The following is a 61,154-nucleotide window of genomic DNA, read 5'->3' on the forward strand; positions in this document are numbered from 1 at the left end:
TTAGTGTATTGCGTATTCGTCGTAACGAAAACAGTTTAAGTAATTCTTATATCGTATTTTCAGCAAGTTGCTACGTGATCTCGGTTTATAGCAATGCAGCTTAAGGACTAGCAAGAGGCTTCAGTTTTAACATGTGGCGGCGTGATTGTTTCTGGCCACATGCATTTTATCTCGGTGTGGGTCGATCCCACATCGGGTCACGTGACAGTGTGGGAGGCGCCCTCGCAGAGTGGACTCACCACTCACACCAACCTCAAACTTCTCGCTGCCATGGCAGACGCGACTCGCGGACTGCGATTTAAAGGGGCAAACAACTTTTCTAGGCCAGGCCCAGCGAGCAGCCCGCGCCCAGGACCAAGGGCCCCATCGTTAAGCCGCCCTTCTTTTCCGTCATTTTTGCTCTTCAGTAAAGTTTTCCACACGCATGTATTTTGTTGTTTGCAGCTCAATCCTAAGATCAACGTAAAACCGAGCGTATTTGCTAGTTTTTGAGAAAACATTATATTTTATACTGTCTTCAAAAAATACAGCAAGAAAGAAAAGCTGTTCAGGGTTTCTGCTACTACTCTTGCTTAGGAGGAATGTTCGGCTCAGGGGCCTATAATGGAAGGATGTGTAAATTTTCGGTCTCAAGGTATAGACAAGGTAGGAAAAGCTTTTGTCCTTGAGCGCTAACGATGGCAAATTTGCAAATAATTTTGTCGTTAGGGCAACGGCTTGCGGGGGTTAAGACTCAAGATGTGCGATCTCTTCTGCGTGATCAGGCATTTACGTTCATTCTAAGAGTTAGTAATGAGACAAGCAGAAAAAAAGCTGTTTTTAGGAAGACAAATTTCACAAATTAATTTTCATTTTGCTATTTACAGGGAATACAGTAAGATGCGTCGTAGTTTCGGTGAGCACTTCGGCTACACCCCTTCCTACGAGTGCGTCCCAAGATGGACATGCATGTAGTGACACAGAAAACGCCGCGTGCGCATCGTTTGTGCCAAGCTTTCGACAGTTACACAAAGAAGCCAACGTGCCACTGAAATTAAATATTGAAAACATCGCACCGCAGAAACAACCAAGCAAACGAACAAACCAGCGGGGCCTCATTCAGAGTCGCCAGACGAGTCTTCTCGCGACAGCAATGCAGCAGAGGCCAAACCCTCCTAACACTCCCGATCCCCTGCGCCGTCCGCGCTAGGATACTGCGCTGAAACTCGCAATTAAAAATCCATCCTATCAGAACCTGTAGACGCCATCGTAATTAATGAGACGCGAGGGCACAGCACTCAACTATTTGCCCATTCGTACGGCTAACGACTAAGGCCACCGATTATCCTGCTGCCGTTGGTTCGAGTATCGAGAGACAGAGGTTGGAAAAAAAAAAAGAAAGAATAGAAAGTGCCCACTGCCTCGCATGCGCAACATCTGTCGCGATAATGAGCGCAGTAGTTGATTCGACCGTTAGTGGCACGAAGCAGCCTTTTCACATTTGTCTTTCAAAGCTTTGCAGAAGCGCAGAACTGAGAACCTAAAATCAATGAGAATGATATACGCGATGGTGGTTCACGTGAGCATGGGAAAACCTCGACTCGGAGGCACTCGAAGGGGGAGATCGCGACGGAGCAAGGGCCTCTCACGGCCGCGCTGGAACGCGAGCACTTTTACGGCCTGGTACATGAGAGGTTATGCAAGCGTTGACATTCTGCCACGCGGTTCTTGAGGTCGCCGTAAGAGGCAGGAAAGCCGACCCCCTCCTCAACCCCGTCCCGTCGGTTACTGGTGAGATCGGTTGTGGACAACAAACATTTTTTTTCTCACCTGAAAGAAAATTTACTCGAATTAAAATTCTCAGGTATCTTTATCTGGAGGGCCTTAATGCCTAATTTACGTCTGAACGTCGTCAAGAAGTGACTTTTTGGCAACTTCGGAAGTAATTTTCGGGAAAAGTACTAAATTTAATTGTCTAAGGCTAACTTTAACATAGTTTAACATCTATGAGGTATCATGAAAGAACCACGCTAGTGGAACATCCTAGAGTAAGGTTTGTCATTGTACCTATAGTTTCACAAATGACTTCACAAAATTTACTTCCAACACACACACACACGCACGCACGCACACACACACACACACACACACACACACACACACACACACACACACACACACACACACACACACACACACACACACACACACACACACACACACACACACACACACACACACACACACACACACACACGCACACACACACATACACACACACACGCACACGCACACACGCACACGCACACACACGCACGCACGCAAACAGACACAACCAGTACTGGGAACCAGTAGTGAGATCCCTACTTTTATGCAACTGAACCTCGAGTCGCCTCTTACTAGTCTCTAGTGCGGACATGTTTACTTTCCCCCTGCTATGCCTGAACTCAAGGCTTCAAGGAGGCCAGAGGAGCCTAAACCGAGACCTGGGTAGATATCTTCACATTCTAATAAAACATGTTTCATCGTTTCCTTAACTTTACCATAGCAAGCACATGCTTCTTCTTCCTTGGTGTACCTTGCGTTATAACTACGCGTTATAAGGCATCCTGATCTCACTTCGAAAAGTAAGGAGCGTCTCTTTGAGTTATCATCAATTCTTTCCTTATATCGTTTTTTCTCTCTTAGGTAGTTACTCACTGCAGGCTTCTTTTCCATTGCCGCCACTAATGAGATTGTCGTTTGATTTTGCGTTTGACGTTCTTTGTTGCCATGTTGCCTACTATACCGGTCGCATACTTGCTGGTAAGCTAAGCTTCCTAGTTCTTTTTCTTCACCATGAATCAATATTTTTCCTGTACAAATATCTGAACACTCTCCAAGCCCATTTACTTTCTTCCATATTCTTCAGTCATTCCTCATAATCAATTTTACTTTGAACTTCCCTCACTTCAAAATGTTTCCAGCCCATATCGCCCTGCACACCTTCATTTGTAGTCTTCCCGTAAGCGACCGATGCGAGGCGTCCCACTGACCTTTGGTTGCCATCGAATCCTGATTCTACCCTCGATTTCAAGCAAATAACCGCATTTCCAAATGTCAGTCCTGGAACCATTGCACCTTTCCGCATACCCCGGAGCACCTCGTACCTATTGTATGCCTATAGCGCTGTGTGTTTCAATGTGGCCACATTTCTGTCCCCTTTACTATTATCGTTTTTTTCATATGTTTCCAAATTATATCTATTGCGTTCGTTTATCTATATGCCAATGTATTTGTATTCTTTTACCCGAGGTATTTCGACCAGCCGTGGCTTCTTTGTGGCGATGGTGTCTGGCTACTAAGCATGAGGTCGCGGGATGGAATCCCGGCCACGGCAGTCGCATTTCGATGGGGGCGAAATGCAAAAACACCCGTGTATTTAGATTTAGATACCCTTTAAAGAACCCCAGGTGGTCAAAATTTTCGGAGTCTCCCCACTACGGCGTGCCTCATTATCAAATCGTGGTTTTAGCACGTAAAACCCCATAATTTATTTTCTTTCTTTTATCCGACGTATTTCTTGGCCCTGTATTAACATTGACTGTCGAATGTTTTCACTAAATACCATAAAACATGATTTTTAACGCTAAATTTCAATCCTAAATTCTCACATTCCTGTCCACAGATATTAACCAGACGTTGCACATCACTTTGATAGCAAGCAACACAATGTCGTCCGCATAAAACAAACCTGGAAGCTGCTGATCTAGTGATGTACTCGCCTGTTTGTATGAGAGATTAAACCCGATATTGATTCCTAGTTGAAGAAGTATGGGGGAGGCCTTTGCCCTGCAGTGGGCGTAACCAGGCTGATGATGATGATGATTCCTTCTAGCTCCTTTTCCACCCTCACCATGTACATCATAAATAGCAGTGGGGATAAAGGGCACCCCCTTCTCAGTCCCTTGGTGATGTCATCTTTCTCCTCGCTCCTCATCCCTTCCCATTGAGCACAAATAGCATTTTCTGAGTAAATCTCTCTCAAAAGCTGTGTACAGTCGTTGCCAAAGCCTTCGCCATCCAGAATATTTATTTATTTATTTATTTATTTATTTATTTATTTATTTATTTATTTATTTATGTACATATACTGCAACGCAATATCAGGAGTGGTAACATTATACATACTATACATTACACATTAGAAAACACACATAAGCACAAAAAGATAAATGATAAGAAATAAGCGCTTTGCACGTTAGCGAAGTGCCTCCCAGTGGTAGCTATGAAATCTTTTAGCGATAGTGAACAAATGTTACCGGGTAGAGAATTCCAAAGCTCTATTGTGCGCGGCAAAAAACTGTACTTGAATGTGTTAGTACGGGCATAAATAGGTGTTATGTTCAAGGCGGCGAGCTACGGGTACAACTGGCGTACTAAATGTGATATACTTACAATCAGAAAGACCAGAGGTGGAGTTAATAACTGCATATAAAAGTTTTAAGGCTTCAATGTAATAACGTGAAAGTAATGGCTCAATGTCAAAGTGCGGCTGTGATTATGCCACTGTAATATCCCACGAAACGTTGCGGTCTACGTTGTGATACGCTCCGGTAATGTCTAAACTAAAAAAAAAGTCACATGTAACGGTCTCCTTTCATCTCGGGATATTTTAATACACTGAGTAAGAACAAATAAGTTATCATCCAGACGTCTACCGATTCTGAAGCCATTATGAAGTTCTCCCAATATGCCAGTATTCTTTGCCCATGCTCTGCAGCTTTAACTTAATCGCCTGCATTGCTAACCTGTTTGTTACCGATGTTATGCTCAACGGTCAAAATGAGTGAATTCTATAGCCCCCCCCCCCTCCTTCTTACCTTTGTAAATTCATTCTACTTTGCCGCCAACTGTCTGGTATTCGCCTATCTTGTAAGCTTTTTCTACTGCTTTCAACAGAACTTTCTTACTTTTTGGTTCTAGTCCATTATAATGAGAACCTCGTCTCACCCTGTGGCTGTGCGCTTAGGAATTTTCTCTTCGGCTTTCTTCTAGTTGAAATTTCTGAGTACCAGCTACTTTTCCATCTCGTTCATGTTCACGTTCTTCTTTTCTCAGGAATCACCTCGCTATTGCCTTGAAATGATTCGGCTGTTATTTTTCTGATGTAATTTAATGTCGCGTTCCCTTCCAGTTTGTTTCCATCTTCGTCTAGGATATATTATTGTATTGTTCCAGGCTTCCTGCCTAACAAGTTAATGTGGTTCCAAAATATTCTGGGTGCAGCCGTTTTTTTCTCCCACGTATCTCTGACAACGAACGTTCACTTTCACCCTTAATCCTTGCTTGAACCGCTATTTCAACCGTCTTGCACGTATCTGAGGACGTGTCACACCTGAGGTCCATATACATATGTCGTCGGCGTACATTGATATCTTCATCGCTGCTGGCAGATGATCAACGAGACCAATGAGTGTGAGGTTGAATAGGGTAGGGCTTAGTACACCGCCTTGAGGAACACCTCGGTACGTGTAGTGTAGTGCGGTTTTACCATCACCGGTACAGACAAAGAACCATCTCATAAAAAGGTAATGAGAGATCCATTGGAAAACTCGACCACCTAGACCAACCATCTCAAGAGCATCGAGGATAGCCTCGTGAGATACGTTATCGTATGCCCCCTTGACATCCAAGAACAAAGCTGCACATAATCTTTTGCGTGACTTTTGAAGCTGGACGTACGTAGCGAGATCAACAACACTGTCTACTGAAGAGCGATCTCGACGAAAACCAGCCATGCAATTCGGTAACATGTTGTAGTGTTCCAGGTACCACTCCAAGCGGGCAAGGATCATCTTTTCCATTATCTTTCTCACACAGCTGGCCAGCGCTATTGGGCGGTATGAGGTGGGTTCAAGTGGGGACTTGCCTTGCTTCAGGAGAGGGACCAAGCGGCTTATCTTCCATTCTTCGGGAACCATGCCATCCTGCCAAGATAAGTTGTAGAGATGTAACAGTTCTCTCCGTGCGCCATCACTCAGGTTGTTCAAGGCGCGGTAGGATATTCCATCTGGTCCCGCGGATGAAGAACGCCTGCATAGAGCAAGAGCCGCATCTAGTTCCTCCATTATGAAAGGAAGATCCATGCGGCCGTCACGTGAAACAGGGATGCGACTGGGGGCTCGAAAGCCTGGACCGGTTGCTTGGCCAGCGATCCTTGCACAAAAGTCTTCTGCAACATCAGCCTCTAGCCGCCCCTGGAAGAGCGCCAGCGCTTTGAATGGGAAGCGTTGTTCAGGGAAGGAACGTAGACCACGTATGGTTCTCCAGATGTGGGAAAGTGGTTTTCGGGGGTCTAGTGACTGGCAAAATCTTGCCCAACGTCGAGATGCCAATCTATCCATGCGACGTTGAAGTTTCTTTTGTAGTCGTCTGGCTGTCCTAAGGTCTTCGATGGACTTCGATGGACTTCGATGGACTTCAAAAAGCTGCTACTCTAATAGCTATATACCTCCGCAACCAAGGTCTTGAAATCTCGTCAGACAAATGTGCACTGATGGCGTTCACTCGCAAACCAATGACACCCTACACCATATCAATAAATGGCCAGATAATTTCTTATGAGAAGACTCACAAATTTCTTGGCATAATCATTGATAGAGATCTCTCATGGAGCCCGCACGTGACCTACTTGAAAAAGCGTCTGACAGCAATCTCCCAACTTTTCAAGTTTCTGGGAGGAAAGACTTGGGGAATGTCAGTGCATGCAATGTTGGAATTGTACAGGGCTCTTTTTCTGGGCTTCTTGAGATACAGTTTGCCCGTACTGACCAACACCTGCCAGACAAATCTTCGTGCTCTACAGGCTATTCAAGCTCGGGCTCTCAGGGTTTGTCTTGGTTTGCCAAAATGCACATCGATAGCAGCGACTATTGCGCTTGCTCGGGACCAACCTATACAAACACACATTGCGGTAGAAGTGTTGAGAGTGCACATTAGGCACGTTGCCCGTGCCTGTTCCCACCATCTGGCAACACTACCGTCAGAAAGGCCGCAGGCAGCATTTTGTACTACGCTTTCGGAGTATTACACCTGCCTCCCGTCAGGCTTCACCCCCGCAACTAAGCCATCGATTCCTCCATGGTGTTTGGCTCGACCCGCAGTGCACCTCACCGTACCAGGAATCAGGAAAAAATCTGAGCTGTCATCACCTGCTCTTAAACAACTAACTCTGCTCCTTTTACACGAGAGGTACGCCGAACACGTACATATTTATACTGATGGATCGGCAACTCTCCAGTGTTCCTCTGGAGCCGTGGTCTTCCCAGCGAAAGCCACCACCATCAGTTTCAAGACATGTCACCCAACGACACCGATGGCCGCGGAACTTGCAGCCCTTCGCGCTGCACTTCGTCTCGTCAGCCAAGAGCAACCTCGAAGATGGTCAATATTCAGTGACTCGAAGGCTGCACTGCAATCTTTGCTATCGGCCCTGCGGCGCGGACCAAACGAACAACTGGTATTTGAGATTAGAGAACTCATTCATACCTTAACTGAGAAAGGACACCACGTGACATTTCAGTGGCTTCCAAGTCACTGCGGAGTCATAGGGAACGAACACGCTGACAACGCTGCTCGGTCGGCTCTTCAAGGGGACAAAGAGGAGCCGATACCGTTATCAAGGACAGATGCCGCTCGAAAACTTCGAATTATCAGCCGTGACATCACGTTCTCCTTGTGGAACGCTGGAAGTTTTCACGACTACCGACTCCAGAATCTTGACTACCCTCTACGCCTTTGTATTCCAGCTGGACTCTGCCGTCGCGAAGCTACCCTGCTTTGTCGACTATGGCTAGGGGTGGCTTTCACCAAGTCTTTCGCTTACCGAATTGGATGGGCCGACGACGCCACGTGTGAGGACTGTGGTAACGAGGAGACTTTTCAACACCTTCTTTGTGACTGTCCTCGATATAATTTGCAGAGACAATCACTCGCAACCGCGATAGCGCGCTTTGACCAAAGACCTCTCACAGAGGAACTTATTTTAAAATACCGCCATCACAAGCCATCGCAGCAGAGGGCGACGAGGGCACTGTTGCGGTTTTTGAGGGCGACAGAATTGGACAGGCGGCTGTAGCCTGAACAGATGTTGATAGTGCGGCAAGTGTCACTGTGCTGTGCGATGACAGTATTCGGTGCCAGTGACCGATTGTGATTGTGTGTCTACGCTCCTTCCTTTCCTTATCTCTACTTTGTTACCACTTTACCTCCCCCTCCCCTCTCTCCCCAGTGTAGGGTAGCCAACCGGATCTTTTTCTCTGGTTAACCTCCTTGCCTTTCCCCTTTCCTCTCTCTCTCTCTCTATTTCAACCGTAGTTTGTTTCTCCAACTATATTCCCATTTTCTATATACTCCATCCACCGGGAACTGAGCATTTTTTGCCTGCCTATGCTCTCGTGATGCTTTCTGTCGTTCATCGATCGCTTCTCGTAACTCCATGTTCCACGAGCTTTTCAGTTTCCTTTTTTCTTTCCAATAAAAAAGTTGCTTCTCTTTCCTTATTTCTTTCGGTATTACACTTAGAAGCGCACTATATTCCCACTCTTTGCTTGACCATTTGCCAAGTTTTTGCCGAATATTTGCCAATGGATGGATGGATGCTATGAGCAATGCGGTGGGGGTTGCACCACCAAGCACTTGTTATCTTTTTTGCCTAATTTCCTACCTATCTATTGTCTTGCCTATCTATAATGTCCTACCTACCTGTTTCCAAGACATTGCCGAACAGCGCCTCTAGCGGCAACCCCTGCAAACGTGCGCGTTTTCTATGGGAGAGCGTCGTTTTTCAGGAATAACTCATCATAGAAACCATCTTTACAAAGAGAGAAAGAGAGAGATAGAGAGAGCGCAAGGACAGAAAAGGTAGGGGGGTCAACCAGACGAACACCCGGTTAGCTACTCTACACTGGAAGTGAGGGAAAAGGGAATAGAAAGAGGCAGACAGGGAGAGAGTGAGCCCCGAGAGCGTGTACAGAAATTCCCGAGGAAATAGGCACTACGCGCCTAGCCCGACATCTCATGGAAGCGGTACCATTTTATGGCCGAAACCCCGTTCCAAATTGCGGGCGAAGTTTGAATTATGGGAGTCTATAGAAACGTTCAAACTTTGGAGGCATTATTGACCTCCATTATTGGCATCGATTGGTATATTCTCGGGTATTTATTAACTTCAATCACTCGACTTTCAGCTGGTTGCTGCAGCAGCAGCAGCTATTCAATGGGCAAAAAAGTCGTTCCAAAATCGCAGCTTTAATAACCAGATCGCAGAAATTATTGTGGTAGATATATAAAGCTGGTGTTTGCTTGTAGCAGCGCACCGAAGCGATAGCCGCGCGCCCTGAACGACGAGAGATCTGTTACCATGAGCACGAGTTACCAGGCTTGAAGCTGGGTGCACCTCGCTTTTTAAAAGCGAAGCTGTATACCTCTACCTCCCGTAGAGCGTGTGTCGTGGACGTAGGCAAGAACTGAACTAATTAGCGGGAGCCGTACGCCGCAGGGTTCCTTGCAGCACTTGAAGCATCCGCGGCGCCGGGTGTGCGGGTGAAAGAACCAAAAAGCTCGCCTTCGCCCTTTACGGTTGCATAAGCTGCAGCTGCCGGGCAGCGGCAACTGTGGTATACGTAGCGGGGAGTAACGTAACTACACTTTCGTATTGAAAAGAAGAACCCGCCTAGCAACTGATTTGCGTTGTGACAGTGCTATGGGAAGGCCACGTGTTATAGTGAGGACTCCTGAAGAGCAGCGCGCATAGCAGGCGGGGCGAAAGTGTGGCTAAGTCCATTTCCCTGGTCCGCTCGTTGTAGGTGCCCGAAGTAGAGGCGTAACCCAGATTGCAGGCCGTAGAAACGCCTTAGGCTAATATTTAGGTAAAGTGCATGTGAATGTCGCCATGTGAATACTTTCACTCTGCGTCGCAAAAGGTAATATTTGTAGGTGTCGTTTACAGCTGCACTGTCCAACCACTTTCACAGCGTTGATTGTGGACTATTGTTTTTATCACTTTGTCGCTGCTTAGTTTGGCAGCTTTCCCCCAGATTGCAGATTACGAAGTGCAGGTTATTTAGTTATGGTTCTTGTTTTGTTTCTTTCTATCAGAACCGAAATTTTCGTGCAAAATATAGCTAGCTCCATGGTTTCGTAAAATGCAAACGTGCTTCCAAACATCTTTGTCGTTTAGATATAAAGTATTTTAGGCAGTAAACGCAAATAACCTGCTTTGAAAGTTGATTTCCTTCTTAAGGCGAAGATTTATGCATGAAGATATTACTAAGAAATATTTTAGCCTCCGCAACTACATATGGAAAAGGCGTGTTTTGCGACTCTTGTGCTGTTTCCAACGTAAAAAAAAAAAAAGCCGTCCAGTATGCGCTATTAAAAAACACTATTGTTGAAAAATTCCAAGCAGTCGCAGAAGTAGTATTCATACAATGTAATATCTTTGAAGCTCGTTGACGGAATCCATTTGCGTTATATCAAATCAGCACTTTTGCGTACCTGGTCTTGGGTGTAAGTGAATGAGTGAATGAGTGAGAAAACTTTATTTAGGATCAGAACGATTCGCGTCCGGCGAGTTAGTGGGATGGGGCACCCTTAGAGGTTTCGGCTGAGAGTTCTTACCTCTCGGCAGCTTCCTTGGCCCCCTGGACTGCCCAGAGTTGGTCTTCCAGGTTCGAGCTGAGCAGCGCGGCTTCCCATCGCGCGCGGAGGCTGTCGATGGAGGCTGCGCTCGCATTGTCCTGTATTAGTTGCTGGCATTCCCATATCATGTGTTGTAGCGTGGCTCTGGTGCCACACACTTTGCATCTGTCTGTTGTGTATATGTCTGGATAAAAAGCCTGTATTAGTATCGGGCTATTGTATGATTGGGTTTCTAATTGTCGCCACTGGACAGCTTGCGATCTAGTGAGTTGTAGATGGGGTGGTGGATAAGTGCATATTTGCACCTTGTAATGGTTGGTGTTGTCGTTGAACGTGGTCATTCTGTCTTCCCATTCCCACACCTCGAAGGGCCCTGAAGGGCGGTCTACATTCGTCGCAGCTCGGAAAGTCAGTCCTCGAGCAACGTTGTGTGCCGCCGCGTTGGGGTTGTCCTCTCCCGTTGAGTCGGTGGTGTGGGCTGGTATCCATAGGATTTGGACGCATCTGTCTTCCCTTGTTGGTTTGCCTTTTCTGAGTGTGTTTAGCGCCTCAGCTGAGATCCGGCCGTTCGCAAAGTTGCGTACTGCCGTCTGGGAATCGCTGATTATATAGTATGTGTTGGTTTGTGCTATGGCTAACGCTATAGCCGCTTCCTTCGCCGTTTAAATGTGAAGGCTGCCTGAATTATTCCACAAGTTTGTTCTTTTCGTACGAGGCGGTACTTCGAAACCTAAAAATGCTTTCCTTAGTGGGGCGCAGGTGTCTTATGATGTGAACTTTATGCATATAGCTTCCCGAGAATTTTAGAAATACTAAAGTTCTTCATACATTTCTGCCATGACGAACGCAGAGGAGCACTGAAACTTGTCCGAGATACACAGGGGCGTGTTAATGAAACCCGTCGTGTACAAATAGAAAACGATCCCGACCGCAGATCCTTTTTGAGTTATGACCACAAAGCTGAGCAAGGAAAGCTTGTCCTCGGCTACAATCATCACAGTTGCTATAGCATTCTGCGGTGCGCCTGTTACTGCGGTGAGCGTCGGCGCCCCTCGAAACTTGAGCGAACGAGCCCAGCAAAAGTTGTCATCACTTCCAAAAGAAAGTGACTGTATAAGTCAATCTTTCTCGAACGCAGATTCCTCCTGAGTACCGCCGCCAGCCCTTTATATTTCTAAATCTGTCCCGATGACTTAAGTTACGTCGCAGAACAAAACTAAATACCGTTTATAAAGAAGGAACCATGCATCACAGCTTCACGCCAATGCCCGGGACGTTTGCGCGAGTCGCCATCTGTGATAAAGAGCGGCAGCCCTTCGTTCAACAGTGATTTGTCACTCCCCGGTCTTTTTCTCAAGGGCAATACTGAAGGGCAATACTGAAGGGCAATACTGAAGGGCAATACCGACCTTGACATGATGCTTGCGACCGTTTGAGTCATAGGGTTTCATACAATAATTACTAGAGTGAATTCAGGCGCTAGTGTCTACGGGAGCTGCAATGGGAGCGGTTGAGCTAGCGTGGGAATTATGGGACGTACATGGATTTGCCTAAATTTCGTCCTTCTGGCACCAAACGGCTTCCTGACTTTGCAAAGTCGTCCTTTTCAACAATGTACTGCTTAATAAATAATTAAATACACATTATTAAAGAAATGATAACTGAATTTAAATGAAAGTGGATGAAGAAACAACTGGCCGCAAGTGGGATACGAACCCATGTCTTCGCATTACACCTACTGTGCTCTTACCGAGGGAGCTACCGCGGCGCCGTTTTCCCATCCACTTTCTGGGGTATTTAGGTTTTACTGCTAGAACTAACCATGGGAGAGTTAGCCAGCGCCACCACCCACAAATCTTGGCGGCGGATGTGGGACCACCTTTCTGCCGCAGGCGTCACGAGAACGTGATCTTTTTTGGGTGACGGTGAGTGGTCAGTAAACTCGCGCATACTACCTGAAGGCATCATTGTTGCCGGACTGGAGATTCTCGATATCTTGTGAACGAGGAGAAAGTGAACCGAGGGGCCCAATTTTCATCCACTTTCATTTCCATTAATTTATCATTTCTTTAATTCACTTAGCAAGTACAAGTAATTTACCCTATGTTGTCCTTGTTGTCTTTGTTTGTTGGCTTCTTAGGATGTGTTTTTAAGTAAGTACGTCGAAGAAGAGTTGTTTTAAATAGGAGTTGTTCGGATGATGCGGCTGTTACGTCGGATGTGTCGCAAGGCCCCGTGTTGAGGCCGCTTCTCTTTCTTGCTTTCATTAATAATATTTCTGATGGCATGGAAACCCAGATAAGATTGTTTGCGGATGATTGTGTATTGTATACAAGGGTATCTAATGAGACAGATTGCTTTTCAATGGCGGCCAGCCTGAAGCGCATAAAAGAATGGTGTTACTAATAGTATGCCCCTGAATATAAAAACAAACGCGTAGAGTTAGCTTTACTAGAACGATTGACAAAATCAGATACAAGTATTTGTTAAGTGGCCAAGAAATAAAAAAAAATGATCCATCAGTAAGGTATTTAGGTATTCTGCTGTCAGAGGATGGCTCTTGGTCAGAACATGTTAACACCGTAGTTAGAAGTACAGAGCTTGCCTCTGGCTGCTTGCATTGAAGTTTAAGACATGTAAGCATTGACGCAAAATAAGCAGCGTATAAAATATACGTTTTACCAGTATTGGAGTATGATTGCCCTGTAGAGGATCCGTATTGTGGCGGGCATATTATTGCATTAGATAAAATCCAATCCGTCGCGGCAAGGTATGTTCTGGAGAGATACGACCGCTTTGTAAATGTAACAGCAATGAAAAAAAAAACAACGTGTGCTCCCTTTGTTTAAACGACGAAGGAGGTTACACGTTAAGCTGTTTTATTCAATCTTCCATAATCACACGGGAATCTGCTAATCAGAAAGTGACGCACTTTATGTTTTCTTGCGTAAAGCCCATCCACTTAAAGTTAGGCCGTACCTTCCCAGGTCTGATCCTTTTGAAGGCATTTTTCTAAGAACCATAATTACTTGGCATTAACTACCTGCGGATTTTATTTATTTATTTATACATACTTCAGCCAGATCAGGCTATTGCAGGAGTGGGTGTGAAAGGCAGAGAAATGAAAATAATAATAGAGGCAATACGAACAATACAAACCAACACCAACCAAAACTATTCAATGACCGCCAAGAATAAGTTTAAAGGAAGGGAACGAGTAGGACCAGGCAAAGAATTCCAGTACTCGATTACACAGGGAAATAAACTGTATTTAGAAGTGCCCGTAAGGGCAAAATAAGGTGCGATGTTTAGGTGATGGTGACTTCCAGTATTAGATGGTTTTGCAGGAGTTAGGTAGTTATCTGAAGATATACGGCAAGAAGAGTTAATAATGCAATGAAAAAACTTCAGTGATTCCGTGCGTCGGCGATCTGCGAGCTGTTGTAAGCCTAGGGATGAAAGCGCTGTATACGGTGAAAAATCCCTATCGTACCTACGGCATATGAAGCGGATCGCTTTCTTTTGGATGGCCTCAATCTGATTAATGTCGCACTGTTTGTGCGGATTCCAGACGGGTGAAGCACATTCTAGTATAGACCGGATTAGTGATTTATACATCAGTATAGTTTAGTATCCCTTGGGGCTGTGGTCAATGTGCGGCGCAGATAATAATAATATTTGGGGTTTTACGTGCCAAAACCACTTTCTGATTATGAGGCACGCCGTAGTGGAGGACTCCGGAAATTTTGACCACCTGGGGTTCTTTAACGTGCACCTAAATCTAAGCACACGGGTGTTTTCGCATTTCGCCCCCATCGAAATGCGGCCGCCGTGGCCGGGATTCGATCCCGCGACCTCGTGCTCAGCAGCCCAACACCATAGCCACTGAGCAACCACGGCGGGTCGGCGCAGATAGCCTAACTTTTTCAGTGCTTTTGAGGTTATTAAATCTATATGCTTCGACCAAAACATAGTGGGGGTGAAAACAAGACCAAGGTATTTATATTCACTAACGCTCTGAATTGGAGTATTATTAACTTTGTAAGTAAAAGCGGAAGGCGTCGTTTTATTAGCGAAAATCATAAAAACGGTTTTAGGGATGTTAATTGTCATTTCATATGTGGTGTAACGCAACAATGTTGATGTTTGCCGTACGCAATAATGCCTTAATGGCGCCGTGGTTCATGTATGCATGAAGAATAATGTTCAAGTAATCAGTGACACGCGCATAAGTGTACATTGGTTAGCGTTTATTTTTACGAGCCATTCGTTACACCAATTAGTTATGGCGTCAAGGGCAGAGAGGACTTAATATCTTTGTCACTTTTTATTTACCTATAGATAACTCAATCATCAGTGAACAGGTGAACGCTCAATAATTTTTACGTAATTGCACTATTATGTCGCGCTTACAAAATTCAAGCCTAACTTCTTTATGCCGCAGCTAAACAAATAAAAATAGACGGATTCGTAAGAATTCAAAAGACTTCGGAATTTAAACCAGCGGTTAGTAGTCACCACGTTTCGCCGTTCCTCGTACAATAGCCGTGCTCCTTTGTTTTTCAAACTATGAATTATTGACATACTTTAAATATTTATAAATTTTGAGTTTAAATCACGCATTGATTCGATAGCGGTACAGTTGATGGATGCTGATTACACCTGCAGGGTGAAAGAAACTAGCACTTGCTTCCCTGCAGAACCAACTCACTAAATATTCCCTGCCTTAATTATGAGCTGTGCAGATTATCAGTGAATACTGCATTTCCCGGCCCCTATTACCATACGTAATACGATGCATATAGTAGGCATCCCCATCGTCCTTGGTCAGCTAAACTAGGCAACTACATCATATTTTTCAGAAATGGCGCAGGTTACGTCAGATGTGCGTGCAGTTTAATTCGTGTCGATTATTTGCGACTTTATGCAAGCGCTACATTCATATTTTAAGGTGTCTTGGGAGCACAAAACGTGTCACTGGCTTTCAATGAGGCAGAAATGGAGTTCAAGCATGCGTGCTTTGCAAAATCATATGCCGGCAAAGTTTTAAGCTGTGTCTTATTATTACTGCAATTAATATTCCTACTGAAATCGCTCGACAGAATCAGCCTGGCTGGAAATTTTGCTGGATTCTGTAAGGTCGCTCAAAGGCTGTGCGTTTTATTGCGATAGAAATTCTTTGAACACTCCAGGCTCATTTCTGCCCTAGCCGTCAGTGTCACCGTGAGGCTCCGCATAAAGTCCAAGGGCGATAAAATCTTTGCCGCGCGTCGTATGCTGTGTGCGCGGGTGAAAGCGTGCGAGCGTGAGCCGGCGATCGCGGCCCAGTCTCGCGTACGCAAGGGAGAAAAGCGAGGAGGAAGCGCGCCGTCTTGCGTCGCGCGCAAGGCTCTGGGGGCACGGTATAGGGAGGTGGGGCGGGGGCGCGTTCTACTCCGGGCCGCTGTATCTTGAAAGCCATATGCAACGGGGACAGAGTCTGCCGCGCGATGTGTTCTCGCGGCTTAGTTCACTTTGATGCGAGACGCAGCACGAAGGCCAATTCGCTCACTGCTGCTGCCGCGTTTCCTCACTGCAGCGTTTTGACAGCGAGATTCCGCGGTAATCGAGTGAGATGTGTTCATGTTTGCTTGTGCGGGCGTGACACCATGATTGTTAATTTATTTCATATGCCTATGTATACAAGTTTATACTGCCGATAAAACTACTATCCTTACTTCGTATAGCTGTCCACTAATTTGCTATCGCAATCGATGCATCGCCTTTTGGGCGAAACTGCTACTTTCTTTAGATTGTCAAGTTATATCTTGATAATATTTCAGCCGTAAATTAAGAATAATTAGAGAAGAGCAGGATGTCTGTAACACACTTTGCAGCGTAGCGCTGTGAAAGTTTCCCGTGAACTAATTATTTAATCTAGCCGTCATAGAACGCCAGAAGTAAGCATTTAATGATTTTTAGCCAACCAGACACCCTTCTGATTAACATCCCTGCATTTCTCCCTTTCTTTGCTCTTCTTCTCAATCTGTTTGACAAGTACATCCTACCAAGAAATATTCTAAATCGAACTTAAGGGAAAGCTTTAGCTCGGGGGCTCCTACATGGGAAATCGTCAATTCTTTCTTTTGAGCAACCAATGTACCGAAATTGACGAGTTATGTTGAACTTAAAAGACAAAGTTAAATTGCAGCGATTTCAGAAAGCGAATTTTTGCTTAGGCTGGCAGCTTCCTTTCTTTAGAGAAATTTATAAAGATCCCGAAATTTCAAGAAGCAAGACTTGAATGTGCCACTCTGGACCTCAGCAACTAAAAACGATATTGCAATTCTGGACGCTTCACCTAATATTGCATCTAAAGCGGACAAAAATGATATATCACACGCCACTCTGAAATATACCACTAACTTGTGAACATGACATTTGCACAACCTTTACAAACATTGTAACAAATTCATTGAAGTCGTAACTTCATATGAGGATGAATGAGGAAGTCTTTGCCCCTATTACTTATTGCCCAAAATAAGGCACATACAGGTAATTACAGGTATAACGGGCTATTCTACGACCTCACACAATTTTTCCACATAGCCCCCACACCAGTTCAGACATTTGTACCATCACAGCACTAATTTTGAGAAATATCGTCAATCAGTGACGCATGCAACCTCCCCGAACGCTCATTGTCATGCAAGTCTTCACGGCCTTTCGCGAACTCACAGCAACCCCACCTCACGCTTCTCAAAGACAGACACCATTCCCTACACGTGGGCTGCACTTCCCTTTGGATATCGACGGGCGTTTGTCCCTTGCTCCATAGAAAACGAATCACAATTCGTTGCTGGTACGCCGTGGACGTGGGAAGCACAACCGCCATCTTGAATAACTGACAGCAGCGCTGTGCCGCGGAGCTACCGGCAGATAAGGCCGAGCCGGTCCAAGAAAGGTGCACCGTTGGAAATGGATATGTTCACTTCTAATTTACAGACGTAATTTGGGTAAAAAAAATAGGGGCAAATACATTCTGATTCGCTGTCGTACATCAAATTTGTCCTATTTAGATGCTCCAACGGATGCAGCTTATAAAAATGCAATATTTGTTTTTGATGCTAAGATATGAATTTGTAAACTTCGTACCTCTATTCATTTTTTCGGATTTACCGATTTCCGGCAATTCTTCTAAAACTAATCCGAGGACACCTATGCACTTCTTATGACTTGCGAATGCGAAAGCATTAATGTTCAATTGAACGCCGTTGAGCTGCCCTTTGAGTTTTACACTGAGAGTAGTGTTTTCGAGTTTGGCTCCGGGGTATGCTATCAAGTTTTGCGATTAAATTGGTCCTGGTTATTTTTTTTGTACAGTTTCTACGTTAATACGTTGGCTGTAGACCGGAATCATTTGAACGATACTGGGGAGCAATCAAGGACGCCGCATGGCACCGACGTTGTGCGCGACGAGAGATTGGGGTAGCAACCACTGCCACCAAGTACGGCAGCCTCGCGCAGCAGCTAAGCCCTTTAGCTAAGGCCAGAGAGAGAGAGATAGAGCTACGGATCGCGCGCCGGGTTTCGGGAACGAGATGACGGCACCAGCAAGCGCGCGTCACGTGACTGCCTCGCCGACGACCCGTCTCGCCCCGCGGCGTTGCGTCGCTGTATCCGCTCCGTCAAGGCGCTCTCGTGACGTGGCGTCGCAGCCAATGGGAATTTAGGTACCGCTTCCTGCTACAGACGGCAGCTTTTTTGCTCAATGGGCCATTTGATGCTTTCGCATCAAAATGACATGGCCTAAATGAAAATTATGTTTGATGCAATCACTGTAATTTAACTTTCTCTCTTGAATTCAACAACTTCCATTCAAATCGGTTAAGCGATTTTCTCACAAAGGCATCCTTGCCTTTTTCATGTATTTGAGCAGCCGGTATCGGAGATAGGCCCGAGGAAAAGCTTCCTCTTTAACAATTCACAATGCGTCACACCGGTGCGCGATAGGAACCCTCGAAACGTAGCGCCGACTATACGCAAGCCAGCGGACACACACACACACACACACACACACACACACACACACACACACACACACACACACACACACACACACACACACACACACACACACACACACACACACACACACACACACACACACACACACACACACACACACACACACACACACACACACACACACACACACACACACACACACACACACACACACACACACACACACACACACACACACACACACACACACACACACACACACACACACACACACACACACACACACACACACACACACACACACACACACACACACACACACACACACACACACACACACACACACACACACACACACACACACACACACACACACACACACACACACACACACACACACACACACACACACACACACACACACACACACACACACACACACACACACACACACACACACACACACACACACACACACACACACACACACACACACACACACACACACACACACACACACACACACACACACACACACACACACACACACACACACACACACACACACACACACACACACACACACACACACACACACACACACACACACACACACACACACACACACACACACACACACACACACACACACACACACACACACACACACACACACACACACACACACACACACACACACACACACACACACACACACACACACACACACACACACACACACACACACACACACACACACACACACACACACACACACACACACACACACACACACACACACACACACACACACACACACACACACACACACACACACACACACACACACACACACACACACACACACACACACACACACACACACACACACACACACACACACACACACACACACACACACACACACACACTCACACACACACACACACACACACACACACACACACACACACACACACAAAGCAGTAAAAACATGCTGATCTCACGTACTGTGGGAATCGATGTAAGCGAAGCTCTCTGCGCTTCTGCGTTGATTGACAATTGGTAGTGATGTTGACGCCAAATGTTAAATTTCTTCGGCGTTTATTGGAATGCTAAAGGGCGGGTTGTTAAATATTACATCTTGTGTGCCACCAATGCTGTCGGTCTGCGTAGCACACAGAACCCACAGTAAGACGTGTTTTCTGAGGCGTTGTTGGGCGCCATTGTTCACAGCGTGCGGGAAGGTTGGCATTGTCATTGCCTCTCACAGCACATCGCATTATGGCAGAAGTGTTGGAAAATTGTTTGAATTATGGGGCTTTACTCGTGAAAACCACAATTGGATTATGAGGCACGTTGTAGTGGGGGGACTCCGGGTTAACTTTGATTACCTGGGATTCATTAGCGTGTGCCTATATATAAGTACTCGAGCGCTTCGGCATTGCTCGAGGTCGCGGTTTCGTCCCCGTCGAAATGCGGCCGCCTCTTGTCGGGATCGCAACTGGCCCCTGGAGCACCGCCATAACCACTAAGCTATCGCGGCAGGCACAGAAGATTTGCGGGGCGGCCGCTTGCGTAGTGTCTTCCCGACGCCGCGGTGCCTTAGTGCAGCTTTCCGCTATAGACAAATTCGATCGGTGCTTATTTTTCAGAAATAGTAGAAACGTACCGTACTGTATGGAACCGTATATTGAATTTGCATTTATCCAGTTTGTCAGCGTTGCCTTTATTTCGTGCTTCCTGACCTCTCCCTTCCTCTCTCCCGCACTGCCCCCACGTATGCGAGCTGTCACAAGAGCGGGAAATCATTTCGGGGCTGTGTCGGCCCTGTACATTCTCAGCCTCTTTTCTTTACCTCCTTTTTACCATCTACCTCCTCTCTAGACTTTTGCACTTGAGTACAAAGGTAAACACGACGCCTTCTGCGATGCTGTTGCGGTGGGCGACGCATAATTGCCGCGGTTTAGAGGGTATTTAACGACGCCCAGGGAGCTCGAGAGTTCATTGTGTCGACGCGTGGGAAAGGTCTCATAGACGACAAACTACTTTCTGACTTCGTCTTACCTCTCTGCCGCGCTCCTACCATGTATGTGCTTCCCGCAGTCCGTATATTTAAACGTTTTTTTAAATGCAACAATCCTCAACAGATATGGCGCAGTGGAGGACAAAGAGAAATTATTTCTTCGTTAGCCCGTATGACCGGAGCTTTCGAGCTAAAGCGTCCTCCTAGTGGCCGAACGTATACGTGAAATAGCCAGGATTAACACGCTGCAAATATAATTCAGGCAAAATTTGTTCGAGTTGCGCCAGTCATTTTCACAAAAAGAAAAGATTGTAACGTGTGGTGCCCAACAGAAACCACTTGAGAGTGTAACGTACATTTTCAGCGAAACGCTAATCGAGCCGTCAAAGACAGTCAACCACGGTATACTTTCTGCCCTTTGATTTAATAAGTAGGCTGCAAAAAACTTGCGTTTTCTTGTTACTCTTGACGATTACGGATTTCACCATATTCTCACATCTCACGTACAGTATAATCTAGATTTATTTTTCGAAAAACAAATAAAACGCATTTTAACGGTGAAGTTCCATGACGTGCAGCGACGAACGGCAGATTCCTACAACAGACCTGGGGTTGGCGTTTTGCACTCGCACGTCTGTTGCGGCGAAGGAGAGGGGGAGGAGAACGCGCAGACAGAACAGGCGGTAACAGCGCTAGCGCTCCAGCGTGGCCGTGTTGATATAATCCCTGGACAGCCTCTCGCCATAGACCCCATACAACGGGCTTCGTCTGCACCATCCAGCACATCTGTTTTTTGCCCGCACTAGTCGCCGTTCCGAAGGTGACCGTCTACCTTTTCGAACCTGCCGTGGTTGCTCAGTCGCTATGGTGTTGGGCTGCTGAGCACGAGGTCGCGGGATCGAATCCCGGCCATGGCGGCCGCATTTCGATGGGAGCCAAATGAACCCCAGGTGGTCAAAATTTCCGGAGCCCTCCACTACGGCGTGCCTCATAATCAGGAAGTGGTTTTGGCACGTAAAACCGCATATTTTATTTTTTTACCATTTTGATGTGGTCATCCGTGCCGTATAGTTGAGGCTAAGCGAAACGAAGCGAAACGGGGATGCGACGCCTCAGTACCTAACGTCATTAAAGAACTTGCGTAAGAGCTAAGCACTCACGGCAAAACTGCGCGACAATCGCCGCGCGAACGCGTTCTCCGTCACAGTCCAGCTTGCAGCCAGAAATACCTCGGATGCACTGCACGAGGCAGTGTGTCACATCACATCACTTTGTTTTTCTTAAAGACCGCTTTTGGGGTGTTACATAAGGGGTGGTGTTTAGAATATGTAGGCGTTCACAGCGGTCGAAAACATTGATGGGCAGGTTATGGCAGCGACATGTCGGAACGCAACGAAAAATGAAACAAAACGACATTTTTGATCAAAAGGAAAACAACCGAAACGGTATTATTTTGTTTCGGAGTGAAACCGAAGTATTTTTGATCGGTTTTCGGCTGAAGGGGACAGTCGGCAAATCGAAACAACCGACGTCAGGCAATGGTAGAATTATTAATTATGATCAGAATCCGCGCGTATCTCAGGGGTGCGCATAAGTGTGTACCTCAGGCAGGGATACCAGGAGGGATAGCCGGTTGAGTGCTCCACTAATCTAAGCCTGCCGCTCGGTGCAATAGCAGATCTTCATCGTAGGAAAACCAAGCTTATGGTTTCGTTTTCGACGGTTTCAACCATAGATGGTACAACGCTTTATTACCGAAGTTAAATCGTTCATGTTCGCTTAAGTTAGTTTTATTGGAACAGTGGTCTCGCATTTCGGCGAGTACACACGATGACGTGCTGCTTCTGAGATCGGACTCAGTGCCTTGACTCAAGGCACAGCATGATCTTAGAATCCATAATGCACTTATTGGGAAAAATAAATACTATGTATTTATCGTTACTCTGCTTCGAAAATTGTTTGTATGCCAACCAAAACTGTTATGAATCGTTATGAATAATTTTTTTTTCGTACCGGAGCAGAACCGGAACGGCACTTTTTCAGAGGAACTGAACTAAAACCAGAACGAAGAACATTTCGTTCCGACACCATGGCACAAGGTATACGATCCACGCCTGCCCACTGTGCCGTATGAAGTGATTCGGGAATTTGACATCGTCATGACGCACGGTCCACGCCAGGCGCGCACACCCGTAGGACGCTCCATATTCAAGCCACCTAAGGATGGCTGGCTCGGATTACTACACCAGCATTCGACCTGGTTAGTTCAAGCCGACACTCAATATTGACTTCTCTGCAACAGTTTCGTACGACACCATTCCTGTCGTTGATTTCGCACAGAAGTTCCTTGATGTGGACATCGATGAACACGATAACATCAAATCCGACTGTACACCGCTATCAATAGAGCTCAAGGATTTTAAAGTGCGTGCTATCCACTTTAGCTGTACCATCGCAAGTTTCGAGTGTTATGGGTGAGTCGGAAAAGAGCTGAAGCTCACCGACAACTCGAAAACGGTGGCGGACTATATTAGATAGACGTGCTCAAATTGCTTAACGTGGCCAGACTTTACGTGTCTGGAATGTGAACGGGGAGTACGCTCTCGTGGCGGCAATTTCTTATGTGACCTCCTCAGGGCAGCTGTTAGGTGGGGACGCCCTTAAGTTGGACAGAAACACCCCTTTCGAAGCGCCGAGGTCCCACAATGACCGAGAACCTGGCCGGGAGGGCGCTTGGACCTATTTAACCGGCATAGGTGCCCGGTGGCAGCACTAGTCTGCCTCCCACAGCCGCGGCGGATGTTCTACAGCAACCCCTCTGTTGCCTGTGTGCGAGTGCTTCACGAATAGCCTCGTAAGTTGAAGACAGCGTTCGTATGAGTACCTGCCGTTTCTCGTCCTCATCTGTTTTGAGCGTTGTTTTTTTAAATGCGAATCAGTTCTTGGCGAACATTTGCCACTTTGACAGTGTCTATCTATCTAGCCGCCTACGTCTTGGTGCTGTCATGGTAGTTTCGTTAACTCGGTATGTACAAAAATTGGCATAGTAGGACAAAAATGTATGACGAACATAAATGATAGGTATGACATGATTGTCATGGCATGCGTGTCATGTATGTCATGAAACAGCGCCTAGGTGTTTGTACTCTCACGGTCGTTTTGTTAACTTGGTATGTACCAAACTTGGCATAGCATGACAAAAGTGCATGGCGAACATAAATGATCGGCCATGACAGCAATATGATGACATGTGTGTCATGTAGGTCATGAAACAGCTGCCTACGTCTTGTTATGTACCACAATCGGCATAGTATGGCAAGAGTGTATGACGAACATTAATGATAGGTCATGATGAATGTCACCACATGCGTGTCATCTAGGTCATGAAACAGCCGCCTGCGTCTTGGTGATCTCATGGCCGTTTCGTCAACTTGGTAGGCTCCCCGCAGACTGCTTCGAATAACGTCGATTCCCACAGTGCGTGGGATTTGTTTAAAAAATATGAACGTTCACCAACTAGCGACTAGCCCAAGTTTCCCCCCTAGTGCTACTATTTCTTTTAATCGTTCTGTAAGACCACTGCGATATCATAACTTATTTAAAGTAATAAAGGTTGTACCCGGCGGACGCCGTGATTTGTTCGCGTGGAAAATTTCAATAATGCGGCTCACAGTTTGACACCATGCACTAATAACGCAATAAACAAAGCTAATAGAATATCTGTTTCTCCTATCATGACCTCTATTTAAATTTATCTCTTCACGTGTAGGTATACGTATTCTTTGCACCTTATGGGAGTTTAACATTATTGGACCAATGTGCCAATATTACACAACTGGGAAAGAGAGAACGAAATGTTGGCGGACTTCGTCATTTAGGCCACTTCTACTTGGAGGGGAAAATTTCATGGCAACAGCCACCACAGCTCTTCTCTGAAAATTTGTGCAAAGGCGAGACTTTTTTTTTCATCTCCTTTCTGTTGAACCAGACTGGTATTCGGGCTCTGTATGGTTGTCTACACTTCTGGATTGCGCGCTTGGGTGGTGCGTTGTGAAGCGTAAAAAAAGAAAGAAACAAAATTTTAAATATTCCACCTGTTTATTTTCAGAGAAGATGTTAGAGAGCACAGGAGGCAGAGAGTGTTGATACCTTTAAAACATTGCGGCGATTGCACAACGCTTCTTTAGCCTTGTAGTGCTACGCTTGAGCGTTCTACACATAACCTGGACGCCTGTAAGTAAATTTATGTGCATTAGTAAATTACTCTTATGCAATACTAACGAAAACCAGTTTCAGCTTTTAGAGGAGGAAGAAAAAAAGGAAAAAAAAATAAACGAGTCACGGGTGGCGACGCCGGCCAGTACTTCCCGCTCCAGCCCGCCGTGACGTCATTGATTGTGACGACCTCTGCTTGGGCCTAGTTAGTCTTTCTTTTTATGGGTGAAGATGGACTCTATTATATTAAAGAAAAGCCCAGCGATTGATGTTTGTAAGTCCCAGTAACTTTTCTTGAGCCACAATCGTTCAAATACGAGAGTATACTTCGAAATCCGTGACGTGATCCTGGCATACCGGCGCTGCGGTTACGGCGCAAAATTGAAAACAATATCATCAACAAGAAAATGGAACTTTGGCTTTCATTTTCCATGCTGACAATCGAACACTTCCGCGAAAAAACAAGAATAAAGTTTTAACGAAATGCTTTAACAGCCCAAGCTGTTTAAGTAGTTCACTTTTCAGTACATCCCTCTAACGCTGCTTGGTACATAGCACGACAGCGACGAGTTTACCTGAGACCAAATACGATGGTCACTGTGGGGCTTTTCGTTCAACAACTTGAGGAACGCATTGCCGTTTCGTATGGAAACGCAACCATTTTCTTCGGCGTTGTTGAACAGAGAAACTACTTGCTTTCTGGCGAGCAGCCCATTCCGCGTTACGCTACACGCCACGGCTCGGAACGGCCCGGGCTGTTCGTTTGCCTTGTCGGGCCGCGTGGAGCGGATCTGTTCCGCTCGCTCCCCCAATTACTTCCCTAGCAGCTCTAGGGCCGGGATCTGCCTCATAGTTACGTGCAGGGCGCCCGAGCGCAGTACTACACGGCTATCTGGGCGAGAGTACCGCTTCAGTGACCGCTAGCCCTTATAGCTTCCACAGTTCTGAGCGGGATGCCTTTGACAAATGTCGCATATACTGGGGTGTACAAAGCTGAGTGCCTTGACTCCGTATTATATTATGAGGCCTTTTTTTTCACCACGCTTTCTATTCGTAAGAACTGTTTGCCACGAGCCGCTCATGTGCACGAACTACTTCGTGAACACGGGTCCACAAACCTTTTTTTTGTTTGCGAAGTGGGACGCTGATATTAAGAAGTTGCTGTATCAACTTGAACACGCTCCTTGTATTTTTGCCCGCTCTTCACACCTCAACAGGATGCTTTACCTCGGAATATCCTACCTAAATACGAAGAAATCGCTTTGCTAGGCTTCCACTTCATGATGAGGTTTGTTGCATTTAAAGGAATAAGGTAAAATTCGAAAACTGTAGGAAATACCCTTTATTTATTAAGGCCATCATTTATTTTATAAATATTGTTGAAAATCGCCAAACGTCAGAAAGGTGAAGCTTCAAATTTACTACAAAAATCAGCAGAAAAAGCAATGATAAAAAACAAAGAAACGATATCACAACTCTGAAAAGTTCACCCATTGAGCCATCTATTTACAAAGGAGACCAAATTGATGTCTCATTCGTATACACCGCTCCGAAATATACCACTAATACGTGCGTATAACTTGCCAAACGCTCGTGAGCAATGTGAGAAATTCACGCCAGCTGCAAGCTCATATATAAAGTTTGTCCGCTCGAAACGATTTCACGGATGCTATATACAGAAATGATAGCTCTGTTTGGCTCAGAATTACGGATTTGCGAACAACACGTTTCCCTTTTTCTTTAACTTACCTTTTTGGATATTTTTTTTGTAGAAAACTATGATTTATTAAAGAACGCCGGCATGTCCCACAACCTGCCGAAATAGATGTTACGCGAAGCAGTGTGCGGGGAGCTTGCCACGTAAATGAAACGACCATGAGGCGTAGGCGGCTAGAAAGACAGACAGACATAGATACTGTCAAAGTGGCAAATGCTCCCTAAGAAATGCTTCGCACTTAAAAAAATATTCTTCGTACAGTCGGTAGAACTTACCTATATCTTTTAAACGCAACGTGGTTTCATTTAAATTGTTTTACGGGTTGTCTAGTGAAAGCATTTACGCGTTTCAGGTGCACTTCAATAGGGAAATCCTTATTGGCCGCGAAGTAAAAGCTTCTTAAAACTCCTCGCTGTCGAGAAATGATATCGTTCGCAATTTGTTTCATTTGTGATGATGCATCATTGGTTTTCTACTTTAAGAATGACTATATATGTGTACGACCTTGCAAACAAATGTGGATCACGTGTTGAGCATATCTGGGTCATGTCGTAATAATGGGAAAAGTGATCTCCTCAAACTAATAACAAGTTAAGAATGCGGCAATGTAGCACAAATGATAATACAGAATTATCATACATAGCTGGGAGTGGTATGACAAGAATTGACAGTCACTCAAATAGTCTTACGTGATTTGAATGCGAAAGCATTATGACTTTTCTAAGTTATCACTATTCAAGACTTCTTAAGTACTACAACGTGTTCGCGTTCCTTTCTTCGCTTTTCTTACTTTGAGTTCATTAATCACCAGACCGCAAACATTCAGAACACATCGCCAAATAGCTACCAGTTCATACTGTTATTACTTCATTATACCATCACGACACACACGCGACTGATTTCTCGCTGCACTCTTCGCCTCCTGCGCTTCCGCCTTATTGGCGTATTTGCGTGGTCGACCGCGCGCTTAGACGGCACAGAAGCTGGTGGCATATCTAGCGCAGTCGACGTAGGAGCACTTTTCATCACGAGATGGGAGGCGAATCGCCGCAGGGAGATATATCTGGCAGACTAATAACGAAGCCGCGGGCCGCGGCGTTCGTACACTGTTTAGCGGCGCGTCCCCCTCTCTACTGCTGCCCTTTCCTATCATCTGCACAGTACATGCGTGGACACGTTGCATCTTATGATACGGCACGTGTACCAATGAAGCGCATGGCGCGAGGTGTCGTGGTGACGTCATACATGAGCATTTGGGAATCAATTTCGCTCGCAGTTATCACATGACCACAATACGTGATGTCATACGATGTCACCTGTCCTTAACAACTCTACCTTAATCCACCTCAATCCACCTTGTTTAATTTGTACCAACGTTGATCCACCTTAATCCACTCGAACGTCGCAGCTAGATGGCTGTGACACGCGTGCAATGACGCACGCACCAGGCACACCTTTAGCTGCGGCCAGAACCTCGGAGCCGCCATGGCGTGGCGGAAACGTGCTCGTCTCGCACCCCGGGGGCCCGGATTTGATTCGCACCGGGACTCCCCAAATGTACCAAATTTTCCTTCCAATGCCATTAATTTACTTTACTTGCAGGAACTTCCCCGAGGAATTTGACGTCAGTCTGACGTGTTCTAACACCACGCGCCGTTGGTCATTTTTGGTACCATCGCTTGATCACGCCGCATTTTCTGCTTCATGGGGACATATAATGCTTTCGCATTAATAAACGAGAATAAAACTAAAACGAATAGTGACAAAAATGAGCACCGGGATGCGTAACACAGAAGACGCGATACCGCTCCGGCCAACGCAGCTCGAGAGCAAAATCGCTCATTGCTGGTGCGTGGCAGGCACTACATAGAGTTGTCCCTTGGGAGCCATACGACGAGCAAGCATAGACGTTCACGCGTCATGCCTAAGTCATGTGAGATTCGTCCTTTACAAATGAAATTAACCGCGTTTACGACGTTTATGCAAAGTGGGCTCATTCCGAATACGCGAATCTACGCCTTGAGAAATGCTGTATAGTGGCGCCTCCGCGCTGCTGCAGCAAAATACACAGGTTCGCGCATTTCTTTCCTGCGCGCGTGGGATGTTGGCAGCGAGCAGAGATGGGCGGCGCCCCAGGCGTCTCGTAAGCCTCCTGGCTCCCCGCACGATGTGATGCTCCAGGCGTTTACGAGAATTCCCTAAAGGCGAATTCTCGATTCATCGCACGCCTGGCGCGTTGCGCGAATGCACCTTCCTGGCAGGGGAGGATAACGGGAAGGAAGGGACGGGAAGAAGAGAAGGGCTGAGGAGGGGCCTCAGAGGACCTGCACTGAAGCACACTCCTGCTTTTTAAAACTTATCCCTGCGGGTAGCAAATTCAACGTGCCTTATTTCTGTTGTCTCTTTGTATTTACGTTCCTTGTTATCGTGTCTCATTGCATGAGCTCCAAAACGACGCGCCATGGGCGGTGCGTAGACTTCATGATTATGTTTCGAGTTTAAAGAATCTAATCAACAACGCTTGCTTGGGCCGCGTGCAAATTGTGCAGCGACGGGGAGTACGTAGATCCATTGCGTGGGCTAGGTTGCGGTTGAACAACATAATGCCATTAACGCATAGCGAAGCGGGATTTGCGCCGTCGAGGTAGCATCTAAGCGAGCACAGCTGGATTAGCGCTTGCGGACGTGTGCATCGTCGAGACTGCACGTCGTGGTAATCGATCGGGCACTGCCACGCGGGAACGTTGATATAGCTTCGTGTAGTGCGTCGTTTAGCGCAGACGTTTCAGCGCAAACGGAGAAAACGACTGAAAGGACGTTTCATGCACACCTCCCGATAAGAAAAAGAACACTCGCAGATTGAACAGCTTTTCGCAAAGAGTGAGTGGATGACTCCTCAACAAGTATTGCAGAGCTCCAACAGTGGGTACGAGAGCTCCAGCAAGACGTAGACAGACATTCAGAGCACATCGCACTGACCATAGAAATACCGCCAGTGCATCCGCACCTTCTTCACCTGTGCGAGGCACGTCGAGGGCTTGTTAGGAGATGGAAACGTCAAAAAAGTTCACCGACGATTACGCTAATCCCTAATGCGAAATTTTAGCGCAGCTCTATACGTGTTTTCATTTTGCAATACATTGGCTGGCGCGGACAATCTGTCTCCCGGGGCACGCTGAAAATGGAGCGAAGTGTGGCGCGACTGCCTCGCTAATGTGGAGATCGCGCGAGCCAGCGCGTGGGTGACGCGTGGGCGTGATTCATTGTAGCCGCCACGGACAAACCGCCCAGACGACGCGCGCTACTCTGGACGCGCGCTATCGACGACGCCATCGTGTACGAGTTGCGGGTGTGGTACATAGACGATTTAAAACCCACACAGGGACGACCTCCTACGTACAGCGGGGGCAATAGCCATGACCTGGACAAGCCCATCGCATCTCTGAGGTGCAGCAAGAAATCCCACGAAACACCACGACAGGCAAGGAGAAAATAAACAATAAGCTCCAGCGTAATTTGGATGAAGGCACCATTCAATCTCTCACTGACCTCTTTAATCATCATCGGGAAGCGGGTACGCTACCAGCGGATTGGAACCACGCGGACATTACCCTCATTCCAAAGCCAGGCAAACCCTCCAGCTTACAAAGTCTGAGACCGATATCACTGACTTCATGCTTAGGGAAGCTGCTAGAACACGTCACCTTGAACCAACTTCAACCCTACCTAGAATCCAGTGACTTGCTTCCCGAAACGATGTTTGGATACCTCCAACGGAAGGAACAAGTCCTTGAACACATCTCACCATTTAACATAGAAGCAATCCTAGCACTCGACCTCAAAGGCACTTTCGACAATGTGGCTCACGACACCATCCTTACAAACCTCATCAACTGTGGTCGGAATACTTACAACTGCATATGCACGTTGCTAACAAACCTCACGGCCACTATTGGCGTTGAATCATTCAGAATCTCGACATTACCTACCCGCAACAAAAATACCCCACTAGGTGCTGTTCTATCACCACCATTTTCACCATTGCTATGATGAAACTACCTGACAAACTCAAAGCAATACCAGAATCAGTCGCGCAATATTTGCCAGTAATATCACTATCTGGGCCACCACTGGTTCCGAAGGAGAGAAACAAGCCGCACTCCAACAAGCGACCGACGTCGTCCAGCAATATGCAAAAACAAGCGGTCTCCTAGAAGTCGGAAATATTGGTTCTTCGAAAGAAATCCCATAGAAAACTAAATAAAATGCCCCACATCACACTCACCCTCGACGGTAAAAAAATACCCATGGTAAACCGCGTCCGCATCCTCAGCCTTCACATACAATAGGACACGGAGGCGTATATACACCATCCAACGTCTCAAGGAGACCACCTCCTAAATCATGCGAACGGTTAACCGAATCACCACTGCACAATACAGACTGAAGGAAGACGACATAACCCGGATTGTCCAGGCCATGATAATTAGCCACGTCGCCTACGCTGTGAGTACTTTCACTCCGAAAGAGAAAGATCAACTCGACTTACTAAAGCATACAAGCAAGCGCTGGGTTTACCTCGCGCAAAAGCCGCATCCAAGCTCGAAGCCCTAGAAATCCATAACACACACACACACACACACACACACACACACACACACACACACACACACACACACACACACACACACACACACACACACACACACACACACACACACACACACACACACACACACACACACACACACACACACACACACACACACACACGCACACACGCACACACACACACACACACACACACACACACACACACACACACACACACACACACACACACACACACACACACACACACAGGCGAGGCTAGAACCTCTGACCGCCATGAAGGAATATTAACTTGACAACGTCGGTCCTATATGGGCGGACGGCTTTGTTGTGACATTTTTATCCTTTATATTTCTCTTTTTCTTTCCCGGAGGCTTGCATTTGTTGTGACATGTGTGCAAGAGTTGTAGGTCCGATGTCATGTCGAAGACCGGCTATAAATAAAAAGAAAGCGGGCGATGTGGCGGTGTGGTTAAGGCGATGGACTGCCAATCCATTGGGCTCTGCCCGTATGGGTTCGAGTCCCACCCTCGTCGACCTTCTAGCGCTTTTACCCGGAAGATACGCTGAGCTGATGGCGCAGATGTACGATTCATTGAGATCTTACGAGGGGCACTTGATGTGCGGGCGAGATCATTCTTCATCCGGGAGGCGAGCTGTTCGGATCGTAGGGTCATGGCCTCTTCTGGAGCAGGGACAGCGGCCACTTTCGGCAGCGGAAACAGGCTCAACGATGATAAGAAATGTTCGTTTATTTTGCCGCAGCTGCCTAAAGGACAAGTAGTGATTAACACCGTCTTTTTCCAGGGGATATACGTGCGAGGCCGTACAAGGTGGAGGATTTCAGGGACGCCCTTCTGCCGACGGGCTTTGTGCCTGATGTGGTATGCATAGGGGCGTACTAGGTCAACCACGTCTGGGCAGTGGCCCTCGACGATGCGACTGCGACGAAAAGGCTGCATGCCCTTAAGCAACTGCAAGTGAAGGGAAGACGGTGCCTCATCGTTGAACCGCAGGACCAGCAAGTGATGCTTAGGCTTCACTGGCTGCTGTACGGCGTTGCCAACGAGGACGTCCGGACGGCATTCGCGGCTTTCGGCAAGGTGGAGGAGGTGAGCCGGGAGCGGTGGCGCGTCGAAGGCATGGAAACCAAGACCTCTACCACCAGGACCGTCCTTCTCAAACTGAAAAGCATCGTGAAGGTGGAGGACCTTCCTCATCAGACCCGCGTCGGCGGAGAGTTGGCCTTGTTCATCGTTTCCGGTCGAGCGATGCAGTGTGTGCGCTGCCATGGCGTCGGACACGTCCCCCGTGAGTGCAGAATCCCCCGCTGTTCCCGGTGCAGACGTTTCGGCCGCGTCGACGCTGACTGCATCAAGTCCTATGCCGCTGTGACAGGCCCACCAGCGACTGACGTTGCGACAGAGCACGTCATGGACATGGCCGAGGCGGAGGACGTGGCTAAAGCAACTGGAGACATGGTGTCGACAGCGACAAGCAGTGGGACGACGACTCTGGGGGTAGACGGCAAGGTGGCTGAGGCTACTCAGAAGCCGAATAGGGCAGAACAGGTCGCTACGACTGAGGGGCAGGTGACGGGGAGCATCAGTGAAGACGCACCTGACGACGCGACGGCGATGTAGCAGGACGAGGGCGTCACCGACGGCGACCGGACTGCGGCTCTTGCTGCTTCCCCACGAGCGCCAAGCGCCCCCACGACCAGACGAAGGACCGCGATGATGGGGCGACCAGCACCGGCGAGGGACCGCCGACGAAGGCGCCTTGTGGGAGGTGGATGGGCTACAAGCCAAAGCCCAATGTACCGCCTGAAAGGACGCCTGTGGACAAAGCGGCCACGCCTAGCGACACCAACAAGCCGGCAGGTCCCGGGGGCGGCTAGCCTAGGGCTAGTCGTGAGCGGTAAGCACCATGCTCCGGGCCTATTTTTCATTTAGATCAAGATGGCTCAAATACCGGCCCTTAGTATTGCCGCTTTAAACGTGAGAGGGTTGGCGGCTAGTCGTAGGCAAAGTCAGGTCCTACGGTTGGTCACTGACCACGACATGGACGTACTAGCCGTCCAGGAAACTAAGGGTGACGGAGAGGAGGAGACCGGGAGTATGGTGCGACGTTTCACGATTAGGTATTTTGCGTTAGGCACGGATGGAGGGTGCATTCTTTTTGTGAAGAAGCTGCCTGGACTGCTGATTGAAAGTATTTTTTCGTGTCAGTCAGGAAGGGTTGTTTTTTGTGATATTGTTATGTGTGATGTTGAGTTCCGCGTCATATGCGTATGTGCACCGAATGCAGTAGATTAGTGTGCCCTTTTATTTTCGAACCTCTCGCAGTATGTTCAGTGTGATAAGCACGTTATGTGTTCGGTGACTTTAATTGTGTGTTGAGTGCTGGAGACAGTCAATAAATGTGGGGGTGCGTGACCGAAATATTGAAGTGTTATCTAACATAACAAGGGAAAATGAACCCGATGATGATTTTGAGTGTCTGGAAGGGGGGTGTGAAGCGACTTTTACATGTTTTGCAGGACAGAAGCCATGCGCGATTGGACCTAATGTACATTTCATTGGATACAATTCCAAGATGCCACAGTTATTGTGTAGTACCAGTGTCGTTTTCAGGTCACTGCCTGGTAAAATGTAACGCAGGTATAGTGAAAAGAAGACATGCATTTTATTGGGATATGTGAAAAATTAATGCCTTGTTACCAAGTGACCAGCCCTTTTTACAGGTAGTACGTGATGCGGTAATGAAGTACGCCGCGATGCAGGGGTAACTATCGCTGAGAAGTGGGAATGTTTTAAACGAAAGGTTAAAATGAAAGCCATACAAAGGTCAAGTTGTCTAACATTTGAGAGGGAAATGAAAGAAAAGGGTTTAAGAAGTCTGCTCGAGCAGCTGATAACGCTTGAGTGCAGAGAGCCTTGTGCATACAAAGACTATGTGCGAAACCTCAAAGAAAAACTTGAACTGTTTGACAAGGAACGCTATCAAGGTGCCATCGTGTGAGCATGAGCAGATCTCAGAGCGCGAGCACGAGTCTCCTCTGCCACGAGCGTTGCACTACCGGCAGGGGAGACGCCCACGAAAAGGGCGCTCGGTCTAGAGAAGGCGCATGGACGAAGAAGCCGTGTCTATCAGATCTTAATGAACGCGACTGTCGTTGAAGACAGTGATAGCCTTGGGCGCGCCTTCTTTGAGTACTACCAATCACTTTTGCGCATTTCAGGAAGCGAATGTTGATGGCTTCAAAGCAGATGTTGCATCGCATGCCACGGTTGAGTGATGACGATAAAGAGCGATTAGAAGGAAAAATAATGAAGAGGGCAGTCGAAAAGGCAATCGACGATTTGAACTTGGGTAAGTCACCGGGACTTGATGGACTCAGCGCGGGGCTATATAAGGCTTTTAAAGGACAGCTGGCGCCTTTGCTATATATGTAATGACGCATGCGAGCAGAAATCATTACCACCTTGCTTTGGAGAAGCGCCCGCAATTCTAATACCGAAGAGCGATCAAATAGACAAACTCAGATTCGTGTCATCCTACAGGCCAATATCAATAACAAACGTCGATTATAACATATTTATGAAGGTGTTTAGTTAGCAGGCTTCAAGGCGTCATCAAGGAAATAGTCGCAGACCATCAAACTTGTGGCATTAAAGGGCGACATATTTTTTCGAACGTCCATAACATACTGCGTGTGCTCGAATGCGGTAGCGTTCCAGTTATTCAGCACGATCTAGAGAAAGCGCTCGATTGTTTCGCTCACGTTATTTTGTTTGCCATTTTTTGGGCGAGTGGTTAAGGCGATGTTGGACTGCTAATCCATTGGGCTCTGCCCGCTTGGGTTCGAGTCTCACCCTCGTCGAACTTTTTGCGATTTTTGTCCCTGAAAAATAGGCTGAGCTGATGGCGCAGATGTAGGATTGACTGAGATCTTCCGAGGGGCCCCTGATGTCCGGGCGAGGTGGCCGAGTCATTCCACTCCGGGCCTTCACAGCGTACGGACGTGTTATCATGTGCTCCCTTGTAGGGGCGGTTTCAGCGGCCCGTGTGGGCCGTGGTATCAGGTGTAGTGAAAAGCCGGCTGAAGATTACCAGGTTGTTCTGCCTCATCTGATCACAGGTTCTTCTGTTTTAAACACCGTTTTTTTGCATGCTGATGTGAAAGCGAGGCCGTATCGAGTGGCGCGTGTCCGAGATAGCCTTGCACGTCTTTTGTTGCTGCCGGAAGTGGTTGCCCTCGGGGCATACCAAATGAATCACCTGTGGGCAGTGACGTTTAAGGACGAGGAAGGCAAGGTGAAGATATTAGTAGCTGATGCGTTCAGCGTTAAAGACCACCGCTACATGGTCATCGAACCGCGCGACGAAGGTGTCCGACTGAAGCTATACTGGCTGCTTCATGGTGTGCCGGACGAAGATGTGCGAGTGGCTTTGGCGCCGTTTGGAAAAGTGACGGAAATCAGTAGAGACAAGTGGAAGGTCAAGGGCTGCATCGATAAGGATCAACCACCCGCTCGGTGACGCTGAAATTAAATGTGGGCTTCACTGTGGACGACCTACCACACCAACTGCGTGTTGCTGAGGATACGGCGCTCGTCTTCGTTCCTGGCAGAGCGCCGCTCCGCCTCCGATGCCGGGGCATCGGACACATCCGGCGAGGGTACCGCGTTCCACGATGTGGGGTCTGTCGTCGCTTCGGCCACGATGAATCCCAATGTGTGCGCTCTTATGCCGGCGTTAAAGGCCCACTCCAAAGGGACGTAGTTTCTGAACACCTGATCGACGCCGTAGATGACGAAGAAGCTAGCAGGGAGGACGACAACGACATGGCGAAGACTCCTGCAAAGCCCCTTGAACCCTCCTCAGTAGTTTTCCAGGAAGCGAAAGGGGGGGGGGAGCCCTTGGCTGCAGCCCCGGAAACGAAGCCAGAGACTGCAACATGTGACGCAGGCGTGAAGACAGCAAGCGCGTCATCGTAACTGCCGTAAGAAGTCGGCCACGAAGCAACGGACGTCGAGATGCTCATGGCCGGAAGCGCTGCCGCAAGCGTGCTCACGAAGACACTGGCAATATAGGAACACCTACTGCGTCAGGCACCGGCGAACCTCCAATGAAGGCATCATCGACTGCACGGCGGTCTTTGCATAAACCGAAGCCGAACGTGCCGCCTGGCAGTAGGGTGGCCCCTACAATGCCTCCGGCCTAGCGGAGGACTCGTTCCAGCAGCCTTCAACGATGACCACAAGAACCCCACAGTTGCGATGTGAGTAGGATGCTTGGCCAAGAAACCCCATGAGATGGCGGCTAACTTCAAATCTAGCCTACGCGTTGCGACATTGAATGTGCGAGGAATGTGTTCGCGCAGGCGGCAATGCCAGATTAGTCGCATGCTTTTAGAGAATGACGTTGACCTTCTGGCTGTACAAGAAACAAAACTTGTGAGTGAGGAGCAAACAGAACAAATGGGTCAAATTTTTCGCTCTAGATATTTTGTACGTGTGTGCCACCCTATTGGACGGTCAGGAGGCTGCGTCATGTTTATTCCCAATAGCATTTCGGTTGTTGAAAAAGTGTCCACCTGCGAAAGTGGGAGACTTGTCGCATGTAATTTTATTTTTGCTGGACTACCGTGGCGCACTGTGTGCATCTACGTACTAAAAAAATCATGAACATGAAATTATTTTTAGGTATGCTGAAGGCTTTTTGAAAACAGAACATGTTGTGTTTCTTGGGGACTTCAATTGGGGGGGGGGGCGTCTGTACAGCTGAAGATAAAACGGCGAGCCTCAAAGTACGCGATAGTAATTGGGAGAGAGCTTGAGGACATTGGTTATGCAATGACGCAAGATGGCCAAGCACGGTATATGCACTTTCAAGGTGATTCCCATGCGAGGCTTGATAGAACACACATACCGGCAAAGTTTGTACCACTATGTTCCTCTTATGAAACACAATATCTCAGTTTTAGCGATATCATAGTTTGGTCTCGATTACAGTTGGCCAAAAACTAAAGACTGTCAGGTTTAATTGGTTCCTGTGGAAGTTCAATAAAAAACTGCTGCAAGATGAAGTGTTTGTCATGAGAGCCAAGGAGTATCTTTCAAAGAAAACGACGTTCCCTATGACATGATCATGACGCTGAGCATACACAGCATATGGAAAACACGAATGGCCGTACAAAATGCTGATGTGGACGCCAAACCAGCCAGATAATATTTTATTGAAAGTGTTACTCAAATAAGAGACGTGTATAAATCTCAGGCTAAACCACCAGACTGGTTACCTGTACTTGATACACTGGTAACCTTAAAGCGTTTTTAACACGTGCATTTCGAGAACTATGTAATGCCTATGTAACACTGTTTTGTTCTTTCCTTAGTATAGTGAATGTACTGTATCTGTGATAATCCAGCATTAAAGAAAAAAGGCGAGGCGGCCGAGGGGTTAAGGCGATGGACTGCTAATTCATTGGGCTCTGCCCGCGTGGGTTTGAGTCCCACCCTCGTCGAACTTCTTGCGCTTTTTGTCCCTGAAAAACACGCAGAGTTGATGGCGCAGATGTAACATTGACTGAGATCTTACGAGGTATACCTGACGTCCGAGCGAGGTGGCCTGGTGGTTAAGGCGATGGACTGCTAATCCATAGGGCTCTGCCCGCGAGGGTTCGAGTCCCACCCTCGTCGAAGTTTTCGCGCTTTTTTTCCCTTAAAGATACGCTGAGTTGATGGCGCAGACGTAGGATTGACTGCGGCAGAAACTAGCGCGACAGCTGAAGATGAAATGGCGAGCCTCAAAGTACGCGATAGTAATTGGGAGAGAGCTTGAGGACATTGGTTATGCAATGATGCGAGATGGCCAAGCACGGTATATGCACTTTCAAGGTGATTTCCATGTGAGCCTTGATAGAATACACATACCGGCAAAGTTTGTACCACTGTTCTTCTTATGAAACACAATATCTCAGTTTTAGCGATATCATAGTTTGGTCTCGATTACCGTTGGCCAAAAACGAAAGACTGTCAGGTTTAATTGGTTCCTGTGGAAGTTCAATAAAAAACTGCTGCAAGATGAAGTGTTTGTCATGAGAGCCAAGCTTTCAAAGAAAACGACGTTCCCTATGACATGATCATGACGCTGAGCAACCGAAGGAGGACGGAATAATGTTCCTGCCCCCAAGGAGCCAGCAGCTAAACTCCAGAGCGTGAGGACGGCCCCTCAAGAAAAGGAGAGCCGCTGCCCGGTTATGGATACTACGCAGGCAGGGGGAGACGACAACGCGACCCCCGCTAGCGCCCGCGTCGAAGGCGTCTCGGCACCAGTCGAGAGGTCCCTGCAGCAAGAGGAGAAAGTCGACGGAAAGGCCGGCGGTGACTCCGAGGCACCGCCCGCTAAGACGCTTTCCGGATGGCGTTCCACCCTCAAGCTTAAACCGAACCTGGAGGCTGACCGTAGGCCCACCGCGAAGCCACCAAAGACGAACTCGTGCGACGGCCACCAGATGGCGACGGAGGCTTCTAGCGGTCAGCTAGACGTTAAGGTGAGCACCATGCTCCGGGCCTTCTCCCCTCCCGTTTACATCAGTAATGACTACCAACCCATCGCTTAGCCTCGGCACGCTAAACGTTCGAGGTCTGGCCGCCAAAAGGAAACAGAGTCAGATTTACAGACTACTAGTGGACCACGACCTCAACGATTTAGTTGTGCAAGAAACCAAAGTGGATGGCGAGGAGGAGACCGAAAGCATGGTGCAAAGGTTCGCGTATAACTATTATACGGTAGTGAGCCACGCCTTAGGGACTTCGGCAGGGTCTGTGCTGTTCGTGAGGAAGCTCCCTGATGTTGTCAAGATGGTTACTTCTCGCGCACTTCTGGTCGACTTTCCTTTTGTGACTTCAGCTATTGCAATGTCCATTGGCGAGTATTTTGCATTTATGCGCCTAATACTGCGCAAAAGAGGGAAAATTTCTTCTCGAGTTTAAAACACCATTTCCATGTGCACGACATGATAGCCTGTGTAGGGGATTTCAACTGTGTATTGAACGCTGAGGATAGGTCTACGCGACGCGTAGTTTATGACAAAAGCAGTGATATCCTGGCACAGATTATACGTGAATTCGAATTAGAAGATGTCGCTGAGTGTTTTCGGGCTGACCGAGACGTGATGTACACTCACTTTCAGGGCACAAGTCACGCTCGATTAGACCGTATCTATCTTTCATACGATTTAGTAGAAAAATGCCAGTGCTATGCAATTATTGCCATATCATTTTCTGACCACTACCTGGTAAAATGCAGGGTGGGCTGCAAAGAAGAACGAAAGAAATTCGTCTGGGAGCTGTGGAAAATGAATGCTGAGCTGCTACGGGATGAAACTTTTAACGAAAAGGTAGTGGCTGCTCTGAATTCTTTTTCAACAGACAGTTCTATAAAGTTTGGCGAGGAATGGGAGTTGTTGAAGCAAACCATTAAATTGAAGGCAATTGAAAGAAGTAGCGTACTGCGTTATGAAGAAAAGGCCAGAGAAAAGGATTTAAAAAAATTGCTGGAAGAATTTGCGAAGCTCGAATGCATGCAACCCGGCGCTTATCACGAAGATGTGCGCGCTGGTAAGAAGAAGCTCGAGGTGTTTGACAAAGAGTGCTATCGTGACATGCTCATGCGCGCGAGAGCAGAAACATTAACATGCGGGGAAACGCCAACGAAAAGAGCACTGGGTCTAGAAAAAAAACACTCCAGACGTAAGCAGATTGAGGCCATCGAATATGAAGGTGTGGTAATAACCGATGAGTGAGTGAAGAAACTTTGTTATGAATGCCTGCAGAATGGTTAGCCTGCCCCTGTCAGGGAGGCGTCACCGTGACGCGGCCATGACATCTTCGCGGCGTGTGGCGCCTCTACTTCGGCCGCGGCCGCACTACTACCTTTGGTCGACCGCGTCTGCCCCTCTTTTGGTGTGGCAGCCTCCCTCCAGTTTCGTTCGGTAGTTGCCTTTCGAGGGCCGCCGAGATCTGCCGGACGGCCTGGGCTTGGACATCTTGATCATAGCACCTCGTTGCGGCCTCGAGCTACGGCGGGATCGTTGTTATCGTTGCAGTTCGTGCGGATTCTTAGCACAGTCCCAAAGTATGGGAGGGGCAGTGGCTCTTTCCTTTTGGCACACACCACACAGGTGATTTACATAAACACATGGACACACGTGCCTCATCAGCACCGGGGTGAATAACGACCCCGTTGTAAGTTGTCGATATAGAACCCCTTCCTTACGGGTCAAGCCCGGATGAGGTGGTGGCATAGTCGTTCGCTCTAGTCTGTACCATTTCACAATTTCGTTGTAGGAAGTCATATTGTCCTTGGTTTCCCATTACCACGACGGGTCGACCGCAGTAGCAGCGGCACGGTTGGTTAGTCCTCGCGCCGCCGCGTTCGCCGTCTCGTTGTGGTTTGCATTGCCGCGATCCGACACATCGCTGCCCATGTGGGCCGGAAACCACTTTATCACTACACACCGATTTTCACTCACGAGATCGACCGCACGCAACACACGCGCGGCTTCAGCACACACCCTTGCTCTGGCGTAATTTCGCACTGCCGTCCTAGAATCACAGAGCACAGTCGTGCACTCGGGGTCGGCGATGGCCAGGGCAATGGCCACCTCCTCGGCTGGATGCGCCCCTCGATTCCGCATACTCGCCGCTGTTCTCGTTGCACCGGTCGATGCCCCGACGACTGCAGCGGCGAATGCCTTTCTGTCATGTGGATACTCTGCCGCGTCCACAAACTCGGCACCCCTGTCTTTGGCATGGAGATCGATGAGCGCCTTGGCTGAGCGCCTTTGTGGAACTCAGGGTTCATGTTTCTTGGCACCGGACATACCCGTCGCCATCTGCTAATTGCGTCCGGTACAGGCACCTCTGTATTTTCGGGTCCCCTTTCCGTTGGCGCCAGGCCTAGGTCGCGCAGCACTTGTCTGCCCGTTCTTGTTTCCGGTAGCCGTGCGAGCTGTGCAGTCCTCTGCGCCTCTGCGATTTCCTCCAGGGTGTTGTGCTCTCCTAGGGCCAGGAACTTGACGGTGCTTGTGCAGTCGAGAAGTCTGAGTGCAGCCTTGTACGCTTTGCGTATGAGCGCATTGGTCTTATTTCGCTCGCACCACCTCCAGTCGTGGAAAGCAGCAACGTATGTAATGTGGCTTATAGCGAAGGATTCCACTAGCCGGGTGGCCGTGGTGACTTTGGCCGCGAGACGGTTGACCGTCTCGCCGTTGACTCGTTTGCGCTCAATCAGCATCCCCAGCACTCGGATCTTCTCGACAACCGGGATCGTGTGACCGCCGGTCGTCTTGATCTTTATTGTCTCTTGCTCTCTCGCAGGTTCGTTGCCTTTCGTCTTCCTAGCTGCTCATTTCGGAGGAATCACCAACAGCTCAGACTTGCTTGGGGAGCAGACGAGCCCACACCCGTCCAGCTGCTCCTCGATAGCGTCAACCGCCTCTTGTAATGTACTCTCGATGTGTCCGTCGCTTCCTCCTGGGACCCAGAGCGTTATGTCGTCGGCATAGATGGTGTGTCGGACCTGCGCGACTTGCGAGAGGCGCTCGGCCACCCCTATCATTCCAGGGTTGAAAAGTAATGGCGAGATGACCGAGCCCTGGGGGTCCCGACACTGCCGAGCTTCTTCTTTTGGAGCCGCAGGTCATCGGCGATGATTTCGGTAGTCCGCTCCGTCAAAAAATCCTTGATGTACACATATGTTCTTTTGCCCATGTTTAGCCGTGATACCTGGGCTATGATCGCAGAGTGTCTCACTTTGTCGAAAGCGCTCTGCAGGTCCAAACCCAAGATGCCTCGCTTGTCTTTCGTTTTGGTAGTGTCATCGAGGATTTCATTTTTCAGTTGTATCATGGCGTCCTGAGTTCCGGGCTTGTTTCGGAATCCGATGACGGTGTTTGGGTAGAGCCCCGAATCTTCCAGGTACCTCTGCCACCTGTTCATGAGTACATGCTCCAACGGTTTGCCCACACAGGACGTAAGCGACATCGGCCGGAGGATCTCAATGTTGGGTGGCTTGCCCGCCTTGGGAATCAAGATGGTCTTGGCTGCTTTCAACTGCCGGGGTAGTGACCCGGGTCGCCAGCAAGTGTTGAAGTATGCCGTGAGGTTCTTGATGGCCGCTTCGTTAAGATTTTTTAGCGCTCTGTTCGTAACGCGGTCGGGACCAGCGGCGAGTTGCTGTTGAGATCGTGCAGGGCAACCCTTACTTCCCATACTTCAATGTCTCGATCTAGCCACTCGTTTGCTTCGCCTAGGTAGTCCGGGTGCGTTTCTGTGGGAGTGACCGGCAGGTACTTGTGGTCGAGGCGTTTCTTCACTTCGTCTTCCCCGTACTCGGTCAGCGCCCTGTGGATGATCTTGGCCAGGTTGTGGCGCTGGTGAGACTTGGTCGTGGTCGCATTCAAAAAAGATGCCTCAGCATACTCCACGTTTTGCCGCAGTGCATCTGTCCGTCCGCTGTGTTAGAAACCTCATTCCATTGCTGCGTGCATAGCACTCTCCTGTGGGACTCGATCTCGCGGTTGAGTTCGGCGACCTTCTTGCGTAGCTTTCTGTTTGTCCGTTGCGTCTTCCACCTTGACAGGATGGACTGCTTGGCTGTGATGAGGTGGGCCAGGCGGCTGTCGACCCTGTGGACATGCTCTTCCGTCTCGACTTCCTTGGTGGCCTTTTCAACCTTGTTTACAATCTCGGTGGACCCCTCCTCAATGTCTGAAATTTCGGTCTGCTCCTCGGGTAACAATCCTCGAAACGCGTCCCAATCAGGAAATATATGTTTCCGAAAGCTTCTGGCGACTTCGTCGTTACCACCGAGCGGGACAGCGACCTCCACAATGTAATGGTCACTGCCCAATTCGTGGCCCGTGTTTCGCCATTCAAAGTCAGTCATACCGCCGTCGTTACCCCTCACGAAAGTGAGATCGGGCGTTGTGTCTCGGGTGATCGAGTTGCCGATTTTTGTAGGGTATGCTGGGTCGGTAAATAGATGACAATAATAACCGATGACAATAATATAGGGAGTGCTTTCTTTGAGCATTACAAAAAGCTTTTTGCATTCAGGTCTGTCAACATGCCCTATTTCAAGCATCTATTTTTGAAGCGAATGCCCCAGCTGTCCAGCGAAGTTAAAGAAACGTTAGAACGACTAATAACAGAACTTGAAGTGATGAAAGCCATTGAAGACCTGAATTCTGGCAAGTCACCAGGTCCAGACGGTCTTTGTGCCGCTTGGTACAAATCGTTTAAAAGGCCACCGAGTTCCTATCTTAACCACAGTTTTCAATGAAGCCTATGAACCGAAAATAGTTCCACCATCCTTTGGCCAGTCCCATACAGTACTGATACCGAAAACAGAAGAGACCGAAAAGCTCAAGCAACTTTCCTCCTACAGACCCATAGGGCTTACTTACTGCAACTACAAAATATTGATGAAGGTGCTGGCACGACGGGTCCAGGTAGTTATTAAGGAAGTAGTCGGCTTACACCAGACGTGTGGCATTCGTGGAAGAACCGTTTTCACTAACATTCATAAGATGAAGTGTGCGCTGGAGTTGTGTGATGCCATGTGTGATGCAATAGCGATCCTCTAGCTTGACTTGGAGCAAGCGTTTGATTGCGTTTCTCACGCGATATTACTCACCATCCTTGAAGTTGTTAATTTTGGCCACAATATCCCTGAGGTGGTGACCGTGGCTTACCGGAGTTGCTACACGAGACATAATTAATCAGACGCTGGGGGCCCCATTAACGTGAAGCGCTCTGTTCGCCAAAGTTTTCCACTCAGTCCACTCCTGTTTTGTGTTTACATAGAAACGCTATGTCAGGCAATCATCGAAAATGAATGCATTAAGGGGTTTCGTCGTCAAACCGCAGAGGTGAAGCTATTGGCATATGCCAAGAATGTGGCTGTATGCTGTAAAGATAAGCAAAGTGTATTGAATACTGTTAGTATCGTCTGAAGGTTTGGTACCATCACTAATAGCTTCACGAACTGGCAGAAATGTTTGGGATTTTGGCATGGAAGATGGGCATCTACACCAGACCACTTTTCGAACGTAACCCGCCGTGGTTGCTCAGTGGCTATGGTGTTGGGCTGCTGAGCACGAGGTCGCGGGATCGAATCCCGGCCACGGCGGCCGCATTTCGATGGGGGCGAAATGCGAAAACACCCGTGTGCTTAGATTTAGGTGCACGTTAAAGAACCCCAGGTGGTCAAAATTTCCGGAGTCCTCCACTACGGCGTGCCTCATAATCAGAAAGTGGTTTTGGCACGTAAAACCCTAAATATTATTATTTCGAACGTAAACTGGGCCACGACGCCAGTTAAGTACCATGGCGCACCCCTTGATGCCTGGAAGGACAGTAGCGAGTACTAGAAGGAGCGGACAAAAGAACTAAAAGAAAAAGCCGACCGATGGAACGCCGGTCACTTGTCAATGTTCGCGAGAGCTACAGCGTGCAACATGTTTCTCGTGACAAAGATCTGGTACGTAATGCAGGTCCTACAGTGCTCTCGTATTAATGTGCAGAAACTGGACCGCGTGTTCGCGGTATTCGTGTGGGCATCGAGCTGGGAGGGATACAGCCGAGATAATCTCTTCCGGTGTGTGAAGGATGGCGGTCTGGGGTTGGCGCACCTCTTCTTGCGTCAACTCGTGAACAGATTTTTCTTCTTTCGAGATACAAACGACCAATTTCTGCGCACGGTGGTCCAAATGAGGCTGTCAAGAGCACTTCCCCATTTTGTTGTAGGTACCGAAATAATGTCAGGACCAGTCCATGGTTTCTTTCTGGCAATAGTTCAGAGTGTTTCTTTTTTGCGTGTTCGCTTTTCAAGTACATACTTGTGGAGTGGAAAATGGAAAAAACTATATCGTGATTAGTGTGACAGTGACCCATGTACAGAGCTGTGTACAGTGGAGGCCCAGGCCTAGACGTACTGAAAAGAGTGAAGATGATGCCAGTTCAACCAGCCATGAAATAATTCTTTTTTATGTTACATACCGGCACTTTACCTGTTCAAATCTTCATGGAACAACGAGGGTTCTACATGCCGTGAGGAACACATTGCCTTAATTGCAAAAAACCGGAAACTATAGATCATTCTTCATCCACTGTTGGGAAGGAGTCTTTTTCTGGGACGTGTTGCAAAGAACTCTAACAAAGGAGTTACCGATAGATCCCCACGGAATCAGGTTTCTACCAGTAAATGACGACGAAGGTTTCCCGTACGACGTCATCATGCTTACGGGCCTCCACTGTTTATGCCGCGCAAGAATGGCGGGCTACCATTGTCATCCGGATGCCCGACCGGCACGGGTATACTTCCGTGAATGCATGCAGCTGTACGTGGAAGTGCAGAAGTTGCAACAGCCTGTTCCTGAGTGGCTATACAGGATTGAACCCCTGACAGCTCTCAAATAATTTTAATGAGACAACGTCATGCTACAGTAGCGGACGGCAACGCATGTGTATAGTATTGGTTATTGTTCGGTTTTTGTATTCATTCCCTTTTTGACCCGTCCTTGTTGCTCAGTGGCTACGGTGTTGGGCTGCTGAGCACGAGGTCGCGGGATCGGATCCCGGCCATGGCGGCCGCATTTTGATGGGGGCGAAATGCGAAAACACCCGTGTACTTAGAATTAGGGGCACGTTAAAGATCCCCAGGTGATCGAAATTTCCAGAGTCCTCCACTACGGCGGGCCTCATAATCAGAAAGTGGTTCTTGCACGTAAAACGACATAATTTAATTTAATTCCCTTTTTGTTTGGTCTTGTTGTATATATTTAAGGAATGTGTGTTGTGTTATGTCGAGGACTGGCAATAAAGAAAAAAAAGAAGGGCGAGGTGGCCGAGGTGGCCGAGTGGTTATGGCGATGGAATGCTAATCCATTGGGCTGTGCCCGCGTGGATTCGAGTCCCACCCTCGTCGAACTTCTTGCGCTTTTTTTCCCTGAAAAATACGCTGAGTTGATCGCGCAGATGTGGGATTGACTGAGATCTTACGAGGGGTACCTGACGTCCGGGCGAGGTGGCCGACTGAATTATCCGGCATCTGGCAGCCGAGCTGTTCGGATCGTAGGGTCATGGCCTCTTCCGGGGCAGCGACAGCGGCCACTTTCGGCCGCGGAAACAGGCTTACCGACGAAGACAAGGAGTATTCGTTTATTTTGCCGCAACTGCAGAAAGGCCGAGTAGCGATCAACACCGTGTTTTTACACAGAGATGTACGTGCGAGACCCTACAAGGTCGAAGACTTCAGGGACGCCCTATTCCCTACGGGCCTGCTGCCTGCCGTGGTATGCATAGGGGCGTGCGAGATTAACCACGTGTGGGCGGTGACCCTCAGTGATGCGACGGCCACAAAATGCCTGCTGGCCATGAAGGAAATGCAAGTGAAAGAGAAGACGGTGCGTCATTGTTGACCCGCAGGACCAGAAGGTGAAGCTAAGGCTTCACTGGCCGCAGTACGGCGTTTCCGATGAGCACATCCGGACGGCGTTGGCAACCTTCGGCAAGGTGGAAGAGGTGAGTCGGGAACGGTGGCGCGTCCAAGGCATGGGAGACAAGACCTCTACTACCCGGACCGTGCTCCTGACGCTGAAGAGCGGCGTAAAATTGGAAGACCAGCCTCATCAGGCGCGCGTCGGCGGAGAGCTAGCATTGGTGTTCGTTCCCGGGAGGCCCATGCAGTGTCCGCGCTGCCAATGCACGGGACACGTCCGCCGAGATTGTAAAGGCCCCCGCTGTTCTAGGTGCAGGCGTTTCGGCCACGTTGACGCTGACTGCGTCAAATTGTACGCAGCCGTGACAGGACCAGCAGCGAGTGACGTTGCTTCAGAGCACGTTATGGACGTGGTCGAGACGGAGGACGCCGCCAAAAGAACCGGAGACCTGGTTCTGACAGCGACAGTCAGTGGTGGGACATAGACCGTCGGCGCAGAAGGCACGGTGGCTGAGGCTGCCAAGAAACGAGTAAGACGGTACAGGTCCTGTCTTCAGTGAGTCATGTTACGGGGGGCGTTAACGAAGACGCACGCGATGACGACACGACAGCAATGCTACAGGACGAGGACGCCAACGACGGTAAGGAGACTGCGACTCTCGGTGCCTCAGTCAAGCGTCCCCCACGACGCGACCAAGGACCGGGACGGTAGTGCAACCAGCACCAGCGTGGGGCCACCGACGAAGGCGCCTCTTGGGAGGCGCATGGGCTACAGGCCGAAACCTAATATTCCGCCTGAAAAGAAACCCGTTGTCAAAGCGGCGACGGCCACCAACCCCGGCAAGCCGGAAGTTCCCGGAGGCGGCTAGCTGAGGGCTAGTCGTGAACGGTAAGCACCATGCTCCGGGCCTTCTTTTTCCTTAGTTAAGATGGCTCGCTTACCGTCACTTAGTATTGCCACATTAAACGTGAGAGGGTTGGCGGCTAGTCGTAGGCAAAGTAAGGTCCTACGGTTGGTCACTGACCAATACATAGACGTACTAGCCGTCCAGGAGGCCAAGGTTGACGGAGAGGAGGAGACCGGGAGCATGGTGCGGCGTTTCACGACTAGATATTATGCGGTCGTGTGTCACGCGGTAGGGACGTCCGCCGGCTGTGTTCTGTTTGTAAAGAAGTTGCCTGATCTTGTTATTCAAAGTGTATTTTCATGTCAGTCCGGAAGGATTGCTTTTTGTGATTTTGTTTATTGTGAAATTGAATTTCGACTCATGTGCATATATGCGCCGAATTCTGTAGAAAAGTGCATTTTATTTTTGAGAACATTTTTCAGTATTTTTGCTGCGATAATTAAGTGCATGATTTTGTTGGGGGATTTTATTTTGAGTGCTCGGGATAGAGCCAATAATGCCGGTATTCGTCATCGAAGCAGCAGCGTGTTCACTAAGCTAGTTAGTGAAAATTAACTGGACGATGTTTGCGAGTGTCTGGAGGGGGAGCGGGAAGTAATGTACACGCGATTTCAAGGTAGTAGTCACGCGCGGTTAGACCACATGTATATATCGCAAGGCATGATTCCGAAGTGTCATAGTTATTCTGTGGCACCAGTATCGTTCTGAGATCACTGCTTGGGGAAATGTCACATAGGCACGGAGAGGAAGAGAGAAGCTTTTAATTGGGACCTATGGAAAATGAATGCCTTACTACTAAAAGACGAACCATTTCTAGAGGCAGTACATGAGGCCGTTAGGGAGGTATGTGAGGAAAATAGTCAAACAATAGCAGAGAAATCGGAAGGGTTCAAACAAAACGTAAAAATGAAAGCCTTAGAAAGATCGAGCTGCTTAATATTTGAGAATGAAATGAAAGAAAGGGGCTTGCGAAAGACACTTAAGCAGCTGATAGCGCTTGAGTGCGAAGAGCCAGGGGCGTATAAAGAAGATGTGCGAACCATTAAAGAAAAAAATCGAGCAGCTCGACGAAGAACGGTATCAAGGTGCGATTGTGCGCGCAAAGCAAACGCATTAGTGATGGGGGAGACGCCCACTAAAAGGGCGCTTGGACTTGAAAAAGCGCGAGGCCGACGGAATCACTTCGATAAGATTCTATGGAACGGCACAACTGCCGACGACAGTAAGAGCATAGGTGGAGCGTTTTTAGAGTATTATCAGTCGCTCTTTGCGTTTCAAGAAGCGAATGTAGACGAGTTTAAAGAGGCTTTTCTCAGTCGCATGCCGCGATTGAGTGACGACACAAAAGAACGATTAGAAGAGAAAATAACAGAAAGCGAAGTTGAAAAGGCAATTGATGATTTGAATCAAGGCAAATCACCTGGACCTGACGGCCTGTGCGCTTGTTTATATAAAGCTTTCAAGAAGGAATTGTCGCCGTTGCTAACACAGCTGTATAATGATGCGTACGAGGACAAAGCTTTGCCGCCTTCTTTTGGCAAAGCGCATACCATACTCCTCTCTAAGAGTAGAAAAAATGGAGAAACTTAGGCTAGTGACATCTTACAGGCCGATATCATTAACCAATGTAGATTATAAAATTTACATGAAGGTTTTGGCAGCCAGATATCAAAGTGTAATAAAGGAAATTGTCGCAGATCACCAAACATGTGGTATCAAATGAAAGTCGATTTTTTCGAGTATTCACACGATGCGGTACGCGCTCGAGTGCTGTGACGTTACTTTGGGCGGAGTCACAGTGCTTCAGCTCGACCCCGAGAAAGCCTTTGATTGTGTCTCTCATGATATTTTGTTTGCCATTTTGGATCACGTTAATATTGGTTCCGTCATCACTGAGGGAGTGGCGTTGGCGTACCAGAAATGCACAACACGCTTAATTGTGAATAAATCATTGGGGGCCCCCATTAACGTCATGCGTTCTGTGCGTCAGGGCTGCCCCCTCAGTCCTCTTTTGTTGGGAATTTACATAGAAACTATGTGTTTGGCCATAATTGAAAATGATCAAATACGCGGTTATAGCTTGGCAGACACAGAAGTCAAGCCCTTGGCATATGCAGATGATATCGCAGTGTGTTATACAAGCAAACAAAGTGTGACGGAAATAAGGGTAGTGAAAAATTTTTGTGATGTGACGGGCAGTAGAGTGAACTGGGGAAAGTGCCTTGGTTTGTGGCACGGAGAGTGGTCTTCGGCCCCGGACAATTTTGCAAATGTGAGCTGGATGAAAACCCCGACCAAGTATCTAGGTGTTCCCATGGACAGTTAATAAATAACGATGAATACTGGACGAATCAAGCAAAAGAAACTAGAGAAAGAACAGAAAGGCGGAAAGGCATCAACCTGTACATTTTCGCAAAGGCAACTGTGTGTAACATGTTTTTTATTGCGATGTTATGGTACGTCATGCAGACGTTGTACAGCCGCCCTGATTTTTAATAATATAGCGCGAGCGTCGACTGAACTGCTGGTGAGCGCCTTATAACGGCGATAAGCGTGCAACAAGGCGAGAGTTCGCGCACGAGCCTTGTTGCCTTGTTGCACTCGCCTTGTTGCACGCTCTTGTTGCACGCTTATCGCCGTTATAAGGCGCTCACCAGCAGTTCAGTCGACGCTCGCGCTATATTATTAAAAATCAGGGCGGCTGTACTGTTCAAGAGTAAACGTGCAAAAGCTGCACAGAGTGTTCGCCATTTTTATCTGGGCCTCTATCTGGGAGAGGTGTAGCCGAACCAATGTGTTCAGGCACGTGAAGGAAGGGGGGCTGGGCTTGGCGCATCTTCTTGTACGACAGCTCGTCAACAGATTTTTGTTTTTTCGGGATGTGCGTGATCCATTTCTGCGCACGGTATGCCAGCTAAGGTTGAAAGGCGCTTTGCCGGCACTTATCGTTAGTACTGATAGTATGCCGGGAACGCTTCGGTCTTATCTTGAAGAACTTGTGGATAGTGTGCGCTTTCTTTCTGTTCGTTTTAGAGCGCAGCTCTTTGGCGTCCGTTCCTGGGTTTCGCGTCGTCGTCGGCGTTGTCGTCGGCCTCGTAACCAGCTCCGCCCCCCTTTCATCCCCCCAGCGCTAGCAGCGACCGACTGATACCGCTGGATGCCGCTGACGCCGCTAGAGAGTCAAGATAACGTGACTGCATAGAACACCGTCGCCGCCATGCAGAAAGAGGAGGAAAGGGTCCCCCCCCCCTGTTCTTGTGTGGCGGATAGGGTGCTCTTCAGTTGCCGACGCGCCGGTTATTTCACGTAGGCCCCGGCACGTCGACGAATACGTGACCACCTTCCCACGGCTAGACCTGGTTCTTAGCGCTGCGGAAGCGAGGGTATCATATTGTTTGTGTCGGCATCAGCGGCGTTGTCCCTGAAACCAACTCCGCAGCTGGGGTTGACTCACTATCGGCGTCAGCGGCATCAGTCAGTCGCTGCTATCTCTTCCCTCTTCCCTTTATCGTGTTGTCCGCTTGCTGCGCGCGCTTCTGCCCCCATCGTTTTCCGCTGGGTGTACACGCCGCCCCCCTCCCCCCTCTTCCTGCGAGTCTCCGGTTGTCAAAGCGCCGGCTCGAACTTAATTCCTTTCTTCGCTCCTCCTCCAATGCAACCCCTGTGCGGTGGCAATCAGAGAGCCAGATCGGTGGCGGCGGATCTGTATATGTGCACCGCCCGAGCCGAAATTGCCGCTGCCGTTCGCCCTGTGCGGTGGCAATCAGAGAGCCAGATCGGTGGCGGCTTGACATAAAGACAAACAGCAATTTCCTAACACTTATGCGGGAGAACATCCCGTTCCTCTCGCTCGTAACGCGTCCCACGGCTGTGACAACCTCGCGAGGCACTTGTATAGATCTCGTCTTTGAGAATCAAGCATTGGTGTACCAAGTCGAACATATATCAGTCTATTTCTCCGACCACAAAGCTTCCTTCATGACTGTCAAGAACTGTTAGTGGAGTCTTTGTTAAAGGAATACGTGTGAAAAATAAAAAAAAATTCTGTGATAGCGCATACATGTGTTGCTCGATTTCTTTGCCTCAATCTATCGAAAAGGTGAAACAGCTTATTTGCTGCGCTCAAATTTCGCATTAGGAAGTAACGTAATCGTCGGTAATTTTTTTTCTTTTATTTATGTGGCGTTAAAAGGAAAACATTAAATAAAGATGTTTGTGACATTGTATTTCCAGTGCCATTGTGCAGAGCTCTATACAGTGGAAGACCAGGACAGGATGTCCTTAAACGAGTAAAAATATGGAGGTGCCTACTGGGGTAAAGAAATTCTTTTTTAAACTACACACAGGGACACTGTCAGTGAAGACATACATGGAAGAACGGGGCTTCCTTGTACACTGGGGATCGCACTGCTTGATTTGCAAGCAACCTGAAACAGTAGATCATGTCTTTTTGCATTGTTGGACCGGGGTGTTCTTCTGGGATGTCCTACAACGAACAATGAAGAAAGAGTTATCGTTAAATCCGCATGGAATCAGGTACCTGGCGGTAAAGAATGAGGACGGGGTTCCCTTCCACTTAATTATGCTCAATGGCCTTCATACTTTATGGCGTGCAAGGATGTCTGGGTACTACTGCGACGCGGACGCTAGGCCTGCGCGTACTTATTTTTGAGAAAGCATGTCTAGTTTCATTGAAATAAAGAAAATACAAGATTGCGTACCCGAGTGGCTGTCGAGGATGGAACCTCCGACAGCATTGAAAGAATTTTAATAAGACAACGCCAGTCCTTATTGGACTGATGGCATTCATGTTTTGTTCAATATGTCTTTAGTTGTTTTGTAATTTTGTTCTGTATTATGTCCTCTGTACAATGTCGAAGACCGTCAATAAATAAAAATAAAAAAGCGAGCTGGCCGAGTGGTTAAGGCGATGGACTGCTAATCCATTGGGCTCTGCCCGCGAGTCGTCGACTTTAGACCACGTGATGGACGTGACCGAGGCGGAGGAAGCGGCCACGGGAGCTGGAAACGGCAAAGTGGCGCGAGAAACCAGCGGGACGACGAAGCAGACCAAAGGAGGACGAAATAATATCCCTCCCCCCAAGGAGCCAGCAGCTACAGTTGAGAGCGTGAGGACGGCCCCGCAAGAAAGGAGCCACGAGCCAGCTACGGATGCTACGCAGGCAGAGGCAGACGACAACGCGACCCCTGCTAGCGCCCGCGTCGAAGGCGTCGCGGCACCGGTAAAGAGGTCCCTGCAGCAGGAGGAGAAAGTCGACGGAAAAGCCGGCGGTGACTTGGAGCCACCGTCCACCAAGAGGCTTTCCGGAAGGCGCTCCACCCTCAAGCTTAAGCCGAACCTGGAGGCAGACCGTAGGCCCCCCGTGAAGCCTACAAGAGGCGACCTCGTTCAACGGCCACCCGATGGCTATGGAGGCGTCTAGCGGTAAGCTAGGTGTTAAAGTGAGCACCATGCTCCGGGCCTTCTCCCCTCCGGGTTACATCAGTAATGGCTACCAAGCCATCGCTTAGCCTCGGCCCGCTAAACGCTCGAGGTCTGGCCGCCAAAAGGAAACAGAATTAGGTCTACAGACTACTAGTGGACCACGACCTTGACGTTTTAGCCGTGCAAGAAACCAAAGTAGACGCCAAGGAGGAGACCGGGAGCATGGTGCAAAGGTTCACGTAAAACTACTATACGGTAGTGAGCCATGCTTTAGGGACTTCGGCAGGGTGTGTGCTGTTCGTGAGGAAGCTCCCTGGTCTTGTCATAGAGGGTTACTTCTCGTGCACTTCCGGTAGACTTGTCGTTTGTGATTTCAGCTATTGCGATGTCCAAAGGCGCGTGTTGTGCATTTATGCGCCTAATGGGGTGCAAGAAAGGGCAAATTTCTTTTTGAACTTGAAGCAACACTTCTCTGTGCACAAAATGACAGCCTGTGTAGGGGATTTCAACAGCGTATTGAACGCTGAGGATAGGTCTACGCGACGCGTAGTTTATGACAAAAGCAGCGATGTCCTAGCGCCGACTAGATATGAATTCGAATTAGAAGATATCGCTGATTGTTTTCTGGCTGACCGAGACGTGAGGTACTCACTTCAGGGCACAACGCACGCCCGATTGGACCGCATTTATCTATCATATGATTTATTAGAAAAATGCCAGTGGTATGAAGTTACTGCCGTATCCTTTTCTGAACACTGCCTTGTAAAATGCAGGGTGGGCCGCAAAAAAGAACGAAAGGAACTCGTTCGGGAACTGTGGGAAATGAATACTGAGCTGCTACGGGATGAAACTTTTAACGAAAAGGTAGTGACTGCCATTAATTCCTTTGGAAAAGAGAGTTTTATGAAATGTGGTGAGGAATGGGAGTTGCTGAATCAAACTATTAAAATGAAGGCAATTGAAAGAAGTAGCGTACTACGATATGAAGAGAAGGCAAGAGAAAAAGATTTAAAAACGTTGCTGGAAAAATTTGCGACGCTGGAATGTATGCAGCCGGGCGCTTATCAAGAAGATATGCGTGCTGTTAAGAAGCTCGAGGTTTTCGATGAAGAGGACTCGCACCTGTATACCTGCCATACCTGCTATACCAAGTGGTCCTTGTGCCACTTGGTACAAGCGATAGCGCTATCGTAGTACCAAGTGGCACAAAGACCGTCCCGGCCTGGGGACTTGCCAGGGTTCAGGTCTTCGATGGCCTTCATCACTTCATGTTCTGTTATAGGTGGTTCTAACGTTTCTTTACCTTCACAAGAGAGCTGTGGCATTCGCTGCAAAAATAAATGCCTGAAACCGTGCATATCGACAGGCTTGAATGCAAAAAGATTTTCGTAATGTTCAAAAAATGCATGCCGTATATTATTTTACAGACAGGAAGCGCCTTGTCCTGTCTGTATTTCTTGTGTGCCGTCACTATGGGCGCTTCACCTATTGAAAGCGCTATCGAGGCGCGCTCGTGCGCGCGAGAGCAGAAAGACTAACATGCGGGGAAACACCAACGAAGAGAGCTCTGGGTCGAGAAAAAAAAGCACTCCAGACGTAAGCAGATTGAGGCCATTGAATATGAAGGGGTGCTACTAACCGATAACAATAATATACGGCATGCATTCTTTGAACATTACGAAAAGCTTTTTGCATTCAAGCCTGTCGATATGCACGGTTTCAGGCATTTATTTTTGCAGCGAATGCCACAGCTTTCTTGTGAAGGTAAAGAAACGTTAGAACCACCTACAACAGAACATGAAGTGATGAAGGCCATCGAAGACCTGAACCCTGGCAAGTTCCCAGGTCGGGACGATCTTTGTGCCACTTGGTACAAATCGTTTCAAGGCCTCCTAGCTCCTATCTTAACCGCAGTTTTCAATGAAGCATACTAACTGAAAATATTTCCGCCATCCTTTGGCCAGTCCCATACAGTGCTAATTCCGAAAACAGAAGAGACCAAAAAGCTCAAACAACTTTCCTCCTACAGACCCATAGCGCTTACTAATTGTGACTGCAAGATATTGATGAACATGCTGGCACGGCGGGTGCAGTCAGTTAATAAGGAAGTAGTCAGCCCACACCAGACGTGTGGCATTCGCGGAAGAACGATTTTTAATAACATTCATTAGATGAAGTGTGTGCTGGAATGTTGTGACGCCATGTGCGATGCAGTAGCGATCCTCCAGCTGGATTTGGAGAAAGCGTTTGATTGCGTTCCTCACGAGATATTGCTCACCATCCTTGAACACGTTAATTTTGGCCACATAATCACTGAGGGGGTGACCATGGCGTACTGGAGCTGCTATACCAGACTTATAATTGATCAGACGTTGGGGGCCTCCATTAACGTGAAGAGCTCCGTTCGCCAGGGTTGTTCACTCAGCCCACTCCTGTTTTGTTTGTACATAGAAACGCTATGTCAGGCCATCATCGAAAATGAATACGTCAAGGGATTTTGTCTTCAAACCGTAGAGGCGAAGCTATTGGCATGCGCCGACGATGTGGCTGTACGCTGTAAAGATAAGCAAAGTGTATTGAATACTGTTAGTATCGTCAGAAGGTTTGGCACCGTCACTAATAGCTTCGTGAACTGGCAGAAATGTTTGGGGTTTTGGTATGGAAGATGGGCGTCTACAGCAGACCACTTTTCGAACGTAAACTGGGTCACGACGCCAGGTAAGTTCCTTGGCGCACCCCTTGATGCCTACGTGACAGTAGCGAATACTGGAAGGAGCAAACAAAAGAAGTAAAGAAAAGCCGACCGATGGAATGCCGGTCACTTGTAAATGTTCGCGAGAGCTACAGCGTGCAACATGTTTCTCGTGACAAAGATCTTGTACGTAATGCAGGTCCTACAGTGCTCCCGGATTAATGTGCAGAAACTGCACCGCGTGTTCGCTGTATTCGTGTGGGCATCGAACTGGGAGCGATGCAGCCGAGATAATCTCTTCCGGCGTGTGAAGGATGGCGTTCTGGGGTTGGCGCACCTCTTCTTGCGTCAACTGGTGAACAGGTTCTTCTTTTTTCGAGACACAAACGACCAATTTCGGCGCACGGTGACCCAAATGAGGCTGTCAAGCGCACTTTCAGAATTCGTCGTAGGTACCGAAATAATGTCAGGACCAGTCCGTGGTTTCTTTCTGGGAATAGTTCAGAGTGTTTCTTATTTGCGGGTTCGCTTTTCAAATGCTTATTTGTGGAGTGCAAAACGGAAAAACTAGATCGTGATTTGTGTGACAGTGTCTTGCTTGTACTTATGTACAGAGCCGTGTACAGTGGAGGCCCAGGCCTAGACGTACTCAAAAGAGTGAAGATGATGCCAGTTCAACCAGCTACGAAATCATTCTTTCTTAAATTAGATACTGGGCCTTTATCTGTTAAAATATTCCTGGAACAACGTGGGTTCTACATGCCATGGGGAACATATTGCCTTATTTGTAAAAAAGCGGAAACTATAGATCATGTCTTCATCCACTGTTGGGAAGGGGTCTTTTTCTGGGACGTGTTGCAAAGAACTCCAACAAAGGAGTTACCGATAGATCCCCACGGAATCGGGTTTCTTCCAGTAAATGACGACGAAGCTTTCCCGTACGAGGTCATCATGCTTACGGGCCTCCACTGTTTATTGCGCGCAAGAATGGCGGGCTACAATTGTTATCCGGATGTCTATACTTCCGTGAATGCATGCAGCGGCACGTGGAAGTGCAGAAGTTGCAACAGCATGTTTCTGAGTGGCTGTACAGGGTTGAACCCCCTGACAGTATTCATATAATTTTAATGAGATAACGTCATGCTACAGTAGCGGAGCACAAAGCATATGTATGGTATTGCTTATTGTTCAGTTTTTGTATTCATTCCCTTTTGTTTGGTCGTGTATATCATTTAAGGAATGTGTGGTGTTGTGATGTCAAGGACTGGCAAGAACGGGAAAGGAAGGGCGAGGAGGCCGAGTGGTTAAGGCGATGGACTGCTAATCCATTGGGCTCTGCCCGCGTGGGTTCGAGTCCCACCCTCGTCCAACTTTTTGCGCTTTTTGTCCCTGAAGAATAGGCTGAGTTGATGGCGGAGATGTAGGATTGACGGAGACCTTACGAGAGGTAGCTGACGTCCGGACGAGGTGGCCGAGTGGTTAAGGCGATGGACTGCTAATCCATTGGGCTCTGCCCGCGTGGGTTCGAGTCCCACCCTCGTCGAACATTTTGCGCTTTTTGTCTCTGAAAAATACGTTGAGTTGATCGCGCAGATGTGGGATTGACTGAGATCTTACGAGGGGTACCTGACGTCCGGGCGCGGTGGCCGAGGATTCTGCTTCCGGCAGCCGAGCTGCGCGGACGTGTGAATGATAGGCTCCGAAGGAGCGGCTTTTGCGACCACCAACCGCGGTAACAGGTTTCTCTACGATAACGAAGAAGCAAGCTACCAGCTTATTTTGCTAAAACTGTCCAAGGGATCTGTCGTGAAAAACACCGTGATTTGGCATCGCGACGTGCGAGGGAGGCCCTTTATGGCCGAAGACTTTCGAGATGCCCTCCCCGACTGAATTGCGGCCGGAGGTCGTGGCCCTAGGAGCCTACCAGATCAACCACGTATGGGCAGTCACCTTCTCCAGTGGAGAGGCAACGAAAAGGATGCTGGTGTTTAAAGAGCTCAACGTGAAGGGGCGTCGCTGCGTAGTCGTCGACCCTCGATACGAACAGGTACGCCTCCGCCTTCATTGGCTGCTTTATTGGGTGGCTGACGAAGATATAAAGGCAGCGCTGGCGGCCTTTGGCAAGGTCATGGAAGTGACGAGAGAACGATGGCGGTTCAGAGGAGTAGGCGACAAGGACCCAACGTCTCGGACAGTTCTGTTGAAGAGCGGAAGGAAAGTCGATGACCTCTCGCACCAAATCCGAGTCGCCGGTGAACTGGCCGTTGTCGTAGCGCCTGGACGGCCGATGCAGTGCCTACTATGCAAGGGTGTCGGACACGTCCGTCGCGAGTGCAAGGTGCCGCGTTGCGCCCGATGTCGAAACTTTGGGCACTCAGAAGATCAATGCATGCGCACGTACGCTGCAGCCGTGGGGCCACCAGCGAACGAGGCCGTCGCGCAGATGAGGATGGATGCTGCTGAAGCCCAGGACGCTGCCAAGGGGGCTGGTGACATGGAGAGCGCCAACAATGCGGATGTGACATCGGAGGCAGCGAAAGATACGGAAGGTGAATTTGTTACCCCCGAAAAGAAACATGGGGCGACAATGGGTCCTGCAGAGGAGCAGGAGAAAAGCAAGAAAAGCTGCCTAGTAGTTTATGAAGCCGCATGCGGGAAAGAAGGTGGGGATCCGCCTCCAAGCAGCGACCCTATGGATACGAGTGGCAACGCTACCTTTAAGAGGCCGCTAATCGCTACCGACGGGAAAACAGCTGCAAAGAACCACGCCGACTGGCCGCCTGCAAAGGTAACTATGACGAGAAGGACCAGCTTCAAGCCCTCTCCAAACATTCCTCGGGACAGGAAGGGCGCCGACAAGCCACAGCCGTCTGTGGACCACACCAGACCACCGGAGGATCCCGGAGGCGTCTAGCGGATTGCTAGACGTTGTGGTGAGCACCGTGCTCCGGGCGTCTCTGACTTTCCCGTATTAGCAATGGCAACCAACCCTACGCTTAGCTTAGGCACGCTAAACGTGAGAGGTCTGGCCGCCAAGCGTAAACAAAGCCAAGTGTACCGCATGATGGTGGACCAAGACCTTGACGTTCTTGCCGTGCAGGAGACAAAGGTCGAAGGGGAGGAGGAGACCCAGGGCATGGTGCTAAGGTTTACCTCTTTGTATTACGCTGAAGTGAGCCATGCAAAAGGAGCGTCGGCGGGCGTTATTTTATTTATTAGGAAACTGCCCAGGCTATCGATTGAAAAATATTATTCGTGCCTTTCAGGCAGATTATTGTATGCTGACTTTACTGTTGGTGATGATTCGTGGCGTGTTTTGTGTGTATATGCACCCAATGTTTGTGAAGAGCGCACTATCTTTTTCAAATCCATAAGGGCGCGCATTTGCATGAACAGAAAAGTGATAATTCTGGGGGATTTTAATTGTGTACTCCGAGATCGGAGAGCACGGGCCGGAGAACAAATGACAAACGCTGCCATGTCCTTTCTGAATTATTAGCCGAGTTCGGCCTAGACGACGTTGCTGACTGTCTGGTTTGAACACGCGGGGTTCATTACACACACTTCCAGGGCAATAGTCACGCTCGTCTAGACAGAATGTACGTGTCACTAGTCGTAATACCCCTGTGTAACAGCTACGGTGTCACGCCTCTTTCATTCACTGATCACTGTTTGGTCAAGACGTATGTTGGACGCAAAGCAAAACACCACACTTTCACGTGGGAGATGTGGAAAATGAATTCCAAATTGTTAAATGACGAGCTTTTTCTAAGGAATGCACAGCAATATCTGAAAGAAGTGGAAAATAACAACGTGGTGCGTGTCACCGAAAGATGGGAAAATTTTAAACAACAAATTAAACTAGCCGCCATCAATCGCTCTTGCAAAATAAAGTACGAAGAAAGAGATAAAGAAAAAGAACTAAGGGCGGTGTTGGAAAAAATTAACGGCCTAAGAATGCAGCCAACCGGGTGCATACAAAGACGATCTGCGTAGCATCAAATCGAAATTGGAGCTATGCGATGAAGAGCGATATCGGGGAGCGATTATACGCGCTAGGGCGGAGGCATTGACAGCAGATGAGGCTCCAACTAAACGCGCGCTCGGTCTTGAAAAGAGGCATGCATGACGTAACCACATATATGTACTTGAAGTAGATAATCACGAAATAACCGACTGTGAGGACATAGCACAAGTGTTAGCACCAGCACCAGCACTTTCAACAGCTGTTTGCATCCAGTACTGTTGACGTAAATGCCTTTAGAGCCTCGTTTTTGGGACGCATGCCGCAGCTCAGCGACGACATGAAGAACAGACTAGAGGCAATGATATCAACACATAAAGTGGAAAAGGCAATTGATATTTAAACAAAATGGAAAATTGCCTAAGCGGGGTGGCCTTTGCGCCGCTTTTTTAAACAGTTTAAATCAGACTTGTCGCCTCTTCTCGCTGCCGTCTTTAACGAAGCGTATGAAGTAAACGCATTGCCATATTCTTTCTGGGAAGCACACACTGTGCTCATCCCTAAGACCGACGAGCCTACGAAACTAAAACATGTAATGTTGTACAGGCCAATATCACTTACCAACAATGATTACAAAGTATTCATGAAGATAATCGCTGGCAGGTTACAGTCAGTAATGAAAATCGTAGTAGATCGGCACCAAACAAGTGCCATCAAAGGACGTGCCATTACCACAAACATACAAATAATGAGATCAATTCTATAATGTTGTGACGCCTTAAGGTCGCGAGTTGCAATTCTCCAACTTGATTTGGAGAAAGCTTTTGAATGTGTTGCTCATGTTATTTTAATTTCCATTCTAAAGCATATAAATGTCGGGTCCATAATTACTGACGGGGTGGCCATGGCGCACCGGAACGGCAGTACTAAGCTTATAATTACCAAGTCACTGGGGGCCCCGATTAGTATTCAACGTTCCGTTCGCCAAGGCTGCCAGGAACTCACTCTTGTTCTGTATTTGTCTAGAGAGGTTCTGTTTGGCAGTGATTGAGAATAAATGTATTCATGGGTTTGCGATGCAAGCATCAGAAGTTAAACAGCTGGCCTATGCTCATGACGTAGCTGTGTGTCGCAAAGACAAGGAGAGCGTTTCGCAAACGATAAATGTTGTGAAAAATTTTGGTGAAATCACTGGAAGTAGAGTAAACTGGAGTAAGTTCCACGGTATTTGACATGGGGAGTGGCGTAACACCCCCGCTATCTTTGCGAATGTCACGTGGTCGACAACACCAGCAAAATACTTGGGTGTACCACTTGAAGCTTATAAAGAGGGCGATGAATACTGGCAGTCCGAGCTTAAAAGGGTTAACGAGAAGGCTGAGGCGTGGAA

The 61,154-nt window shown here is 48.2% G+C and overlaps 5 non-coding genes across 5 annotated transcripts; all 5 read left to right on the forward strand.

The window, feature by feature from the left end:
* Nucleotides 1-37,688: 37,688 nt before the first annotated feature.
* TRNAS-GCU (transfer RNA serine (anticodon GCU)) lies at nucleotides 37,689-37,770 on the forward strand. Its single transcript has one exon. It is a non-coding gene; the product is annotated as a tRNA-Ser (tRNA).
* Nucleotides 37,771-37,863: 93 nt separating this feature from the next.
* TRNAS-GCU (transfer RNA serine (anticodon GCU)) lies at nucleotides 37,864-37,945 on the forward strand. Its single transcript has one exon. It is a non-coding gene; the product is annotated as a tRNA-Ser (tRNA).
* An 8,213-nt stretch (nucleotides 37,946-46,158) lies between these two features.
* Nucleotides 46,159-46,241, forward strand: TRNAS-GCU (transfer RNA serine (anticodon GCU)). Its single transcript has one exon. It is a non-coding gene; the product is annotated as a tRNA-Ser (tRNA).
* Nucleotides 46,242-57,086: 10,845 nt separating this feature from the next.
* TRNAS-GCU (transfer RNA serine (anticodon GCU)) lies at nucleotides 57,087-57,168 on the forward strand. Its single transcript has one exon. It is a non-coding gene; the product is annotated as a tRNA-Ser (tRNA).
* A 93-nt stretch (nucleotides 57,169-57,261) lies between these two features.
* TRNAS-GCU (transfer RNA serine (anticodon GCU)) lies at nucleotides 57,262-57,343 on the forward strand. The gene has a single exon. It is a non-coding gene; the product is annotated as a tRNA-Ser (tRNA).
* The last annotated feature ends 3,811 nt before the right edge of the window (nucleotides 57,344-61,154 follow it).

This window comes from Dermacentor variabilis, chromosome 1, assembly GCF_050947875.1.
Source record: "Dermacentor variabilis isolate Ectoservices chromosome 1, ASM5094787v1, whole genome shotgun sequence".
Lineage (NCBI taxonomy): Eukaryota > Metazoa > Arthropoda > Arachnida > Ixodida > Ixodidae > Dermacentor > Dermacentor variabilis.